Source organism: Pinus tabuliformis, chromosome 6 (genome assembly GCF_031772625.1).
Source record: "Pinus tabuliformis cultivar Carrire ecotype Pingquan chromosome 6, CPIR1, whole genome shotgun sequence".
NCBI classification, from domain to species: domain Eukaryota; kingdom Viridiplantae; phylum Streptophyta; class Pinopsida; order Pinales; family Pinaceae; genus Pinus; species Pinus tabuliformis.
Window position 1 is genome coordinate 1,184,124,343 of NC_142292.1, and position 72,089 is coordinate 1,184,196,431.

At 37.4% G+C, this 72,089-nt stretch overlaps 1 pseudogene; it reads left to right on the plus strand.

Moving 5' to 3' along the window:
* Positions 1-963: 963 nt before the first annotated feature.
* Positions 964-23,163, plus strand: LOC149262986 (phospholipase D alpha 1-like; annotated as a pseudogene).
* The last annotated feature ends 48,926 nt before the right edge of the window (positions 23,164-72,089 follow it).

Here is a 72,089-nt window from a genome sequence, read left to right on the forward strand (position 1 = left end):
ATCTCCTTCGTTTCCACGTTTCTTGAAATCTACGATTTCCTCCGTTTCTTAAATTGTTTACCATTGAGATAAAGATAACGTTTGCGTAATAAAATGAAGAAATTCCTGGGGGATTGAGTTACATTAAAATTCTGAAATTGGTTCCAGAAACTTTTGATAAATTAATTAAATGAGTCAATTTCACTCATATAATAACATTTATAAATTACATCGTAAGGCATTTCCCTTTGAAACCAACTCTCACAGTTCCTATCATGTCAATTAGTAGACCATCGATTCTATATGTTATATGATTAAAAAAAATTTAGCCTTTGGATGATTTTGGATGGAAGTTATTCTCCAATAACTGAACTTAAAAGTCAAAAAGGGTTTATATGTACCTGTTGCATTTGGCATGCCATCACAACCACTCTGCGAATTTATTCTCTCCATCATATTCGTCTTCTGCCCATTTTCATCTTTTCCCAAAGGTCCATTTGAATGGTAACAGGAGTGGTTGAGTCTCTTAGAAAATTACATGGAGATGGATTGCAAATCTTCTATGAAAATGCCTTGGATTATCATTGGTGCACTCAAAAGTTTTTCTGGTATGTTCTATACTTTGATAACCTCATAGTGTTGTAGATATGATGTAATTAGTGATCCTCGGTGATTCATTTTCTCTTTTTTTTATTATTTTTCGTGTTTGTGGTTACAGATCGTTCAAGGAATTGAAGACAACGTGGGGTTTGGGAAAGGCGCTAGCAGACTATACACGACCATCGATATGGAGAAAGCTCTAGCAGGCCGAACTTGGATCATCCGTGATAAACCGTGATGAACTCAAGAACCCATAATGGTATGAGTCCTTTCACATTTACTATGCTCACCAAGCTGGCAATGTAGTTTTCAGTGTTAAAGATGATAACCCAATTGGGGTAACAGTGGTCAGAAGAGCCTATGTATTTCAGAAGGATCACCTAGATGGAGAAGAGTTCGAAGATCATTTTCCTTGACAACCCTCTTCTTGGAGATGGTTCGAAGTAGAGGAGGATAGTGAGATTTGTTGGATGGATTGGAGGGATCGATCTGTGTGATGGAAGGTATGATACCCAATTCCATTCTCTGCTTAGGACTTTGGATTCTGTTCATCACACTGATTTCCATTAGTCGAATTTCCCTGGTGGGGCGATTGATAAAGGAGGGCCCAGAGAGCCCTGACATGATATTCATTCCAAGCTGGAAGGGCCTGTTGCTTGGGATGTGCTTTATAAGTTGAGAAGAGGTGGAGGAAGCAAGGTCATAAGGATTTTCTCTTGCCTCTGAGACAATTTAGTGATATCATTCCTCCTTTGCCTGTGAGATATGAAAATGACTAGGAGATTTGGAATGTTCAAGTCTTTGGATTGATCGATTGAGGAGATGCATTTGGGTATTCCTAAAACAAAGGATGCAGCTAGATTAGGGTTGGTTAGTGGAAAGGACTCTGAGATAGAAATGGGGGCTTACCAACCATACCATCACGCAGTTAATGGGCTAGGCAAAGGGAAAATCCATGGTTTCAGGATGTCTCTATGGTACGAATACACTAGATTTTTAGATAACTTCGTCCTTCAGCGTGAAAGCCTAGAATGTATCAGGAAAGGGAATAAAATAACAGAACGATACTTGGATTTATATAGCAGTCAAATTTTGGAAAGTGATATGCTAGCCCATTCGTTGATGTATCTTGTGGGTGTCAAAATTACTGGTGAAGTGATAGAGTTACCTTGCACAACATTATTTCCAGATACAAAGGCTCGAGTGTGACATATGCAAATGACCAGGCAATTTGGAATTTTCAAGTACTTAGATCGATCGATTGAGGAGCTGCATTTGGATTTTCCTGAAACACCAGAGGATGTAGCTAGATACGGGTTGGTCAGTGGAAAGGACTCTTAGATAGAAATGGGGACTTACCAACCATATCATTTGGCAGTTAATGGGCTATCCAGAGCGAAAATCCATGGTTTCAGGATGTCTTTGTGGTACAAACACACTGGATTTCTATATAGCTTGTTCCTTCAGCCTGGAAGCCTATAATATATTAGGAAAGTTAAAAAAAAATAGTAGAACGATATTGGGGTTTATATAGCAGTGAATGTTTGGAAAGTGATCTACCGGGCAATTTGTTGATGCATCTTGTGGGTGTCACAAATGGTGGTGAAGTGACAGAGTTACCTGGCACATAATTATTTCCAGATAAAATGCCTTGCCTGTGACATATGAAAATGACCAGGAGATTTTGAATGTTCAAGTCTTTAGATTGATAGATTGTGGAGCTGCATTTAGGTTTCACGAAAACACTAGAGGATGCAGCTAGATCAGGGTTGGTTAGTGGAAAGGACTCTAAAATATAAATGGGGGCTTACAAACTATACCATCTTGAAGTTAATGGGTCAGCCAGAGGGAAAATCCATGGTTTCGGGATGTATTTTTGGTACGAACACACTGGATTGCTATATAACTTGTTCCTTCAGCCTGAAATCCTAGAATGTATCAAGAAAGTGAACAAAATAGTAGAATGATACTAGTATCTATATAGTAGTGAAAGTTTGCAAAGTGATATGTCGAGCCATTTTTTGATGTATCCGGTGGGTGTCACAAGTGCTAGTGAAGTGATAGAGTTACCTTCCACACAAGTTTTTCCAGATACAAAGGCTCACCTATGACATATTAAAATAACTAGGAGATTTGGAATTTTCAAGTCTTTAGATCGATCGATTGAGGAGTTTCATTTGGGTTTTCCTCAAACACTAAAATATGCATCTAGATCAGGGTTGGTTAGTGGAAAGGACTCTAAGATATCAATGGGGGCTTACCAACCATATCATTTGGCAGTTAATGGGCTAGCTAGAGAGAGAATCCACGGCTTCAAGATGTCTATGTGCTACAAACACACTAGATTTCTACATAACATGTTCCTTCAGCCTGAAAGACTAGAATGTATTAGGAAAGTGAACAAAATAGCATAACGATATTGGGATTTTTGAAGCAATGAATGTTTGGAAAGTGATATGTTGGTCCATTTGTTGATGTACCTTGTGGGTGTCACAAATGTTTGTGAAGGGAAAAACTTACCTGGCACATAGTTCTTTCCAGATACAAAGGCTCACCTTTGACATATTAAAATGATGAGGAGATTCAGAATGTTCAGGTCTTTAGATCAATTGATTGAGGAGCTGCATTTGGGTTTTTCTAAAACACCAGAGGATGTAGCTAGATCAAGCTTGGTTATTGGAAAGGACTATGAGGTAGCAATGGGGGCTTACCAACCATATCATCTAGTATTCAATGGGCCAGCCAGAGGGAAAATCCATGGTTTCAAGATTTCTCTACGGTATGAACACACTGGATTGCTAGATAACTTGTTCCTTCAGCCGGAAAGCCTAGAAAATATCAGGAAAGTGAACAAAATAGCATAACGATACTGGGATTTATATAGTAGTGAAAGTTTGGCAAGTGATCTTCTGGGTCATTTGTTGATCTATCCTCTGGGTGTCACAAATGTTGGTGAAGTGACAGAGCAAACTGGCATAAAATTCTTTCTAGATACAAAGCCTTGGCAATTGGGCACCAAATCAGACTACCTACCACCCATTTTGACCACATAGAGAGTTGCAATAGGGTAGTACTCCAATAATTGTTTAGTCTTCCCATTGTTGGTATTTGCATTGAAATAAAGACAGTCGTATTTAGAGCTCACATAAAGCTTGTGGAAATATCTACTCTGGTGAAAACCTTTTCCTTTTTCTCTTAATTTTCTCTTTAGCCAAGCAGATTGTTAAAAATTATATATCGCAGAGCAATGGAACACATAAAAAATACTACAAAAATATAAACACAGAAAACACATAAAACAAGAGAGACACAGATATATGTGGTTCACCCAATTTAGGCTACATCCACGGAGAAAAAACTAGTCCTTCCTTTTATATTATCAAACAAACTGAAGAGATACAACCTACACCAGATCCGCTGTAATACCCTCTTCACTCTCATACAATCTCCTCTCTCTTTCTCACTCAGAATAGAGATCTACATAGACACAATACAATTCCCTCATATATAGTGAGGGGTTGCCTTCTAGGGAAAAAAAACCTAAATTAAACATAACTTCGACTGTCACATCTCCGCCTAATGAACGACCCAGATTGACTACGAAATTATAACATTATACAAGGAAAATTTACATCTATTTGGAGCATCGGGGGCGCTGCCCCCCAATCCCCCGTTGGGGGGTGTCCCAAATATTGCAACCACCCTCCCCTACATCCCCTTGCAGCGCAAATATTATGGGCGGCATTTCCACCACATTACGAACTGGGGTCCAATGCGGTGATACCTCTGAAAAAGGAAGATAATTAAGCTCCACACCCAACAATCTCCAACTTGGAGACTAAATTATAACAACTCCAACACTACTTGATTTGATGGACAATGACTCCACTTTATACCTTGTTATTTCTCATCTTCTTCATCATACTTGGAGATCAATTGAAATTGAGCAGAATCTCAGTTTCTCCCTGGTTACATCTTTCGTTAACATATTTGTAGGATTCTTGCTAGTGTGTATCTTTTCCAGCTTCAATTGTCCATCTTCCAATGCTAACCGTATGAAATGGTACTTGAGCTGTATATGTCTAGTCTTGGAATGAAATGCACAGTTATTTGCAATATGTATGGCACTCTGGCTATCACTGGATAACTTGCCCAACTCCTACTTCTTACCCAATTCATCCATAAGCATTTGTAACCAAATCATTTCTTTACTAGCCTCTGTAGTTGTTGGCTTGATGGGGCCTGACCTAGGTTTAGAGTTAACTAGCAAAAAAAATCCCTACACTACTGGCCCTTTCAGGAACAGCTCGCAGAGCGTGCACTAAGGTCTCACTCGAAGTAGTATGGGGGGATGTTGGAACCTAGTTTCTGCACCCTTGAGATGTCTGAGGAGTGGGTTTAGTCCAGCTGTAAATACCTTCGTGCAGGTCACTCCGTGCACTATCCTGACCTGCGAGGCCTTCGTGATCTATTATAATTCCCTTCGCGCAACCCTAACGAGGGGCTAAGGTGATTTTGCGCTGCCCTAGCAGTGATTTGCGCTACTTCCCCAAGTTACACTGCATAGGTTACTTATCTTCTTAGAAGAGTTAGTTATCTTCACATAAACAAATACTTTATCTTATATTCACTTTATCAACACATTCATATAAGTTCGCGCATCATATAAATAATAGAAATGAAATTGATATCAGATACATTCAATGCACAAAATAGGAAAAAGATACACAGAAATGATGTGAAACTTCTCTTTATTACTTCTCCAAAGGTTACAGACTCGACTCACCTAGCGCACTCAACTGCAGGCCTCTGCGCACTCAGCTGTAGAGTGTTCTCCTACTCTACGACCCAAAGACTCGACTCTACACTGAGATAAGACTCAATTCTCCTATTTTCTCAATTTATTCTCCCCTTTACAACTTAGAGCCTTGCTCTATTTATACAATCCCATGGTCTGTGGACCATGGGTAGATCTCTAAAGCCGCCATTGCATTACAAAAATGAGGGTGGAAAACCCTATGACTCATTTACAATCTTCACGCTCCGCACCCATAAAACGCGGACTCTATTCTTCGAATTTGATCAAAATCTGGGCTTTAAGCCCCATAACTTGCCTTGGGGTATCCCGTGCCCAGCAGGTCCCCAACATAGACATCGTGGCTTGCCCTTGAGTCACTCTATCAGTGCGGAGATCTTAGCGTAGAGACCTCCCAACTCTTCTTGAACTGCTGCAAGGTCAGCAGCATAGTAAGCAGCTGCCTGCTGTATCTCTTGTTGTGTTCTTCAGAAACCGCTGAACTACTTCCTTGTATCTACTCCTACGTTCCCTGCATCTGTTTATAGTCCTGCGCCTCATTTTAGCTACTTGGAGTGCTAATACTGTGCTACAGTGGACTAGTTAGGTAGCGAGGCCACCTGTGTATGGCTCCAACTGGCTACCATTCACTCTTCCTGGGAAATGTTCTCCATTTAACTTTACCAACTGCATCGCACACTTTACCATCTACATTGCGCCATCATCGGTGATTCCTTTTGTAATATATAGCCCGATCCAAGGCATCACAATGATCAACTGACAGCGGTAGCTCCTAAATTTATCAACAGAACTGTGCGCCTCCTGTCTTATTACCACGACCTTTTTATCAAGAAAGTCCTTCTTTATTCCTTCCTCAAGATTCTTGACTTCTTCTTCCGTCATGGCACTTTTCGCCCTTAACCAAACTTTTTCCTTCATGAGTTCTTGGAGCCTATGATCACCCTATTGGATCTCTTCATCAGGTCCCAAGCGTTCTTCTTCGTTCAACTGTGCAATCCCTTCTTCCAAGGCTCCGCGATCCGTCATATCTGTGGGCGCTACTATGCGTGAACTAGCAATGATAGACTCCATTGGCATTACAGTATTCATTGCATAGGTCAGCCTATAAGGCATCTATTCTGTCAGTTTCTTGCACATCGCCCTATAAGCCCATAAAATTGTTGGTACACATAGGTCCCAATCATGTCGTTGCACACTACATAACTTGTTCAATGCTTCACACACCTCCTTAAATGCTTCTGTGTCGATAACCTTTTGCATGATCGTTCTCTCAACATTTTGTCGTTCCAACCTGAGGATTCGTTTGCACAATTTCCCCCCCAACACATGCTTATTGACCGTGTCTCCCAACGTCAAGTTTATGTGCATCCGCATAGGTTGTTTTCCGTATGTCAGCATCCATCTGGCTAGATGTGTGTGCAATTTATCTTGCCCATTGAATTTATCCGTCAACCACGCTTAATGCTTCCCAAATCGCATGCGCATCATTCTCCTGCATTTGCAGCAGTCCTTAAAGCTCCCTTTGTGCATACCTCACCACCTTGTGGGTGTAGCACACAGTACCCAATTCAAGGCCTGGAAATGTTTCTTTTCCGGCACCTCCTTTTCAAGCTTATGTAGGAAAGTATCTACCTCACTTAACCCATCATAAGTAGGTAGATCCCTCACTTCTGTCGATATGCAGCACAGCGAACCTGTCATCATATTACAGTTTAGCGTGGTTACCTTGTGTAACTGGTTCTTCCATCGCTCTTTCTCCTCATCAAAATCTGACGTACAGGAGCTTTCCCAATCCCATGAGATTCGTCCGTCCGCGGTGGGATTTACCCAGTCTTTCTCTCATGTGGTTATCTTGTAGATGTAGTCAAAGTCATCATCGCTTTCATAGTTTCACATCGGCTCTATGTAGTACGGTCCCTCAGCAAGGTCTAAGTGTATAACTAAGCATAGATACTTCTTCTCAAAATTCATCTTGCACTTATTCAGATTAATCACCCCATTCACGTTAGTGGCCCAATCAATTCCTAAGAGCGCGGGGTAGGGATTGTTGTCATCAACAATCTCTATCACTTCAAAGTCTACTAGCATGCTCGCTCCCTCAATATCCACAGTGATTCCCTGCAATCTCCCCATAGGTATTATCTTCTGCTAGTTCGCCATTCACAGCTAAATAGGAGACCATTATAGCATAGGGCTCCTCATGCACTCCCATGTTTGCTTCGGCAGAACGTTCGCATCCGATCCTAAGTCTATAATTACTTGTTCCATCTCATATTCTCAAATCTACATGGTTAGCCTCATTTATCTCCCTATCTTGGTCTTTTGCTTTCCAATCTTCCTGACTACGTGCGGTTCTCCTAGCACAGTCCCAGCACATCTATTAATGAGTTCCTGCTATCCTTTTACAACCTTACTATAGTGCAATAGCTTCATGCATGTTTCCAAGAATGTTGTAAGCATAGATAGGTCCATTCTCAGCTCCAGTCTATCTTTGCTTCCTGAAGTGGAGGCATCAGTGAAGCTCTTCTTAGGTTCCCTGAAGGCTTCCTTACCGTGCTCCAAATCAAACTCTACCTCTTTCGCCGGAGCTTTACAAACCCAGGTACTATCTTCGGGTTGCCTTCCTTTATCATCTCCCATCGTGATTCCACTTCAGAGCACAATGTTCACATTTGGATCTTCCTCGCTAGCTTAGACCTCATCATCTATAGGTTCTGAGTCGAGGGAGGTGATAACGCTCCCTTGTCGCGTCTCCTAGCTATTAGCGTAGGAAAATCTTCCATCTCATGATCAAACAAGATACAATACAGATATGATGGATGCGTTAGGTTCATACAATAACAGGAATAATGTCCTATCCCTCCGCAATTGTAGCATATCAGCTGTCCATGACCTCTTTCACGTCCTCCTCCACCTTGGCCTCATCCACGCACATGAAATCCGGTTCGCGCCACTATTGCGTTCTGGTCTAGGGGCTACATTTTGGCCTGAACTCTATAGGTGGGAGTTCTATCCATCATCAGTTCATAGCTTCTACGAGTGCACTCATCGTGTCCAACCAATCTACAAAAATCACAGAACAACTGTTGCGAATTCTGTGTGTACTTCTGTAACAAATGGCAGTTGTCCATAGCATGCTTTCCTCCTATTTGACAAATCGTGCACCACAAAGTAGGTGTTGTGCTAGGTCCTTCTTGTGCTTTTAGCCTTAATGGCATCGGTCCTCCTCTAGCGAGGTAATTCACAAACACAGGGCAACGATCCTTATCATGACCCTAACCCTTGAATTTTACGCACCACAACTCTTCACGTAATTCTGGTTGGGTTGTCCTGTCCTGTTTCAGACTCTGCATCTCAAGGCATAAGTTTTTCAACTGCGTGTGGATCTGCTAAACTCCCAAGTTAGGATCCTCCATTGGGGTTTCATGCAACCTCATCGTGATCTCCAAGGCCTATTCCTGAGTCATTAACCTCTATTGTGACAACGCATTCCTCAAACGCAGCATTAGTGATGCTACAAACCATTCGCGGTGTTGTCCATCAGTCAAAGTAATATTAGCTTCGCGAATCATACACTTTAGTCTCTAATATAACTCCCAAGGAGTCTCACCTAGTAGCATTGTGATCTCTTTGAATCTAATGATCAACTGTGCTTCTGACTTCGACCTGCTAAATTCTCTGTTTAACGCAATTTGGATATCTGCAATTCCCGCATTCGGATTGTCATTAGAATGCTTAATATACCAGGTCAGCATGCAATCCTACAGAGTACTGACCAACATCGCTTTCTTTATATTATCATCTGTAACTCCCTGCGCTTCCCATATGGCTCCTATCATGAACCAAAACTGGTCTAGATCTTTATTTCCTACTCCCTTGAGCACAGGCAACTTTATTATGCTTGCCATATTAACTCACGATGGTGGCAGAGGTGACACGAGTGAAGATGGAGGTGAAGGCGGTGAAACTAGTGGTGGTGTGAGTCAGGGTGGTATGTGCGGAATCCTTTGCCTTATCAAATGGATCGCACTTCATGGCGAGACCTTTGCGAGCTCTTCCTCATCCCCTCACGAGGTGAAATCAAAGGGCTATTCTCTGGTCCCTTACTTCCTTCATTTCTATAGTTTTTCTCACTTCGCGTAGCTTCGGACATCAAGGTAATTGCATAACCCTCTTTTCACACAATACAATTTTAATCCAAGTATTTAAAGACTTTAAGTACTTACCTCGCGGTCATTTGTGAAAGAATAGCTCTGCCTCGCTATAGCTGACTAAAGTATCTACCACAAACTGAGTAATGAATCCTCCTATAATTCGATCGAGCCAATGATCAACAGTGCGCGTGATCTTATTTTGTCATGCTTCCAATTTGTGCACCAACTCTGGGGTCTAGACAATAGGATTTTCAATTTTCCACCTTCCTTGGCTATCTGCTAGCTTCGCGATCCACTCATACAGCTCAGTAGGGAAAGATGCGAAAAAGATTTCGTGGATCTCTGTGTACAAGTAGCAATCTGACCACTCTTCTTTTGTTAATTGCAAATTCCTTTTCTCCTATTCCGCGAACTCGTGAATTCTTTTGTCCAACCAACCTTCAATTTCCTTCTTAGTTGGATTCCAATGATATGACATCAGACATCTCTATGTAGATTCTGGTTCCGGAAACGGAACCATTTGTTGGCTTGATGGGGCTTGACCTAGGTTCAGAGTTAATTAGGTGAACAAATCCCTACACTACTGGCCTTTCGGCAATAGCCTGTGGAGTGCGGAGTAAGGTCTCACCCGAAGCAGTATGGGGGGATGCTGGAACCAAGTTTTCGCTCCCTTGAAATGTATTAGGGGTCGATTTAGTCCAACTATAAATATCTTCGTGCTGGTCACTCCACGCACTATTCTAACCTAAGAGGCCTTCGCAGTCTGTTATAATCGCCTTTGCGCAACCCTAACCAGAGGCTGAGGTGATTTCACGCTACCCTAGCAACGATCTATGCTACTGCTCGAAGTTACATCACGTCGCTTACTTATCTTCTTATAACAGTTAGTTATCTTCATGTAAATAGATACTTTATCTTATATTCACTTTATCAACACATTCATATAAGTTCGCGCAACATATAAATAATAGAAATGCGATTTATATCCAATACATTCAATGCACAAAACAGGAAAAAGATACACAAAAATGATGTAAAAATTCTCTTTATTACTTCTCCAAAGGTTACAGACTCGACTTTCCCTGTGCACTCAGTTGTAGGGGTCCACGCACTCAGCTACGGACGACTAGGCCTCTGCACACTCAGCTGCAGAGCCTTGTCCTACTCTATGACCCAAAGAATCGACTCTACATTTAGATAAGACTCAATTCTCCTATTTTATCCATTTATTCTCCCCTTTACAACTTAGAGCCTTGCTCTATTTATACAATCCCATGGTCTACGGATGATGGGTAGATCTCTAAAGCCAACATTGCATTACAAAAATGAGGGTGGACAACCCTATGACTCATTTACATTCTTCGCACTCTGCACCCGCAAAACGCAGACTCTTTACAACGGATTCGGTCAAAATTTGGGCTTTAAGCCCCACAGCTTGCCTTGGGGGATCCCGTGCCCAACAGGTAGCATCTCTTTATTACTTCTCCGAAGGTTACAGACTCGACTCGCCCTGCGCACTCAGCTGCAGGGGTCCGTGCACTCAACTGTGGACTACTAGGCCTCTCCACACCGAGTTGCAGAGCCTTCTCCTACTCTACGACCCAAAGACTCGACTCTACAAATAGATAAGACTCAATTCTCCTATTTTCTCCATTTATTCTCCCCTTTACAGCTTAGAGCCTTGCTCTATTTATACAATCCCATGGTCCACGGACCATGGGTAGATCTCTAAAGCCAAATTGCATTACAAAAATGAGGGCATACAACCCTATGACTCATTTACAATATTCGTGCTCCGTGCCTACAAAACGTGGACTCTTTAGATCAGATTTGGTCAAAATATAGGCTTTAAGCCCCACAACTTACCTTGGGGGATCCTGTGCCCAACAGTAGCAGCAACATACTCTTCTTTCGTTGTTGAGAGTGCAACAACACTTCGCAGTTTTGAAACCCAACTGACAACTATTCCACCTACAGTAAACACATACCCTGTTGTGCTCCTCCTATTATCTCTATCACCCACCATGTCTGCATCAACATAGCCCTGTAGAGCAATTTTTGAACCACCAAAGAATAATGCTTGATTTGTGGTACCTTTCAAATACCTAAGAATCCACTTCACCGCCATCCAATGTTCTTTTCCGGGATTCTTCATGAACCTGCTTACGACTCCCACTGCATGTGAAATATCAAGCCTTGTGCAGAACATTGCATACATTAAGCTTCCAAATGCTAATGCATATGGAACTTTAGACATATAATCCATTTCTTCCTATGCCTTGGGACACACCTCCTTACTTAGTTTGAAATGGCTAGCCAAAGGTATACTAATTGGTTTTGCATTTTGCATATTAAATCTTTTCAAAACCTTTTCTATGTACTCACTCTGAGACAATGTTAATTTTCGATTCTTCTTGTCTCTAGTTATTCTCATACCAAGAATTTGTTTTGTAGCACTCAAATCCTTCATTGCAAATGAGTTTTCCAATTTTCTTTTGAGCACATTTATTTGCTATATGTTAGAACTTGCAACAAGCATATCATATACATACAATAAGAATATAATATAGATGTCATCATTTTGCCTTTTGAGATAAACAAAATGATCAGAGTGACATCTAGTATAACCTTGTTTAGACACAAACCTGTCAAATTTTAGATACCACTCCCTTGGAGCCTGTTTTAAGCCATACAATATCTTCTTCAACATGCACACTAGTTTATCCTTCACTTTTACCTAATATCCTTGTGGCTGCTGCATATAAATCTCTTCCTCCAAATCCCCATGGAGAAAGGTTGTCTTTACATCTGACTGCTCAAGATGAAAATCTTGAGCTGCTAATAGACTTAAAATAGTTCTCATTAATGTCATTTTAACAATAGAAGAAAATATCTCATCAAAATCTATACCCTTTTTTTGTGCAAAGCCCTTCACCACAAGTCTAGGTTTATACCTTTTTCTGCCTCCATCTTCTTCCTTCAACCTGGAAACCCATTTATTCTGCAATGTTGTTTTACCTGTAGGGAACCTGACTAAGTCCCAAGTCTGGTTATGCACTAAGGAGTTCATCTCTTCTTTCATAGCTTGCTCCCACTTCTTCCTAGTTTCTACATGCACTGCTTCTTCGTAACATTCTGGTTCACCAGAATCAGTCAACAATACATAATATAATGAAGGAGAGTATCGTTCAGGGGGTCTACTTATCCTCGTAGATCTTCTAACACCACTTTTAGGTGTTTGAAGTGCTTGTTGCAGCTGTGGTTGTTGTTATTTTCTGGCTGTTGATCATTATGATTTTTAGGCACCTTCACTTTTTCTTTGATGTCATCAAGGACTGTGTATTCTCTGTTTTATTTTTCCTGTTTCTTTTCTTGCATCGGATCCTTATACAAAACTTTTTCATTGAATATGACATCTCTAATCCTAATGATTCTGTGTTTTTCATAATCATAAAAGTGATAACCAAAATCATTAACACCATATCCAATAAAGGTACATTTATTTGATTTTGCCTCAAGCTTTGTTCTATTTTCTTTATTAATGTGGACAAATGCTTCACAACGAAAAGTCTTTAAAAATGAGTAGTTTACCTTTTTCACCTGTCCATGCCTCCTCCGGAATACCAGCATCCAAGGAACTTGAAGGCCCTCTGTTTATTAGATAAACAACAGTATCTACAACATCTACCCAAAATTGTAAAGGAAATCTTGCATGCAATCTCATGTACCTTGCACACTCCATGATTATTGTGTTCATCTTTTCTAACACACCATTTTCTTGCGGTGTTCCTGAAATTGTCTTCTCTCTGCGAATTCCACTCTCTTAATAGTACCTATCAAACTCTTTGTTGCAATATTCACCTCCATTGTCTGATCTAAGACAGTTCAACCTTTTTCATGTCTCATTTTCAACCAAACCTTTCCATTTCTTGAAAGTATAAAATACATCAGATATATTTTGAATACAGTAAATCCAAGTTTTTAATGTTGCATCATCAATAAAAGTAACATAATTATGAGAGCCACTGAGAGATGATACCTGAGCAGGTCCCCATACATCTGTATGCACAAGCTCTAATTTTTCTCTCTTATTTTCTTTCCCAACTCTGAGGAATCTGACTCTCTTCTGTTTTCAATAAACACAATTCTCATAGAACTTTAAATCAACATGCTTCAAACCTGGCAACAAATTTCTTGAGTGAAGAATCTGCATCCACTTATCACTCATGTTCCTAAGCCTATGATGCCACAATTCCGTATCTTCTCCTTTATAGGTTAAAGCATTAACACAATTAGAAATACCATTGCATAAATACAATGTACCAACCTTTTCGCCTTTTTCTATTACTAGGGATCCTTTAGTGAACTTCCAGGTTTTATCTGTGAAAGTAGTCACACAACCTTCACCACCCAACTGGCGTATTGAAATTAGATTTTTTTTCATATCTAGAACATGCCTTACCTCCTTCAATAGCCATTTATTTCCATTCTTCTATTTTACGAAAATTGTACCCATTCCAATGATTTTACAGGGTTTATCATCACCCAATCGAACCTGTCCAAAATCTCCTTGAACACAATCATGAAAACGTTTCCTATCAGGTGTGGCATTGAATGTGGCCCCTAAATCTACCACCAAGGCATCAATAATATTTTCTAATGAAATAATCAAAACATATTGCAACAAATCACATGTTACATTCGCTTCGTGATTGTTTTCTTGCTGTGCGTGTCCCTCTTTTCCCTTCCGAGACTTCCAGTCCTTCTTCAAGTGTCCTTTATTCCCGTATTTCCAGCACTATCCTCGATCTGGACTTGGATCTACCTTTCCTTGACTTACTACGATATCCTAGGTTCTTTCCTCTTTCCATTTTTCTTCCCCTGGTCTCTACCATCAAAGCATTACTTGATGTCTCCCAGGAGCTTTTTTGTCACATTTCCTCGCTAAGGATTACACCAAAAACATCATCAAACTTTAAAGTACTAGATCTAGAGACAGAGTTACTAATGGCCATAACTAAACCATTCTAACTTTCTAGCAATGAGCACATAAATAAAAGAGCCCTAACTTCATCATCTAAAGTTACCCCTATAGAATTTAACTGATTGGTAACTATATCAAATTCATTTAAATGATCAACAACAGATCCACCTTCTGACATCTTCATATTAAATAAATGTTTCATAAGAAATACCTTATTTGAGGCCAAGGGTTTTTCATATAGTTTGGTCAATGCTAGCATTAAACCCTCTTTTGTCATTTCCTTTGAAATATTAAAGGCTACCGATGCCACTAGGCACAACCTTATTGTTACAAGTGCCTTTCTATTGAGAATATCCCATTCTGGGTCTGCCATACTCGTCAAATTCTTTGACTTTCTGCTCAATGGTTGGTACAGATCTTTCTGGTACAAATAATATTCCATCTGCATCTTCCATAGCTGGTAGTTTTGGCCTTTAAATTTTTCAACCCTAAACCTACCATCTTCTGCCATTGCTCCCACTCAAACCAAGAACCCTTCTCTCCTATCAGTTTATTAGCTAAATAGACCTTCAGCTCTGATACCAGTTGTTATAAAATTATATATTAAAGAGCAATGGAACACATAAAAATACTACAGAAATATAAACACAGAAAACACATAAAACAAGAGAGAGACATATATATGTGGTTCACCCAATTTGAGCTACGTCCAAGGAGAAACAGTCAGTCCTTCCTTTTATATTATTGATCAAACTAAACAGATACAACCTACATCAGATCCGTTGTAATACCCTCTTCGCTCTCACACAATCTCCTCTATCTTTCTCATCCACAACATAGATCTACATAGACGTAATACAATTACCTCATGTTAAGTCCCTATAATACTAGTGATTCCCCCATTACTATTATCGTTGTATCCCTTATTGTTATTGTTGTGCCCCTATTGTCCCCATATTTTTATTATTGTGCCCCATAGAATCCCTCTATTGTTATTTTTGTGCCTTTATATTATTATTGTTAGGCCGGCTCAGTTATATTGTGACCCCTTAGACACCTATATATGGAAGGAGGTTTTGTCATTTGAATCATCCAAGAATTATTCATTTGTGTAATGTAAAGGAGGTTTCCCCCTTGAAGAGGCTGAATTCTAAGGCGTTGATCTATCTTTTCTATCTTTTCGTTAGCTGGTTTCATAACATTTGGTATCAGACCTTTGGATTCTAGGGTTTTGCTGCTCCTAACAGGTCATCATCAAATTTTTGCTATAACGTTTTTTCCGTGACATTTCAGAATCTAAAAAAAAAAACCCATTTGAGGCTAAATCGCACTGAGCCTCAGGTCTGAATTTCAGATTTTGTCTCAATATATTTTCAGAGTTATGATCTGAGGAAGTTAGAGTTTTTGCAAGCTCCATAATTTTATCTAAAATAGGTCATCATGGAATTTTTGCTATAACGCTTTCGCTATGAAGTTTCAGAAACAAAAACAAAACCCATTTGAGAAGAAATCAGTCTAAATGTCAACTCCGAATTTTGGATCCTCTCTTTCTATATTTTCAGAGATATAATATGAGGAAGTTAGGGTTTTTGGAGACCCCCGAATTACTTTCCAAACAGGTGACCTTGGGAAAATCGTCATCACGTTCGCTCTGAGCATCACATTGAATTTTCGTAAGAACTTATAGAAAGAGAATGGACTGTAGTTTGTTTGGGTATTATTTTCGGAACCTAATATTGAAACAGTGGCCTACGGCATGTCTTACAAGCTCGCTCTATTGAATGAGTCTATACTCAGGTCATCATGGGAGATTTGGCATAACTCTTCATTGGAGAATCCAATCTTGATCAAACTTGTGGGGTTTGAAAGACTACTCAAAGGGTTATTGTAGGAAAGAATTTGAGACCTGGGAGATCCAGAATTACAGAGATACATCAGATTCAATATCGAGCTCCTACAAAGTGAAAAAGGGTGTGAATTGTCTCTTTAATTTTTGCATAAGATTGGTTTGAAAAATTAGTTTGAAGGAATTCAAAGGGCATAGTGAAGCATTATTATCGGTAATTGATGCCCCGAAGAAATAAAATGGAAACACCTAGTAAGCAACCTAATAGCTCTAGCATAACTCATGAAGAAGAGGAAGAAATGCAACATGATTTATCAAAATTACGAAACCAAGTGCAACAAATTTTACTCACACAAAAAGTAACAGAAAATAAGACGGATGGTTTAAAGAAAGACGTAGAAGCTAATATGGATGGTTTAAAGAAAGGCATGCAAGCTAAGATGGATGGTTTCAAGAAAGATGTAGAAGCTACAATGGACGGCGCCAAAGCTAAGATGGACAGTGTGGAAAGTAAGATGGATGATGTGGAAGCTAAGATGGATGATTTAAAAAAAGGCATGGAAGATTTGAAGACAGGTTTGAGGACAGATTTGACAAAGTTTCTACAAGAAATGCTTACTAATGGCGAAAGGGTAGTAAAGGAAACTCATGACGAGAACAAAATAAATGTTAATCATGATTTCATAGACTCTAACATTGGATCAAAGAACCACCATGTTCCAAAGATCGATATGAGGAAGTCTGATGGAAAGGATCTTGGAACATGGATACTACAAATGGAGCAATTTTTTGATCTCCATAATGTGCAAAACACACAAAAGGTATACATTGCAACTTTATATTTGGAACCAAATTAGTTTGTATGGTATCGATAGCTTTGATCTCGTAAAAAAATTGTCACTTGGGCTATTTATACGGATTAAATGATAGCACATTATGAGGATACAAAAAGAAACACTTTTTTTAGCCAATTGATAAATCTCAAACAAAAGGGTTCAATGATAGAGCACATTGAGGACTTCCAAAAACTGAATATAAGGGTAAAAGATATTCTAGAGGAGCATAGGATTGATGTGTTCATAGGGACTTTAAAAGATAACATCCAACATGAGGTTCGCCTTTGGGAACCAGATTCATTGGAGAAGGCATTCAGGTTGGCAAAAAAAATGGAAAGCAAAATTATGGCAACAAGGAAGACTACCACTCAAAATCATAAAGATGGAAGTGTTGTTGCCCCTAGCCATCCATAACCTACAAGGTTGACACCACAAAAATTGAAAGAAAAAAGATTAAAAGGGCTTTGTTACATTTGTGATAGCAAATACACTAAAGGTCATAAGTGTGCCGAGAAGAAATTATTTAACATAGATTGTCAAGAGCAGGAACTCTAGGAACAAGAAATGTCAAAAGAAGAGGATATACACCAGGAAAAAACCCTAGAAAAAGAAGAAATAAATCTGACCATATCTTGTAATGCATTGGCTGGAATTACCACTCCTCAAACTATCAAGATAGAAGGGCATATCAAGAAGAAAAAGGTAATAGTGTTGATTGATTCGGGAAGTACCCATAATTTTATTCATTGTAAGATAGCCAAGAAATTGAATTGCTTCGTATATCTAGCACCAGAGTGTCAAGTGATGGTTGCAAGTGGAGGAAGCATAAATTGCTTAGGAAAGTGCCATAATATCAAGCTATCCATGGGAGAATATGTATTGAATAACCCAATGCTTTCCATTCCAATGGGTGGTGCTGATATTGTACTAGGAGTCCAATGGCTACAATCATTGGGTTCAATAGCTTTTACTTTTCAAGAACTTTTCATGAAATTCTCTTCAGAAGGAAAGGAAGTTGAATTAAGGGGTATCGCAGGGAAACCAGGAAAGATAATTAGCTCTAACGGAATGACAAAGCTTCTAAAGAAAGAACAACGAGGCATAATTTCAAAATTATGTTCATTAGAGGTTCCCACATTGAAATCGTTCATTTCTCAAGATCTCCAAAAAGTCCTGGACAATGATTCCAAGGTATTTGAGACTCCCAAAGGCCTCCCACCTATTCGTGATCATGATCATGCTATTAATTTGATTCCAGGAAGTGTTCCTCCAAACAACAGGCCTTACAGATATCCCTATGTCCAAAAGAGTGAAATTGAACGTATGTTTGCAGAAATGCTAGACGCTGGTATAATTAAACCTGGTCAAAGTTCTTTCTCTGCTCCAGTAGTATTGGTTCACAAGAAGGATGGATCATGGCGCATGTGTCCAGATTATAGGGAGCTCAACAAGCTCACTATTAAAGATAAATTTCTCATTCCTGTCATTGATGAATTATTGGATGAATTGCATGGATAAATTTACTTCACCAAGTTGGATCTTCATTCAGGATATCATCGAATCAGAATGAAGACTGAAGACATTCCAAAAACAACATTTAGAACTCATGAGGGTCATTATGAATTTTTGGTCATGCGTTTTGGCCTTACTAATGCACCTTCTACATTTCAAGTTTTTGTGAATTCCATTTTCAAACCCTTCCTTAGAAAATTTGTGTTAGTATTTTTTGATGATCTACTAATCTACAACAAGTCTTGGAAGGATCATGTCCAAGATGTTTACATGGTGCTCAAACTACTGGAGGAGAAACAATTATATGCAAAAATCTCCAAATGTTTCTTTGGAGTACAAGAGGTGGAATATCTGGGTCATATTGTATCTCATGAAGGTGTTAAGGTAGACCCTAGCAAAATTAAAACCATTAAGGAATGGAAAATCCCCACATCCATAAAGCATCTATGAGGATTTCTTGGGTTGATAGGGTATTATCGTAGGTTTGTTAAGAATTATGGGAGAATAGCAACACCTCTAACAACATTATTGAAGAAAGATGCATTTTCATGGAATCTAGAAGCAAAAAAGGCCTTTAAACATCTTAAAGAGCCAATGTGACAACCACCAGTCTTAGCTACAATAGACTACACAAAAATATTTATTGTGGAATGTGATGCCTCGAGAAATGGAATTGTTTTTGTTTTAATGCAAGAAGAAATACCCATTGCTTCTGAAAGTCGTCCAATCAAAGGAAAGTATTTACACAAAGCTATTTATGAGAAGGAAATTCTCGCAATACTACATGCACTTAAGAAATGGTGACCCTACCTAATGGGAAGACACTTCAAGGTAAAAACAGATCATGATAGCCTTAAATACATTTTAGAACAAAGATTATCTTTAGAAGAGCAGCAAAAATGGGTCACAAAGATGTTGGGTTATGACCTTGAAATCATCTACAAAATAAGGAAGCAAAATGTTGTGGCAGATGCACTGTCAAGAAAGGATGAGGATGTGGAAGTATTTCTTTATGCCATTTATATTATCCAACCAAATTCGACAGATGAAGCAAAGGATGAATGGAAGAATGACGAGGAAGTATGGGCACTCATTCAAAAGATACAACAACATCCCAGTACATTTGATACATTTAGCTGGAAAAATTATTTGTTATGTTACAAGGATTGATTATACCTATGTAAGAATTCCCAACTCAAATAAAATATTCTTAGGGAATATCACACCTCTCCCTTAGGAGGGCACTCAGGATTTCTAAAAACCTACCACAGGGTTAAAAAGGATTTTTTTTGGGATGGCCTTAAATCATATATTCAAAAGTTTGTGGCAAAATGGTTTGTTTTCCAACAAAATAAAGTTGAATAAATTAAGACCCCAGGACTATTACAACTTTTATCCATTCCAAGCCAACATTGGGAGGAGGTTTCAATGGGTTTTATCACAGGTTTACCCAAGTCTGAAGGAAAGAATGTTATCGTGGTGATAGTTAATAGTCTTACCAAGTATGCATTCTTTTGTGCATTATCTCATCCATTTAAAGCGAGTACAGTTTCTACTGCATTTATGGAAACAATTCAAAAGCTACATGGAAACCCAAAGATTATTGTAAGCGACAGAGATCCCATTTTCACTGTAACTTTTTGGATAGGATTATATTTTTGTCTTGGTACTCATTTAGCTTATACTTCATCTTATCATCCTCAATCTAATGGGAAAACTGAGATAGTAAACAAATGTTTGGAAGGATATCTTCATTGCTTTGTCTCTGATAAACATACACAATGGGTCAAATGGTTGCCTCTGGCTGAATGGTGGTATAACACTTCCTTCGATATTGCAACAAAAATGACTCCATTTATGGCACTTTATGGATATCATCCACCGTCCATCACATCATCTTTAAGAGAAAATTCTAAGGTTCAACCAATGGAAGATCACATCGAGCATCAGCAACAAGTTCTCCAACTCTTAAAGGATAACCTCACCTTGGCACATAATAGAATGAAACAGTAGGTAGATCAACATCGCAATGAAAGAAGTTTCGATGTAGGTGATTGGGTATTGCTATGGCTACAACCATATAAACAAATGTCCCTCAAGCAAGATAAGCAGGCTAATAAATTATCACCAAAGTATTATGGTCCATATAATGCGTCACAAAAGATATGTATTATGGCATACAAATTGGAGCTTCCTGCAGCTTCCTTATTGCACTCAGCTTTCCATGTTTCATGCTTAAAGAAGGTTATAGGTGACAAGCTTCCAGTTCAAACAATATTGCCAGAACTTGATGAGGAAGGAAATATCATATTGGAACCCGAGGCAGTCAAAGAAACAAGAACTCGACAGCTACAAAATCGATCGATTTCAGAGTATCTCATCAAGTGGAAGAACTTACCTATTGAAGATTCCACATGGGAGGATGGCAATTTTATATAGAAGCATCCAGAACTATTCAAGCATTGAGGACAAAACTTTCTTGAAGGAGAGAGGCATGTTAGGTCCCTATAATACTAGTGATTCCCCGATTACTATTGCCATTGTATCCCTTATTGTTATTGTTGTGCCCCTATTATTCCCATATTGTTATTATTGTGCCCCATAGAATCCCTCTATTGCTATTTTTGTGCCTTTATATTATTATTGTTAGGCCGGCTTGGTTATATTGTGGCCCCTTAGACTCATATATATAGAAAGGAGGTTTTCTCATTTGAATCATCCAAGAATTGTTCATTTGTGTAATGTAAAGGAGGTTTCCCCCTTGAAGAGGTTGAATTCTATGGCGTTGATCTATCTTTTCTATATTTTTGTGAGTTGGTTTCATAACACCTCATATATAGCAAGGGGTTACCTTCTAGGGAAAAAAACCCTAAATTAAACATAACTTCTACTGTCATATCTCCAGCTAATGAATGATCGATATTGATTACGATATTACAACATCTTACAAGGAAATTTGACATCTATTTTTAGCTTGGGAGGAACTACCCCCGATTCCCCACCAGGGGGGGGGGGGCCCAAAGATTGCAGCCACCCCCGGACCCCCCTTGCACCAGAGATATTACGGGCAGTGTTTTTGCCACATTACGAACTCGGATCCAATGCGGTGATACCTCTAAATAAAGAAGATAATCAGGCTCCACACCTAATGCAGTTAATAACGAAACTAGATAACTTATATCAATATGCGTGCTAACCTCTTCTGCACTAACTAGGAATTGACCTTTTGGTCAATAGAATCTACATTCGATACCTATAGAATGTTATTTATGTATTTGAAGTTTTTTAATAACCCAATGTTCAATATTTGATATTCGAGTGCTATGTGAAACTATAATATTATGATTTTGTAGTTGATACGTTTTTTTATGGCATGTATTCATTCTGTTTGTATCCCTCCCAATTACACAGACATCGTTATTTCTTTTTCATTGTTATGTTCCAAGAATTGGCATCGTTATTTGCATATTTTCTCTATGTAATTTGATATACTGAAAACATGACAAGGCTTTGTTGTGACCTTTGTGGAAGTATGATAAATTGTGCTGGTTGAAATTAGGAAGTGGCTTATGTTGTGAACATCCCTATTCACAATGAGAGCAAAGATCTTTGATAAACATGGAGTTATATTTGAACTCTGTGTTTTGTTATCTTAAATTCAAAACCATTGTAAATGGTTATCAATAACAAGGACTGTAATTTAAGAAGCCATATTTTTTGTCATTCTCTATATTTATCGAGCTTCCTTCTTCCTTTGTTGGGTGTTTTCCAGGGGAGTATATGTATAAAATTGCATGACTCATGCGGTCTTGCATTGTGGCAATCATCCTAGTTTTGTGTTTTATGACATGGGTGATTTGTGAGTTAATTAGGGAGGGGTATAATTACTTGAGGGTTATAAAGTTGCTGTTGTCATTGAAAGTTCTTGTATACAATGTAAGTATGCCAATGTTGTCTCAAAAATGAGAAAACTATATTCATACTTGATAACAATTTCCTTCAGTTCGTTATAATTATAGATTTTGTTCGTATATTCCCTTACCTATCTAAAATAGAGGTTTTTTATTTGGTTCCTACCATTTTATTATTCCCAAGGAATTGTCTTTAAAAATAGTTACCAAGATAGAAGCAAGGGAGAAATTCAGAATCTATATTATTGTGCCAATGTGGCCAGAGGGGTACCAGAGAGTGGCTCATTGAAGGTAATCTTGGATTGGCAGAGGAGGAAAATCGAGATGATGTATACATATATTGTGCAAGATTTGGCAAATAGAGAGGTTGAGAAAAGTGGTGAGTATATACAATATGAGAATCTGGAGGAAGATTCTGACTACAAGAGAGTTCAAGAAAATAGGCGTTTCATGATTTATATGCATACCAAGATGATGGTAAGAACTCCTGAGGTTAATGCATCACCAAATTCCAATTTTCTTTAGTTCCTTTCGTCAACAACATCATATTTTGTAAATTCTTGACATTTTATTTGCGTTGGACCCTAGTTTAGCTGTAGAATAATGTGGGTCTACCATAATTAGCATATCTACTAATTTACGATGACTACTCTAGGTTTAGTTTGGTTTTCTGACCGTTCATTCTTGGAGATCCCTGAAAGCCCCAAATATCATGTAAATGTTAGTCAGGATAAGGTTACTACATAAAAAAGGGAAAAAGAATGTCTTGGAAAAATAGGTTTAAGCCTGTGTTTGAGTTTTCATAGTTCTAACATGTTTGTTATGCACCATGCAATACAGTAGAGTGTGGGGGCTATGAGAATATTAGTTGTGTTTTTGGGTACATAGAGGATGCCAGGGAACATGGGTAGGAACCAAATCACCACATTTTGGTAGCATCTGGAAGTACCATGTATTAACTTAAATGATGCAGATTTATTTATTATATATATATATATATATATATATATATATATATATATATATTAAAGCATCTATCCTTAAATTATAATTCCACTTTATAGAAACCTATGTACACACCCCACCCAAACTTAGCCTTGTTATTAATTTTATCAAGTCAAGAACCATACCACTTGTGCTAAATATGACTTCTACTAAGTTCCTTTGATGTTGAACATTATGTATCATTAATGTTCTATATATATTTAACTTTTGGAATTTTAATAATTAAGAAAGGTTCTTAATGTGGGATCCCTTGTCCTCATTAACAATCTTCACTGACAATATTTTATGTTTGGATCTACCTCCATACACTTTAGGATGGATTTTGGTGTCATTGGTAATTTTTAAAATTTTGTTGTCTTCATATGCCCAAGTATCTATTTCTATATCACGTTTGACAATCCTTAAAATTTAGAGATGTGGAGCAGCATCCACACATCCCAAAATTTTGGCAAAACCCATTGTAATCTTTTTGTTGTCATTTTATTATATTTTCCTTGCATACCTCTTTCTGTATAATTTCTGTTTTGCAACTTATAAACTTTTCAATGTACTGGTGGCATGAATGTGATTTGATAGGCTTGAATTTTAGTCTCGTGTGGACTTTTCTCAAGATGATATTCTCACTTCTCACACTTTTCTTGTTTCTTTTATGTAGTTGACGATGAGTACATTATTATTGGATCAAAAAAATTCAACCAACCTTCGATGGATGGTGCAACAAACTCTGGGATAAAAATGGCGGCTTACCAACCATATCATCTGGCAGTTAATGGGCCAACCAGAGAAAAAATCCATGGTTTCGGGATGTCTTTGTGGTATGAACACACTGGATTACTAGATTACTCATTCCTTCAGCCCGAAAGCCTAGAATGTATCAGGAAAGTGAACAAAATAGTAGAACAATATTGGGATTTATATAGTAGTGAAAGTTTGGAAAGTAATATTTCTCTCCATTTCTCGATGTATCCTGTGGGTGTCACAAATGCTGGTGAAGTGACAAAGTTACCTAGCACAAAATCCTTTCTAGATACAAAGGCTCAGGAATTTGGAAGCAAATCAGACTACCTGCCACCCATTCTGACCACATAGAGAGTTAGAGCGGTAGTACTCCAATAGCCATTTGGTCTTTCGTAGCCCATACTATATTTAGAGTTCTTGCTCTTTCTTCCCGTTGTTGGTATTTGCACTAAAATACACACAGTCATCTTTAGAGCTCACACAAAGCTTGTGGAAATATCTAATCTGGTGTTTTTTTTTCCTTTTTCTCTTAATTTTCTCTTTAGTCAAGCAGACTAATAGGAAAACTAGAAAACTAATATCAATTTGGATGGTAACCTCTTGTGCAATAATCTAATAGGGATTGTTAGGAATTGACCTTTTGGTTAATAACATCTACATTTGATACCTATATAGCTATGTTATATATGTATTTCCAATGTTTTAATAACACAATGTTCAATTTTGGCATTCAATTGGTGTGTGAATCTCTAATATTACTATTTTTGTAGTTGATATATTTCTTTATGACATGTATTCATTATGTTTGTAGCCCTGCCAATTCCACAGACATTATTATTTATTTTTCTTTGTTATGTTCCAAGAATCGGCATCGTTATTTCTTTTTCATTATTATGTTCCAAGAAAAAACAGTGAAGATTTGCATATCTGCTTTATGTAGTTTGATATACTGAAAACGTGACAAGGCTTTCTTTTGAACTTTATCAAAATATGATAATTGTGTTTGTTGAAATTAGGAAGTGTCTTATGTGGTGAACATCCCTAGTCACAGTGAGAGCAAATATCTTTGATAAACATGGATTTATATTTGAAATGTGTTTTGTCATCTTAAATTCAAAACCATTGTAAATGGTTATCAATAACAAGCACTGTAAGTTAAGAAACCATATTTTTTGTCATTGGCTATATTTCCCAAGCTGCATTTTCGCTTGGTTGGGTGTTTTATGGGGGGAGTATATGTATCAGCATGCATGACTCATGTGGTAATGCATTGCGACAATCATTTTAGTTTTAGTTTTATGACATGGGTGATTTGTGTGTTAACTAGCGAGGGATATAATTACTTGAGGGTTATAGAGTCGTTGTTTTCATTGAAAGTTCTTGTATACAGTGTAAGTATGCCAATGTTGTCTAAAAAATGAGCAAACTACAATCAAACTCGATAACAATTTCCTATAGTTGGTTATAATTATAAATTTTGTTCACATATTCCCTTACCTAACTAAATTAAAGGTTTGTTTATTTGGTTACTTCCATTTTATTATTCCCAATGAATTGTCTTTAAAAATCGTTACTAAGATAGAAGAAGGAGAACAATTTAGAGTATATATTGTTGTGCCAATGTGGCCAGAGGGGTTACCAAAGAGTGGATATCTGCAAGAAATATTGGATTGATTGAGGATGACAATGGAGATAGTGTATACATATATTGCGCAAGGTCTACTTGACAAACAAATCTACAATGCAAATCCCAAAGATAATTTGGCCTTTTTCTGTTTGGTAAATAGAGAGGTCGAGAAAAGTTGTGAGTATATCCCAAAGGAGCATCTGGAGGAAGATTCTAACTATAAGAGAGCTCAAGAAATAGGTGTTTTATGATTTATGTGCATGCCAAGATGATGATAGGTAAGAATTCCTGAGGTTAATGCATCACCAAATTCCAATTTTCTTTACTTCCTTTCTTCAACAACATCATTTTTTGTAAATTCTTGTCATTTTATTTGGGTTGGGCTTTGGTTTAGCTGTTGATTAATGTGGGTCTACGATAATTAGCATGTCTACTAATTTACCTACACTATGTATTTGCATGCCTAAATTAGCCAACTTTGGCTAGATTTTGTCTGTTTGTGGGTGGGATTTGTGTCCTACAAAAAACGAATATACCTTATTTCTAACATCAATCAAACTACAACCAGGTGGCTTATTCAACCCTCTGTCATTCATAATTCTTCTGACCTTTGCAAAGCCATCCCAGCTTCCACCTGTAGTATAGACATTTGCCAGAAGCACGCAATTTCCTGCATGTTCAGGATCTGCCTCAAGAAAGTGTCTTGCTACTTGCTCCCCTAGCTCTATATTGCAATGAATTTTGCATGTAGTAAGCAAATCCCCCCACATAGATGTGCTAGGTTCTAATTTCATCTTGTTGATGAAGTCCTAAGCTTCATCCAGTCGTCTAACACAACCAAGGAGATCAACCATACATGCATAATGCTACAATCTCGGTGTGATTTGATACTCTTGACTCATGAGATTGAAGTTTTTCCAACCTTCATTCACCAAGCCTCCATGTCTACATCTGAATAACACCCCAACAAAGGTAATATGATCTGGTTTAAAATCCTCCTGTTGCATTAGTATAAAGAGATTGAGGGCTTCCTCACCATGCTCGTGCATTGCATACCATGCAATCGTAATATTCCATATGACCATGTATTTTTGATTTATAATGTCAAACACTCTACGTGTATCTTCTACACTCCCACATTTTCTATACATGCTTATCAGTGCACTCACTATAATAGAATTTATCTCAAATGCTCATCTATTTATGTGACCATGAATCTCTTTATCGTGGTGCAATATGCTGAGTGGGCGCATGTTGGCAGAGCACTCGTAATGGTGAAGGTGTTCGACTTTACGCCTGCTAACTACATTTCATAGAAGATTTTCAATGCTTCAACACTGTACTCATTCTTTGTACACATTCAAATTATCCTGATCCATAGTACAAAATCTCTCTCAGGAATTCTATCAAATATATGGCATGCATTATCTATTCTTCCAAACATGGAATAGAAGTTGAGAAGCTTTGTCCCGATAATGACATTTGACTCAAAGCCACTTCGAATAACATACACATGAATCTCTTTCCCCTATTTCTGAGCCCCAGATGCAATACATGTAGATTATCGAAACTAGTACAAGCCTTTAGCACACACAAAAAGATAAAACTTCCATATTTCATACCATTCTCTTTCATTTCGCAATAGAGCTTAAGGGATTCCTCATACTCACCATGGTTGGAAAAATATGCAATCATAGCAACCCATGAAGGCCTGATTCGTTCAATAATTTTTTCAAACACTAGTCATGTATCCTCTATACTCCAGCACTTGGCATACATGGAAATAAGCTTAGTTTTTAGCATTCCATTTGGTTGAATCCCATTCAAACCCATGTGGGTATGGACTATTTTTTCTTCTGAAAAGGATTTCATATTGATACAAAGTTACAAGCGGGAAATATAGGGGTCTGAATCAACTATAGGGTCTTTTAAATGTTCCAAAGCTTCCTTCAATCGACACTTCCTACATAGTGCTCTCACTTCAATAGAAACATCATTTTCCTATGACTCTGGCATTTGATTTTGAGTGGGTTCTTCATATAGTGTCACAATCACAAGGGTAGTTGCGGAGATAACATTTGTCTTCAGATCATGAATAACAGAAGCCACGGGGAGCCAAAATTTAGAGTTGTAAGGGAGGTGAGTAAATCAGACTAGATGATGTGGTGGACTTTCATATGGTACTAACAGCACTGCCATGATCCTATTGCTGCTACTCAAAATTATAGTAGTCTAAAAACACCTAGAAAATAATGGTTTTTCCTAGTCAACTTTGAAGAAATTTGGGAGAAAATTTTGGAAGGTGTTTTCACCTGGAAAATAATGTATTTTCTTGTGAATTTTGATGAAATTTGACACCATACCTCAAATAGATGAACTTAATAGATTCTTCTCTTCAATCTTCATACGTGAAGCATTCGTAGGCATTACATTTCTCACAGCCAAATGTCAACTGTATCTAGAAACTACAAGTTAGAACCTCATGCACCTAGGGAAATCCTTAATATCAAATAATTTGGAAGCAATGTATGTTTATTTCACTTACAAAATGCTAATTATTAAATTTTATTACTAAACAATCATGTAAGTCCCTTAGGACACAACGCTCTGCAATTTTATGTTGCGGGCCTAATTTTTAAAATTCTATTCTTTATCTCTTTGTCTAATAACTCACATGGAGATAGTTAACAACTCTTCCCTTGATGTTGTGGATTTTCAAGAACTCCTACAGACCCACACATGTTCTATAATTTATCCATTATTCTGGTTATATATTAACTATAGGCAGAGAAAAAAGTTTTGAGTTGTGTTTCTTTTATGTGACAAGGCTAGTAATTTTGTTATCTAATCATAGTGTTGAAACTAAATTTTGTGATATTCCTTATGGCCAAGGATAATTCTCTAAGGTTGTTACAGATGAAGGTGGTCGGAAACACTTCTCCACATGGGAAGACATTATGCATTCATGTGTGGGATTTTTTCTTGTCAAATTCTAGATTGTATTCTGACCTTGAATTATTTACAGAATTCACCACAGAGACTAATGTTAAGTTGCTAAGAGAATTGTTTGAAACTGCGGAGTTAGGAACAGGTTCCATCTTCCTCAGGAACTACACTGAAAATGTAAGATATGTTTTTGGATTTCAATGAAATCGTAAGAAAATTCACTCTAAAAATCTTTGCTTAAAACTTTGCTTTGTGTGTTTGACAACGAAAGATGGGAGTTGCGCAATTGTATGGAAATATAGTTTTTCTTCTCATTACTTCCATGGGTTAACTCCATTTTAGTCTCATGAAAATATATTTGAAAATAAATAACAATGATGACCTAGAAGTTCTTTTGATATCAAATAGATGAAATAAGGAGATGGTTCTCTTCAATCTTTATACTTGAAGCATTATTGAAGATGTGGCCCAACATGTGGATTTTGTTTATCCATGTTTTTCTAGCCTTGTGTTGTAGGTGATTTTGATGATAAAAAGGTTGAGGATAGGCTCCCACATGCATTTTTTCAGAGATTATCCTAGCCCCTTTCAACACAACATTGACTTGGCATATGCTAGGTCATGTTATCATCTTTCAAAATTTTGTATTGGCTACCATGCCCATCTTGTAATTTCTTGTTGTAGCCTTCATATCATGAATATTCTAGTATATTTATAAAAGGTGTCTAACATTTCCTTGTTTTAGGAAGATATTTTTATGTAAATAAAGAGCTAAGATGGCTCCATCAGTTGTATGGTTACAACTATCTCTTATACTTTTTCATGTTACAGTAGGTGGAAGAATATGCTCTCTAGGATGAAGCCTATTTTACAAGTCTTTATATTGTTCTTTTTTGTGGTAATCAATGTTGATTGAATGATCTTGGACATTGTAAATATATAATTTTGAAACATTATAATGTTGTTCAGAGATTGCATCTATTTTACAAGACATTTCAAGCTACTAGTTCCTTTTCTACCGCCTTACAACGTTTTCTTTGCAACATCTGGTGTAAATTCTAGTTTAAGAAGGAGGTTCATAGAATCGATATAGGAATTTCCAAATGAAACTATCACATGCAATCTCAATACACATGATTTCTTCAATACAAAAAAAAACATAAAATATCCCAATTTTTATCTTAACGATTTTTACACACTTGGTATGTTAAAATAATATGATTGTGTATATAGTTTTTAGGTTAGTAATTATGATTTCTACACATTAACAAAGTTGTTAGACCTTAATTGACCATTTCAAAGTTCTTGGAAATTATGGCTAATTGAATTTGATAGGAGAGGGTGGAAGCCAGATGGGCATTAATTCTTTCCAACTTGCCCAGGTTCTCGATCCTTCCAATGCACCGTTCAAGAGACACCTGGAACTTGCTTTATTGGTAATCTCTGATGCTCATCATCCGATGACGCCTAGGGTTTCCTGGTGGGTAAGGGTAACTACCCAATTTTGCATCTCTCACCATCAGTCATTTAATCATTTCGGACTTCGAGGAGAGTCTCTCTACCAAACCCTTGCTTCGCTAGGCTTTCTATCACGGTTTATGTTATGCAACCAACTCACAAAATAGAAGAAACGATAGGTCAATGCCCTCAAAATCAACCTCTTCAAGGGAGAGACCTCCTTTGCATTACACAAATGAACAATTCTTGGATGATGCAAATGTAAAAACCTCCTTTCTATATATAGGAGTCTAACGGGTCACAATATAATCAAAGCCGACATAACAATAATAATATCAGGGCACAACAATAACAATAAGGGCTACAATGACAATAGTAATTGGGGAATCACTAGTATTATAGGGACATAACATGTCCCGCTCAATCAAAAAGGTGTTTTCCTCAACGCTTGAGTAGCTATGGATGCTTCTGTATAAAATTCTCACCCTCCCATCTGGAATCTTCAGCGGGTAAGTTCTTCCACTTCATGAGATACTCCGAAATTGATCGATTTTGTAGCTGTTGAGTTCTTGTTTCTATGAATGCTTAAGGTTCCAATATGATTTTTCCTTCCTCGTCAAGTTCTGGCAATATTTTTTGAAGTGGGATTTTGTCACCTATAACCTTCTGTAAGCATGAAACATGGAAGGTTGGGTGCACTCAGGAAGCTGCAGGAAGCTCCAATTTGTATGCCAGAGTATCAATCTTTTGCAACACCTTGTACGGACCATAATACTTTGGTGATAATTTATTATCCTTCTTATATATACTTGAGTGATAAGGTATATATGAGGGATATATACTTGGGTGATAAGGTATTATCCTTCTTAGGTTTCTTGAGGGACATTTTTTTACATGGTTGTAGCTTTGGTGATAATTTATTATCCTTCTTATATATACTTGAGTGATAAGGTATATATGAGGGATATATACTTGGTTGATAAGGTATTATCCTTCTTAGGTTTCTTGAGGGACATTTTTTTACATGGTTGTGGCTGTAGGAATACCCAGTCAACTACATCAAGACTTCTTTCACTGCGATGTTGACATGCCTCTTGTTTCATTCTATTCCATGACAAAGTAAGGTTATCCTTTAAGAGATATATGAGGGATATATACTTGGGTGATAAGGTATTATCCTTCTTACCTTTCTTGAGGGACATTTTTTTACATGGTTGTAGCTGTAGGAATACCCAGTAACCTACATCAAGACTTCTTTCACTGCGATGTTGACATGCCTCTTGTTTCATTCTATTCCACAACAAAGAAAGGTTATCCTTTAAGAGATGGAGAACTTGTTTTTCATGCTCGATGTGATATTCCATTGCTTGAACCTTAGAATTTTCTATTAAATATGATGTGATGGATGGTGGATGACATCCATAAAGTGTCATAAATGGGGTAATTTTTTTGGTAGTATGGAAGGAAGTGTTATACCACCATTCATCCAGAGGTAACCATTTGACCCATTATGTCTGTTTATCAGATACAAAGCAATGAAGATATCCTTCCAAACATTTGTTTACTATCTCAGTTTTCCCATCGTATTAAGGATGATAAGATGAGCTATGAGCTAACTAAGTACCAAGACAAGAAAATAATTCTATCCAAAAATTTCCAGTTAAAATGGGATCTCTGTCGCTTACAATAATCTTTGGATTTCCATGTAGCTTTTGAATTGTTTCCATAAATGCAGTATAAACTATACTTTATTTAAATGGGTGTGATAATGCACAAAAGTGTACATACTTGGTAAGTCTATCAACTACCACCATGATGACACTCTTTCCTTCGAACTTGGGTAAACCTGTGATAACATCCATTGAAACCTCCTCCCAACATTGGCTTGGAATGGATAAAGGTTGTAATTGTTGGGTCCCCATAATACTAGTGATTACCCCATTACTATTGTAGTTATACCCCTTATTAATATTGTTGTGCCCTTATTGCCCCCATATTGTTCTTACTGTGCCCCATAGAATCCCTCTATTGTTATTTTTGTGGCTTTATATTATTATTGTTAGGTCGGCTGGATTATATTGTGACTCCTTAGACTCCTATATATAGAAAGGAGGTTTTGTCATTTGAATCATCCAAGAATTGTTCATTTATGTAATGTAAAGGAGGTTGCCCCCTCGAAGAGGCTGAATTCTAAGGTGTTGATTTATCTTTTCTATCATTTCTTGAGCTGGTTTCATAACATTTGGTATCAGAGCTTTGGATTCTAGGGTTTTGTTGCTCCAAATAGGTCATCATGGAATTTTCGCTATAAATTTTTTTCTGCGACGTTTCAGAAGTCACAAAAAAAACCCATTTGATAAGAAATCTTGCTGAACCTCGGGTCCAAACTTTAGAGGTTGTCGCGCTATATTTGCGGAGATATGATCTGAGGAAGTTGGTCTTTTTTCAGACTCCTGAATTACATTCCAAACAGGTGACCTGAGGAAAATCATCATAACTTTCTTTCTGAGCATCGGATTGAAATTTCGCAAGAAGCTACAGAAAGAGGACGGACCGTAGTTTTCTTGTATATATTTTTTAGAGTCAGAGGTCGAAATAGTGACACGTGGCACTTCATACAAGTTCGCTCTACTGAACTAGTCTACAATCAGGTCACTACGGGAGATTGTGCATAACTCTTTCTTGGAGTATCTAATTTGGATTAGACTAGTTGCATTGGAAGGATGACATAGAAGGATACTACAAGTCACAATTTTAGAACTTGATGATTCGAAATTACAGAGATACATCAAATTCAATATTAGGCTTCTACTAAGTGAAAAAAGGTGTGTAGTTTTTTTTTAAATTTTTGCGTAAGCTTGGTATGAAGGAATTCAAAAGGCATAGTAAATCATTATTATTGGTAATTGATGCCTCAAGGAAAGGAAATGAAAACACCTAGTAAGCAACCTGAAAGCTCTAGCATGACTTATGAAGAAGAGGAAGAAATGGAACATGATATAGCAAAATTACGAGACCAAGTGCAACAAGTGTCACTTTCACAAAAAGGAACAAAATCTAAGATGGATGGTTTAAAGAAAGATGTAGAAGCTAAGATGGATGGTTTAAAGAAAGGCGTAGAAGCTAATATGGACGATTTGAAGACAAACATGGAAGAATTGAAGAAGTTGCTACAAGAAAGGGTCACTAATGGTGAAAGGGTAGTAAAGGAAACTCATGATGAGAACAAAATAAATGTTAATCATGATTCCATAGACTCTAATGTTGGATCGAAGACCTACCATATTCCAAAAATCGATATGAGGAAGTTTGATGGCAAGGATCCCGCAACATGGATATTACAGATGGAGCAATTCTTCGATCTCAATAATGTGCAAAACACACAAAAGGTACGTATGGCAACTTTATATTTGGAACCAAATCAGTTTGTATGGTATCAATGGCTTTGCTCTCGTAAACAATTTATCACTTGGGCAATTTTTACGGAAGAATTGATAGCACATTATGAGGATACAAAAAGCAACACTTTTTTTAGCCAATTGATAAGTCTCAAACAAAAGGGTCCAATAATGGAGCACATTGAGGAGTTCCAAAAGTTGAACATAAGGGTAAAAGATATTCCAGAGGAGCATAGGATTGATGTGTTCATAGGGTCTTTAAAGGATAATATCCAACATGATGTTCGCCTTTGGGAACCTGATTCATTAGAGAAGGGATTCAGGTTAGCAAGAAAAATGGAAAGCAAAATTATGGCAACCAAGAAGCATACCACTCACAACTATAAAGACGGAAGTGTTTTTACCCCTAGTCTTCCACAACCTATAAGGTTGACACCACAACAATTGGAAGAAAAAAGAGCAAAATGGCATTGTTACAATTGTGATAGCAAATACACTAAAGGTCATAAGTGTGCTGAGAAGAAATTATTCTACATAGATTGTGAAGAGGAAGAAGAAAAGGAGCAAGAAAGGTCAAAAGAAGAGAATATACTCCAGGAACAAAGCCTAGATGAAGAAAAAATAAATCTGACCATATCTTGTAATGCATTGGTGGGAATTACCACTCCTCAAACCATCAAGATAGAAGGACAAATCAAGAAGAAAAAGGTAATAGTGTTGATTGATTCAGGAAGCACCCACAATTTTATTCATTGTAAGGTAGCAAAAGAATTGCATTACTTCCTATATCCAGCACCAGAGTGTCAAGTGATGATTGCAAATGGAGGAACAATAAATTGCTCTGGAAAGTGCCATAATATCAAGCTATCCATGGGAGAATATGTATTGACTAGCCCAATGCTTTCCATTCCAATGGGAGGTGCTGATGTTGTACTAGGAGTCCAATGGCTACAACCCTTGGGTACAATAGCTTTTAATTTTCAAGAACTTTTCATCAAATTTTCTACGGAAGGAAAGGAAGTTGAATTAAGGGGTATTGTAGGGAAACCAGGAAAGATAATCAGCTCTAATGGTATGACAAAGCTTCTAAAAAAGGAGCAAAGAGGTGTAATTGCACAATTATGTTCGCTAGATGTTTCCACATCGGAATCATCTATTTCTCCAGATCTCCAAAAAGTCCTGGAAAATCATTCCAAGGTATTTGAGACTTCCAAAGGTCTCCCACCTATGCGTGATCATGATCATGCTATTCATCTGATTCCAGGAAGTGTTCCTCCAAACATCATGCCATACAGATATCCCTATGTCCAAAAGAGTGAAATTGAACATATGGTTGCAGAAATGCTATAGGCTGGTATAATTCAACTGAGTCAAAGTTCTTTCTCTACTCCAGTAGTATTGGTACACAAGAAGGATGGATCATGGCGCATGTGTCCGGATTATAGGGAGCTCAACAAGCTCACTATTAAAGATAAGTTCCCCATTCCTGTCATTGATGAATTACTAGATGGATTGCATGGATCAATTTACTTCACCATGTTGGATCTTCGTTGAGGATATCATCAAATCAGAATGAAGATTGAAGACATTCAGAAAAAAACATTTAGAACTCATGAGGGTCATTATGAATTTTTGGTCATTTCTTTTGGCCTTACCAATGCACCTTCAACATTTCAAGGTTTGATGAATTCAATTTTCAAACCATTCCTTAGAAAATTTGTGTTAGTAATTTTTGATGATATACTAATCTACAGCAAGTCTTGGAAGGATCATGTTGAACATGTTGACAAGGTTCTACAACTACTGGAGGAGAAACAATTATATTCAAAAAGATCCAAATGTTTCTTTGGAGTCCAGGAGGTGGAATATCTGGGTCATATTGTATCTCATGAAGGAGTTAAGGTAGACCCTAGAAAAATTAAAGCCATTAAGGAATGGAAAATCCCCACATCCATAAAGCATCTGCGAGAATTTCTTGGGTTGACAGGGTATTATTTCAAGTTTGTTAAGAATTATGGGAGAATAGCAGCACCTCTAACAACATTATTGAAGAAAGATGCATTTTCATGGACTCCAAAAGCAACAAAGGCCTTTGAACATCTTAAAGAGGCAATGTGCCAAGCACCGATCTTAGCTACACCGGACTTCACAAAAACCTTTATTGTGGAATGTGATGCTTCAGGAAATGGAATTGGTGTTGTTCTAATGCAAGATGAAAGACCCATTGCTTTTGAAAGTCGTCCAATCAAGGGAAAGTTTTTAAGCAAAGCTATTTATGAGAAGGAAATGTTGGCAATACTCCATGCACTTAAGAAATGAGGACCCTACCTAATGGGAAGACACTTCAAGGTAAAAACGGATCATGATAGCCTTAAATACTTTTTAGAACAAAGATTATCCTTTGAGGAGCAACAAAAGTGGGTCACAAAGATGTTGGGTTATGACTCTGAAATCATCTTCAAAAAAGGGAAGCAAAATGTGGTGGCAGATGCACTCTCAAGAAAGGATGAGGATGTGGAAGCATTGTTGTGCGCCATTTCTATTATCCAACTAGATTGGATAAATGAAGCAAGGGAGGAGTGGAAGAATGATGAAGAAGTGTGGGCACTTATTCAAAAGTTACAACAAGATTACAGTACGTTTGATACATTTAGCTAGCAAAATGATTCATTATGGTACAAAGATCGCTTACACCTCTGTAAGAATTCCTAGCTAAAACAAAAGATTCTTATGGAATTGCACACTTCTCCCTTAGGAAGGCACTCAGGATTTTTAAAAACTTACCACAAAGTTAAGAAGGAATTTTTTTGGGATGGCCTTAAATCAGATATTCAAAAGTTTGTGGCAGAATGTTTGGTTTGCCAACAAAATAAAGTTGAAACGATTAAGACACCGGGTCTATTACAACCTTTATCCATTCCAAGCCAACGTTGGGAGGAGGTTTCAATGGATTTTATCACAGGTTTACCCAAGTTTGAGGGAAAGAGTGTCATCATGGTGGTAGTTGACAGACTTACCAAGTATGCACACTTTTGTGCATTATCACATCCATTTAAATCCAGTACAGTTTCTACTGCATTTATGGAAACAATTCAAAAGCTACATGGAAACCCAAATATTATTGTAAGTGACAGAGATCCCATTTTCACTGGAAATTTTTGGATAGAATTATTTTCTTGTCTTTGTACTTAGTTAGCTCACAGCTCATCTTATCATCCTCAATCTGATGGGAAAACTGAGATAGTAAACAAATGTTTGGAAGGATATCTTTGTTGCTTTGTATCTGATAAACAGACACAATGGGTCAAATGGTTGCCTTTGGCTAAATGGTGGTATAACACTTCCTTCCATACAGCAACAAAAATGACCCCATTTATGGCACTTTATGGGTATCAACCACCATCCATCACATCATATTTAAGAGAAAATTCTAAGGTTTAGGCAGTGGAACATCACATTGAACATCAAGAACAAGTCCTCCAACTGTTAAAGGATAACCTCGTGTTGGCACAGAATATAATGAAACAACAGGCAGATCAACATCGCAGTGAAAGAATTTTTGATGTAGGTGATTGGGTATTCCTACAACTACAACCATATAAGCTAATGTCTCTCATGCAAGCTAAGAAGGATAATAGTAAGATTGGTACTATGGCATACAAATTGGAGCTTCCTGCAGCTTGTCGATTGCACCCAATTTTCCATGTTTCATGTTTAAAGAAGATTATAGGCGACAAGCTCCCAGTTCAAACAATATTTCTAGAACTTGACGATCAAGGAAAAATTATATTGGAACCAGAAGCAGTCACAGAAACAAGAACTTGACAACTACGAAATCGATCAATTTCAGAGTATCTTATCAAGTGGAAGAACTTATCCGCTAAAGATTCCACATGGGAGGATGAGAATTTTATGCAGAAGTATCCAGAACTACTCAAGCGTTGAGGACAACACTTTTTTTAAGGAGAGGGGCATGTTGGGTCCCCATAATACTAGTGATTACCCCATTACTATTGTAGTTATACCCCTTATTAATATTTTCGTGCCCCTATTGGCCCCACATTGTTATTACTGTGCCCCATAGAATCCCTCTATTGTTATTTTTGTGGCTTTATATTATTATTGTTAGGTCGGTTGGATTATATTGTGACTCCTTAGACTCCTATATATAGGAAGGAGGTTTTGTCATTTGAATCATCCAAGAATTGTTCATTTATGTAATGTAAAGGAGGTTGCCCCCTTGAAGAGGCTGAATTCTAAGGCGTTGATCTATCTTTTCTAACTTTTCTTGAGCTGGTTTCATAACAGTAATAGACCTGGGCTCTTAATTGTTTCAACTTTTTTTTTTGGCAAACGAAACATTTAGCCACAAACTTTTGAATATCCGATATAAGGCCATCCCAAAAAATATTCCTTGTTAACCTTGTGGTAAGTTTCTAAAAATCCTGAGTGTCTTCCTAAGGGAGAGATGTGAAATTCCATAAAATATTTTGCTTGAGTTGGGAATTGTTACATAGTGATAAGCGATCTTTGTACCATAACAAATCATTTTTCCAGCTAAGTGTATCAGATGTACTAGAATATTGTTGTAACTTTTGAATAAGTGCCCACACTTCTTTGTCATTCTTCCATTCATCGTTTGCTTCATTTATCCAATCCAATTGGATAATAGAAATGGAAAAAAGCAATGCTTCCACATCCTCATTCTTTCTTGGGAGTGCATATGCCACAACATTTTTCTTCCCTTTTTTTGGACGATTTCAAAGTCATAACCCAACATCTTTGTGACCCATTTTTGCTGCTCTTCTGAAGATAATCTTTGTTGTAAAAATTATCTAACACTCTCATGATCCGTTTTTACCTTGAATTGTCTTCCCATTAGGGAGGGTCGCCAGTTCCTAAGTGCATGTAGTTTTTTCCAACATTTCCTTCTCATAAATAGCTTTGTGTAAATACTTTCCTTAAATTGGATGACTTTTGAAAGGAATGGGTCTTTCTTATTTCATTAAAATAGCACCAATTCCATTTCCTGAGGCATCAGTTTCCATAATAAAGGTTTTTGTGATGTCCGGCATAGCTAAGACCTGTGCTTGGCACATTGCCTCTTTGAGATGTTCAAAGGCTTTTGCTGCTTCTGGAGTCCCTAAAAATGCATCTTTCTTCAATAATGTTGTTAGAGGTTATGTTATTTTCCTGTAATTCTTAACAAACTTGCGATAATACCTTGTCAACCTAAGAAATCCTCGTAGATGCTTTATGGATGTGGGGATTTTCCATTCCTCAATGGCTTTAATTTTGCTACGGTCTACCTTAACACCTTCAAGAGATACAATATGACCCAGATATTCCACCTCTTGTACTCCAAAGAACATTTGGAGCTTTTTTCATATAACTTTTTCTCCTCCAATAGTTTGAGAATCCTGTCAACATGTTGAACATGATCCTTCCAAGACTTGTTGTAGATTAGTATATCATCAAAAAAGACTAACACAAATTTTCTAAGGAAGGGATTGAAAATGGAATTCATCAAACCTTGAAATGTAGAAGGTGCATTGGTAAGGCCAAAAGGCATGACCAAAAAGTCATAATGACCCTCATGAGTTCTAAATGTTGTTTTAAAAATTTCTTCAGTCTTCATTCTAATTTGATGATATCCTAAACAAAGATCCAACTTGGTGAAGTAAATTGATCCATGCAAGTCATCCAATAATTCATCAATGACAGGAATGGGAAATTTATCTTTAATAATGATCTTGTTGAAAGCCCTATAATCCGGACACATGCACCAACACCCATCCTTCATGTGCACCAATACTACTGGAGTAGAGAAAAAACATTGACTAGGTTGAATTATACCAGCCTCTAGCATTTCTGCAACCATATGTTCAATTTCACTCTTTTCGGCATAGGGATATCTGTAAGGCTTGATGTTTGGAGGAACACTTTTTGGAATCAAATGAATAGCATGATCATGATCCTGAATAGGTGGGAGGCCTTTGGGAGTCTCAAATACCTTGGAATGATTGTCCAAGAATTTTTGGAGATCTGGAGAAATAGATGATTTAGATGTGGGAAGCCCTAGCAGACATAGTTGTGCAATTATGCCTCGTTGTTCTTTCTTTAGAAGCTTTTTTATTTCGTTAGAGCTGATCATCTTTCCTAGTTTCCCTGTGATACCCCTTAATTTAACTTGCTTTCCTTTCGAAGTAAATTTCATGAAAAGTTCTTGAAAATTAAGAGCTTTTGTACCAAAGGATTGTAACCATTGGACTCCTAGTACAACATCAGCACCACCCATTGGAATGGAAACAATTGGGATATTCAATACATATTCTCCCATGGATAGCTTGATATTATGGCACTTTCCAGAGAAATTTATGGCTCCTCCACTTGCAACCATAAATTGACACTCTCGTGCTGGATATAGGAAGCAATTCAATTCCTTGGGTATCTTACAATGAATAAAATTATGGGTATTTCCCGAATCAATCACCACTATTACCTTTTCCTTCTTGATATGTCCTTCTATCTTGATAGTTTAACGTGTGGTAATTCTATCCAATGCATTACAAGATATGGTCGGATTCATTTATTCTTTCTCTAGTGTTTGTTCTTGGTGTACATCCTCTTCCTTTGAAGTTTCACATTCCTTTTCTTCCTCCTCTTCATAATTTATGCAAAATAATTTCTTCTCAACACACTTATGACCTTTAGTGTATTTGCTATCACAACTGTAAAAAAGCCCTTTTTCTCTTTTTTCTTCTAATTGTTGTGGTGTTAACCCTGTAGGTTGTGGAAGTCTAGGAGCAACAACACTTTCATCTTTATAGTTGTGAGTGGTAGGCTTCCTTTTTGCCATAATTTTTCTTTCCATTTTTCTGGCCAACCTGAATGCCTTCTCCAATGAATCAGGTTCCCAAAGGTGAACCTCATGTTGGATGTTCTCCTTTAAAGTCCCTATGAACACATCAAACCTACGCTCCTCTGAAATATCTTTTACCGTTATATTCAATTTTCGGAAGTCCTCAATGTGCTCCATTATTTAACCCTTTTGTTTTATATTTATCAATTGGCTAAAAAAGGTGTTTCTTTTTGTATCCTCATAATGTGCTATCATTTCTTCTGCAAAAATTGCTCAAGCGACAATCTGTTTACGAGATAAAAGCCATCGATACCATACAAACTGATTTGGTTCTAAATATAAAGTTGCATGTGTACCTTTTGTGTGTTTTGCACATTATGGAGATTGAAATATCATTCCATCTATATTATCCATGTTACAGGATCCTTGCCATCAAACTTCCTTATATCGATCTTTGGAACATGGTGGGTCTTTTTTCCAACGTTAGAGTCTATAAAATCATGACTAACATTTCCGTTATTCTCATCATGAGATTCCTCTACCACCTTTTCACCATTAAGAAGCCTTTGTTGTAGCAACTTTGTCAAACCTTCCTTCAAGCCTTCCACATCTTTCTTTAAATCTTCAATGTTGTCATTCTTCGAATCATGATTAACACTTTTTTTGTTCTCATTATGAGTTTCCTCTACTACCTTTTTTCCATTAGGAAGCCTTTCTTGTAGCAACTTTGTCAAGCCTTACTTCCAATCTTCCATGTCTTTGTTCCAATCTTCAATGTTGTCTTTCATACCATCTATCTTAGCTTCCATGCCTTTCTTTAAAACATCCATCTTAGCTTCTGTTACTTTTTGTGAGAGTGAAATTCGTTTCACTTGGTCTCGTAATTTCGATATATCATGTCGCATTTCTTCCTCTTCTTCATGAGTCATGTTAGAGATTTCAGGTTGCTTACTAGTTGTTTCCATTTTCTTTCTTTGGGGCATAAATTAATGATTATAATGCTTCACTATTCCCTTTGAATTCATTCAAACTAACTTTTCAAACCAAACTTATGCAAAATTTTAAAAAACACAACACACCTTTTTTCACTTTGTAGGAGCTCAATATTGAATCTATTGTATCTCTATAATTTCGGATCTCCAAGATCTGAAATTGCGTCTTGTGGTAGCCCTCCATGTCCTCTTTCTAACCCTGCAAGTCTTATCAAGATAGGAATCTCCAATGAAGAGTTATGCCAAATCTTCCATGATGACCTGATTATAGACTAGTTCAGTAGAGCGAACTTGTACGAAGTGCCACATGTCATTGTTTTGACCTTATGACCTAACACCAATACACAAAAAACTAACAGACATCCTATTTCTGTAACTTATAACAAAATTTCAAGTTGATGCTCAGAAAAAAGTTATGACGATTTTCCCGAGGCTACTTGTTTGAGATATAATTTGGGATCTGCTAAAACCCTAACTTGCTTGGATCATATCTCTGAAAATATAGCGAGAAAAGATTTGAATTGCGGACCTGAGGTTTAGAAAATTTTTGGCTCAAATGGGCTTTTTATTAGCTTCTGAAACGTCGTAGAAAAAATGTTATAGCGAAAATTCCACGATGACCTGTTTAGAGAAGTGAAACCCTTGAATCCAAAGGTCTCATTCCAAATGTTATGGAACCAGCTCACAAAATAGAAGAAAAGATAGGTCAACACTTTCAAAATCAACCTCTTCAAGGGGGAAATCTCCTTTACACTACACAAATGAGCAATTCTTGCATGATACAAAGGACAAAACCTCCTTTCTATATATAGGAGTCTAATCGATCACAATATAGTCAAAGCCGACATAACAATAATAATATAAGGGCACAACAGTAACAATAGTGGGCTTCTCTAGGGCATAATAATAACAATATGGGGAAAATAGGTGCACAACAATAACAATAAGGCCTACAATGACAATAGTAATGGGGGAATCACTAGTATTATAGGGACCTAACAGTTCAATGCAGCAATGTTAATGTCAATAGGTTGCCACCAGTAGCTAACCTCACATTCATCATTTCCAGTTTCTTTTTCCCTATGGTTCATAACTGGCTGGATGACTATGGCTTGTACCAGTGGCAATAAGGTAGTAGTTCCTTGGTTACTATTTTGTTTTCTTTTTTTTTTTTAATTTTCTTTTTTTTCTCCTTCGTCTATCTCTAACATGACGAATATGACTTCCTATCATTACAGATACGGGGTTCCTACTCCTCCTTCCATCACTTGAGGTTAATATGTTAATTTCTCTTCCTTTTCACATAGATTCAGTAATATCATTCAAAATTATTCTGTTAAGTTATGGTTATATATTATCTGTAGGCTCGATATTATAGGTTTGGACTCCTTGATTTTGGTGAATATGTTGTTTTGGTCTATATTCTACATTACACTACAACCTCAGTTCTTTGTGCAACAAATTTAACGTACTCCTTACTAAATTTCCCTTCTTCGAGGGTTCTTTTAAGAGGTTCCTCTCTTGGAATTACACTTAGTGTTTCACCCTGCAAATTCTAAAATGGTTTATGTATGCTTTGGTTTTAATTATGATTTTTGCATTTTTCTAAAATAGAGCAGAGCTTCTCCTCCCTACCATTCTCTATTAAGTTTTCTTATAAGTATGGGTGGAGGGAGGGCATGGCTTGAGTTTATTTCCCCCCTAGAACTCCTCTGCAAATATGTGTATGGGTTGGTTTCCCTTTACTTGTGGCAGTGACTTACAGTCACAAGATTACTTAGATATTATTGTATTGTGTTTAGACACATCGACTGGGAATATCTTCTTCTCCCATGAAGCAAGACTAGTATAGGTATTTTAGATTTCATGTATTACACTTATTTAATGATTGTAATGGAGATCTTCACTTTTATTTTGGTATACAGTTTTGGTTAATGCATTATTCAACATGTAACTAAACATGCAATGGTTGTAATATATATAATTCCTTTATTTGTTGCTATCTTCGTGAGTAATTCCTTTTAGATGAGACTCCCTTTATTCAACTATAAAACACATTAATCTATTAAAGTTTTCTGAATTTACCTCAGCTTTAACTGATGCTAATCGGTTTATAAAAATTCATGGGTTCGATTTCATAAAGAAAAGGAAGAATCTTTGTGATCCATAGTGTTTTCTGGCTTAAATCCATCTATTATTTATCTTTATCTCTTAAGGACTCTACTCGTTCTTATTCACTCAATAGAGAATTACGCTCCAGAACCTTCCCTTAGGCTATCGGCAGTCTGACTGGGCACAAGGAATAAATCTAGAAAGAACCAATTTATGAGTTTTTTGTACAAAATTTTCCTACCATAATGGTGATTTTTTTTTAATTCTAGATTATTTCCTACCTGTTGCATTCACGAGTATATATATGTGTGTGTATGTGTGTGTGTTTTATTTTATGACTTATTTGATCCTGTAGCATGCTACCTTTACTGAGGGTTCTACAAGTATCACAAAAAAATGGACTCTGCCATTACCTACATTACATTTTTTTAAGAAAAGGAATATTTTTTGTATTCAAGCTTCTATGATCCATAGTGAATTAAACAAATTCTTTCTATAGAAATCACATGACAGAATTTTTTGGCTGACGCATTCCGAACCAACAAGTGTCGTTCATCATCTGGTCCTGATGATGAACTACACTTGTTGGTTCAAAATGCGTTAGCCAAAAAATTCTCTCATGTGATTTCTACCGAAATACTTTGTTTATAAAGAATATTACCTACATACCTTTTTTTAAGGAAAATAATATAATAACAATTGACACACTTTGTTTATGATTTAGCCTTACATGCCGCACACCATCATAGAAATAAGCATATAATTATTTTTAATAGAACACAGGTCTTACCTTTCATAATTACAAGGCATTGTCAAATAATCACATCTTCATCCAACATTCTACTGAAAAGAAATTATGATCACATATTACTTATCCATTATATCAATGACCAGAAATTTATAGACATGACCACACCACCTTTCCAATGAGAATCTTTTTGTTATGTCTAGTTTCTTCCCTAGATCTCCTCAATTCAAGAACAATCATTTAGGCAACAAATTTCTCAATTTTAATTCACTAACATTAGGAACCCTCAGTCCAACCTAGAATTTTCTACAGACCAAGTCTGAAATCTAGAGATTCCACTAGCCCTAGTTCAGCTCAAGAATAATCCTCAGATAGCATCTTTCCTTTTTCCATTTTTCTCTCTTCTAATTTTTATCCTTCTTTCCCCTCAGAGATCCCTTTCTCTCATTTATGGCGAAACAAAAGTGGAGATAACTTCCCTTAACTATTAATTTTATGGTAAAAGATAATTAATAGGGTACCCTAGGTAAATTCTAGGACTCAGCATAGTGTTTTTTCTAACAAACTAATTTATTATTTAGGATTACTCCAATTCCAAACATTTTACTCTACTTGATAAATTAACGATTCCACAAAACTGAAAGTAAATGATAAATATTTACAACAACCGGAGGTGTCACATCTCTCCCCCCTCGACTGAAACACAATCCACGATGTTTTTATTTTCTGTTGCCTTTTGGAACAATTTGGGATATGTGTCTTGCATAAATTATTTGTTTTCCCAGGTGGCTTCCTCCGGGGTAAAGTGTTTCCACTTCACATTAACCTGGATGATAGCTCACTTCTGTAACATTATTTCTCTTTGGTAGTGTATACACAAAGGTTTTACCAGAAACTCTTCATCCTGTTCAACCTGTCAATAATCATGACTTACTCATTAGTCTAATTCATTCATTGCATTAAAACTTGTATCTATTAGCTTACATCATATTTATTACTTGTACATCTTGCAAATTTATGATGTGTCTAGAATCATATACATATTTCTTTAAAAGTGAAACATGAAATACATTATGAACTCGTATATAGTCGGGTAGTGAAAGTTGGTATGCCATCTGTCCTACCCTTTCAAATATATCGAAGGATCCAAAGTATTGGAGTGCTAATTTTGCATAACTTCCCCATCTGAGGGTACTTCTTTTAGGTTTAACCCACACATAAACATGGTCACCGTCCTAAAATTATCAGTAAGTTATTTTTTTATCAACATAGGCCTTATGTCTATCCTGAGAAACTTTTAAATTGTGTCGAACTTTTTTCACTGTACTTTCCATCTCTTCTAACATGTCGAGACCTAGGACCATTTTATTCTCGGGAATATTCTAGTTAGAATGTGTTATACATCTCTTGCCATAAAGTACCTAAAAACTGCTCATTTTTAACGATTTGTGGTAGCCATTGTTATAAGAATATTCCACTGAGTGAAGGTATTCTTCCCACTTGCATGGCTGCTGCATCACATACATATGTAGCATATCCTTTAATACTTAACTAACCTGCTCAATTTTTCCATCTGTTTGTGGGTGGTATACAATATTGAAGTGGACTTGAGTACCCAATCTAGTAAAGGTAGCCTTCAAGAATACAAAGGTGTACTTTACATCCTGATCATAAATTATTACTCTTGTTATGCCATGTAATCTAAATATCTCTCTCATAAATATATCTGTCACTTGGGCATTTTGGTAAGTGAATTTCACAAGAATAAAATGAGCTACCTCGTTCAATTTATCCACTAATACCATGATGTCATAATTTTTCTTTTCAGATCTGGGTAATCTGGTTATGAAACCTAATCTAATTGTATCCTATTTTCACTCAGGAATGGGTAATGGATGCAACAAACCAGTAGCGTCCTGTTGTTCTGCTTTGACCTATTGATATTCTAGGAATTTTCCCAAGTATTCTGCAATGTCATTCCTTATTCTGGGCCAATAATATATTTTTTCAATTGCAAAGAATAATTTTTCATATCTCGGATGAGCGGTATAAGGGCTTCTACAGAATTCATCTAATAAAAATTATTTAATCGATAGTTGATTAGGAACATACATTCTCCCTTTGAAAATTATAAAATTATCTCTATAGATACCATATTCAGTTTGTCTCCCTGAATTTTGTGCAAAATTAGTTTTCTGCCAAAGATATTCATATTCCACATCTTTCAGGGTGGCTTGTTTAATCTACATGGAAAATTTAAATTCTACATGTCTATATGAAATATCAGATACATAGTGTAGTCTATTACTTAATGCATTGGATCCGCGGTTCTCTTTCCCATTAAGATGTTAGATTTCAAAGTAAAATTATCTTAGAAAAGCATGCCACCTAGCTTGACATGCGTTCAGGTTGGGTTGCTTAAAGAAACTGGTTAATCTATTGTGATTTTTCATCAGTAGGAATATTTCTCGTAGTAAATAGTGTCGTCAGACTTTCAAAGCTTGGAATAAAAATGTTTTCTCTACGTCATAAGAAAAGTAACTCTCCTTGTACTCCTTTAAACTATGAGATTCGTAGGTGATTACCTTACCTTCTTGCATTAAGACTCCCCCTACACCCTCTTGGAAAAAATCAATACAAATTATTAATTCCTTCCCCGGATCTGCAACTTTCAATATTGGTGTTATAGTAAGTAAGTGTTTCATATGTTCAAAGCTTTGTTAACACTATTTTGACCACTTGAAAATTTTCCCTTTATTTTACAAGGAGGTTATAGGGTGAGCAAATTTAGATAACTCCTATCTAAATCAACAATAATATCTAGCCAGACCCATAAAAGAATGAATATCCACTAAATTTTTTGGAACAGACCATTTCATGATGGCTTTAATTTTCTCTGGATCTACCACTATACCATGAGAGGAGATGATGTGTCCTAACCACTGAATTTGGTCCTTATTAAAAATTGCATTTTTTATATTTAGCATAAAGTTGGTGCTCTATTAAAATTTTCAATATTAACTTACGGTGTTCCTTATGCTCTTTCAAACTCCTAGAATAAACTAGGATGTCATCAATGAAAATTAGAAAAAACTTGTCCAAGAAGGGGTGGAAAATACCATTCATCAAGCTCATGAACATTGTTAGAGCATTGGTGAGTCTGAATGGAAAAAAAAAAGAAATTGTAGTTCCCATAGCGTGTTCTAAACATTGTTTTATAAATGTCTTCATCTTTTATTCTTATATGGTGATATCCAGATCATAGATCAAATTTTGAAAACATAGTATCACCCTTAACTTGATCGAACATATAATCAATTATTGAAAACGGGTACTTATTTTTCATCGTTAACTTATTTAGTTTCCTATAACCAATATAAAAACGAAGAGTGAAATATTTTTTTTCTTACAAACAAAATTAGGGCTCCCCAACGGGACACATTGGGGAAATATACCCTTTTTCTAACAGCTCTTGGAGCTGCATCTTTAGTTCTTTCAACTCAGGGATACTCATTCTATAAGGGGATTTTGATACAGGGGTGGCTCCGAGAATTAGTTCTATAGTGAAATGGATGCTTCTCTTAAGAAGCAGTCTTGTAATTTCTTCCGGAAATACATCTACAAACTCTTGGATAGCTAGTATTCTTTCCAGAGTAGATATCTTATCTTTAGAATTCGTATAGCCCACCTAAACAATGTAGATTTGGAATCCTTTGTGAATCCACTTGTATAATTGATGGACTGAAATGGGGCATAACTTGACTTCCCTTCTAATGCACTGAATATATTTTCTAACACCTTCATTAGTAAGGAAATTAATAGTCTTATCATTACAACTTACTAAGGTCGAATTCTTTTCTAGCTAATGCATGCCTATTAGCACGTTATAGGATCTTAGCGGTATCATATTTAAATTTTCCTTAACCTATTTTCCATCTATTTCAATGAAACAATCCTCAACCTTCACGGTTACTCTTCTCTTAGCTCCCATGTCCAGTTGCACTAGCCAACGATTTCTAAATTCCACACTTTTCATATGATATAAATAAATTATTTTAGGATTGATATAACTCATGCTTGCACCTGGGTTTATCAGAGTAGAAACAATATCGTTGTCTATCTTAACCTCAAGCTCCACCTTTGCAATTCGATATTCATCCTTATGATCCTCTAAGGCTGCATTAATCCTTGGTATGCTCCTTGCCACCTCACCGAAAATAGAGACTTCTTGAATGTTAGCAATTGGTTCTGATCTAGTACGATGAGGGAAGTTCTTATAATAGTGGGGTTACCCACAACCCCGCCACTCCAAGGGGGTATTCGGAGTTTTTTTGGGTTCCGGTTTGCTAGACGCTTCAGTCTATCTGGTTTCATTATGAGATCTAAACTTCTATTGATTTTTACTCGGAGGTCCACTTGACAATTTTCTGCTTGCATTCTTAATTCTAGTAGCTCTCATATTTTTCGTGTTTGAGAAATTTTTCTTCCCCTTTTTATTTATCCAACCCTTAGTACTATGCTTTTTCTACTTCTTTTGATGATAACAAATTTGGGACTTTCAAATTACTTCATCCATTTTCTTTCGGTTGTCGAATTCCAACTTGTTTTTCACGAAAGTCGGTAGGCTACTAGTAAACAGTCACACCTTCACTTTCTCGTCACAGATGTAAGTGACATATCTTAACAGAGAGTTAGATTTAGTTATAAACTGATCCATTGACTATTGTCCTAATTTTAAGTCATGAAAATATTTTTCTTTTTTGTCATAGAACCACTCTATCAGGTATTTATCTTTAAAATTCCTCTAGAATTGTTCCTAAGTAACTTCCCACTAATTGATTCATCAAATCATTTTAATCTTTTCCCACCATAAGGTGGCCTTAACTTTCGGTTGATATATTGTCAGTCTTGCTTTCAGATTATCATCTCATATATTTGAAATTATTTGTTCATATTTATTACCCATGCTTCCACTGCCTCCTCCACCTCTCTTTTTTCTCTTAGTCCTCTTTCTACTAGAAACATTATCAGATTCTTCTTCATTACCAATTCAATCTCCCTCAAATTTTTGGCTTTCCTCTCGCTATTAGTGAAACTCCTATTTATTCCCTTCATCTTGACTGGGATTCAAATTCCTTAGGTTTTTCCTATCTGAGAGGATTTTCATGATATTTCCCTATTGCAACCACAACCTTTCATTATCAGCCCTCAAATTTGTCATTTATGCTCATAGTTGTTGAACGATTTCTAATTACATTTCATTCGTGTTATGGTTTTCTCCACTGAGTTGAACCCATGCATTTGGTATGTTAAAGCAATATGATTATGCATATAGTTTTCAGGTTAGTTATTATAATGCATACATGTTACAAAAGTTGTTAGACCTTAATCGATCCTTTCCTAGTTCTTGGAAATTTTAGTTAATTGAAATTGATAGGAGAGGGTGGAAGCCAGCTGGGCATTAATGCTTGCCAACTTTTCCAGGTTCTTGATCCTTCCAATGCACCATTAAAGAGACACCTAGAAATTTTTTTACCATCGATTTATGATGGTCATAATATGACAACACCTAGGTGTTCCCAGTGGGTAAGGATAACTATCCAGTTTTGTGTCTCTCACTGCCGTTCATTTGATTATTTCCAACACTAGGGAGAGTATCTCTCCCAAACCCCTACTTCGCTAGGGTTTCTATCACAGCTCAATGCAACAATGTTAATTTCAATAGGTCGTTACCAATGACTAATGCCAGATTCACCAATTCTAGTCACTTTTCCCCTTTGGTTCATGGATGAACAAATGAGTATACTTGTAACAGTCACAAGAAGGTAATGGTTCCTTCTTGGTTACTGTTTTTTTTTTCTTGATTTTTTTAAAGTGTTTAATTTTTCTCGTTTTTCTGTCTCTAACACGAATGCTCTGACTTCCTATAGTTGTAGATATGGGGTTCTGACTCCTCCTTCAATCACTTAATGGTAATACGCTAAGTTCCATTCCCTTTCACATAGATTTAGTAATATTGTTCCAAATTATTGTGGTAAGTTATGGTTATATATTGTCTGTAGGCTCAATATTACAGGTTTGGACTCCCTGCTTTGGGTGAATATGTTGTTTAGGGTCTGTCTTCTACATCCCAATGCAACGTAGGTTCTTTGTGCAACAAATTGAAGGTGCTCCTTACTAAATTTACATTCTTTGAGGGTTTTGTTAAGAGGTTTCTCTCTTGGAATTAGACAGAGGGCTTTCACCCTGCAAATCCTAAAATAGTTGATGTATGCTTTTGGTTTTAATTATAATTTTTGAATTTTTCCAAAATAGAGTAGAACTTTCACTCACTACCTCTCTCTATCAAGTTTCGTTAATAATCTTGGGTTGAGGGATGGCATGGCTTGGGGCTATTTTCCCCTTGGAACTCCTCCACATATATAGTTATGGGTTGGCTTCCCTTTACCCATGGCAATCACTTACAATCACAATATTTCTTAGATATTATTGTATTGACCATACATGCTTCGGTTGGGAGTATCTTCTTCTCCCATGAAGCGAGACTAGTCAAGGTCTTTCAAATTTCATCTATTACCCTTGTTTAATGATTTTAATGGAGGTCTTCCCTTGTCTTTTGGTATACAATTCTAGTGAATGCATTATTTAACAAGTAGCTAAACATGCAATGGTCATAATATATAAAATCACTTTCTTTTCTTCTCTATTTTTGAGTAATACGATTTGGATGAGACTCCTTCTATTACACTATGCAACACATTAATATGCTAAATTTTCTTGAATCTACTTCAGTTTGAACTTATGCAAATGGGTTTATACAAATTCATGGGTTCAATTTTGTAAAGAAAAGGAAGAATATTTGCGACCCACAATCTTTTCTGGCTTAAATCCATTCATTCTTTATCACTTAAGGACTATACTCATTCTCATTTGCTCAACAAACCATTACTCTCTAGAACGTTCCTCAGGTTGTCAGTAGTCTGACTAGCCACGAGGAATAAATATGGAAAGAAGCCCTTTGTGAGTTTTTTGTATAACATTTGTCTACCTTAATGGTCTTCATTTTTTTAATTCCAAATTATTTCCTAGATGTCGTGCATATATGTGTGCATGTGTGTGTCTTTTATGACTTATTTGAGCCTGTAGCTTTCCACCTTTACTGAGGGTTCCATAAGTATCATAAAAACGTGAACGGACTTAGACATTACCGACATAGCTTGTTTTTTAGAAAAAGAATATAAGAACAGTTCACACATTTTGTTTATGAATTAGCCCTACAGGCCACACACCATCACAAAAATAAGTATATAATTCTTTTTAAGAGAACATAGGTCTTAATTTTCATAAATACAAGGTAATATCCAATAATGACATCTTTACCCAACATTCTACTGAAAAATAAATTATGATCACATATATACTTATTTGTTATGTTGATGATCAATAATTTACAGATGGGACCACAACATCTTTCTAATGAGAAACAGGCTATTACGTCCAGTTTCCCCCTCCCTCGAGCTCCACAATTCCATAAAAATCACTTAGGCAACAATTTTATCAATTTTAATTCATTAGCATCAAGACCGTTCAATCCAACCTAGAATTTTACATAGACCAAGTCTACAATCTGGAGCTTCCACTGGCCCTAGACCATCTCAAGAATACTCCTTCAGTAGCGTTCTGCCCTTTTTCTATTTTTATCTCTCTTTTTTTCTTCTTTTCCCTTTGATATCCCTATCTCTCATCTCTAGGGAAATAAAAGAATAAATAATTTCCCTTAACTGTTAACTATCTCAAAAAAGAGAATTACTAGGGGCCCCCTCTGTAAATTCTAGGAATTAGGATAGGTTTTTTTTTTCACAAACTAATTTAGTATTTAGAATTAATCCAATTACCAACATTTTACTCTACTTTATAAATTACAAAGTCCACAACAATAAAATTAAATAATAAATTTTTATGACACCTAGTGGTGTCAACGAAACCTTATGCAATTTATCTATTTTGCATACTTTAATGAAGAATGTTGATGGCTATTATAAATTCCTAACTCTATATATCTTGTGATTGACAATATATCCATTAAATTTTATTATGAATTAAAATGTAGTTTCATATATGATGATGGAGTGAATAAAAAATATTTTTACCAGTATCAGGTAGATGTCAAGCGTAAATGTTTCACATTTAACATTTAAAAAATTTAATCTAATATCAATGTCGGACCTAATTCAAAATCCATATAGTTATTACATGTAGAAACAAAATATAAATTCAACATTGGTTTTAAGAAAGTGAAGTAGAATTGGTTTCATCGGATAGTACGAAGTGGAATTATGTTTATGAAAAGTGTTGACACCTAACCATAGGGATTGGGTGAACAACTGTGAATAGTTTAAATAAATAATAAGAGAAAATGGAGAGTCATCGGGAGATGAAACTCAACAGTCACTCCCTCATGTATAGAAATATGAACAACCTAAATGAATAAACATAATATCATTTGAGGAGTTACCTCCTGGCCTAATATGGTATCAGAGCCAACTCCATTTTTGGCATTGCAATCTACCATTGTAACTCCCTTCTACCATTTTTCAAAAATTTGTAGTGCAGTGTGCCATATTCTTCAGTTCTCTTCCCTCTGCGTGATAACTGGTATAACACTTGGTGTACCTCCCCTTACAACTCGCAGGTCCTGGTGCACTTGTTGGAAATAATACTAAGAGGGGGGGTGAATCAGTATTAGCAAATCGGATACTTTTTCATTTTCATACTCAGATTCATATACGCTACTTCAGTTAAGGATACCCGTGTATATACACAACTGTGTTAAATGTAACTAGCATACATCCAGTAAACTTTATGATTTAGTCAGTTCATCTTCAGTGAATGCATCAGAACGTTATTAACCATATGAACAGTAAACAGAACAGATCATCACACATAAAGAGCACATATGAACACCATCATATAAGGTGGAAACCCAATGTGGGTGAAAACCACCTGCTGCAATTTTTTTCTATCTTCCTTTAATAAGAAACTTCTTTTACAATGTGCTGGTGCAGTCCTTTACCAGCACGCAGGCTTCAACTTGCAGAGGGCTACAACCCTCTCTCGTTCTCCAGCTTCTTCTAGAAGGGAGCTACAACCCCCTTAGCTCTTGTACTAGCTGAAATACTAGTACATAGGTGCTGACCTACAGAAGGCTACAACCTTCTTTTCTTCCAGGGGCCACGTTTCCTCAATTATCAGATTGGGTCCATAAATACAAAACAATAACTACTGCAATACAATCATAAACTTATACCTGCATCATAAATCTCTAAATCACCCTTACTAAATCACTGAAACCCTGTCTTCAAACCACAGTTACCAGAACACACACCAGAGCCCAGTGTTATAACTCAGGTTGTTCCCTGCCTCCTGAAGGGAATATGGCCGAGGTAACCACTAACCAGTCTTTTAGTTGCAGGTCCTAGCCTACCTGCAACCAGAGAGGGCTCTCTCTTTGTAATTTAGCTTTGTTTTGAAATATTTTAGGCTAGTTATGATGCACAGAGTTTGGTTTTTAGTTTGTTGGATGGTCATCTCAAATAGAGCAAGGATACAAGTCCAAAATAGTTTATACTATTGGGCAACGGAGTCAATGATGGTGCACTGTCGAAAGTGTTTCTTGGGTAAATGGTAATGCTAGAGAGCAAGATAGGCAGTTATGGAACAATTTTCAAACCTGGAAATTGATGGAATGACGTCAGGAAATGAAAGGCAATCAAGAATATTTCATTATGCTGGAAGAGGGGAAGTGCATGAATATTATCAAGGAGCAATAAAGAATTCCTAGGTAATATTCAAAGTAGAAGAATCAGAGCAAACATGAGCAGCTAAGAATTCTTATTTATGACTAATTCTGAAGAAAACATAATTAATAGTAGAGATTGAACACAGGGTGCATTTAAACAAATCCTGGGCTATTCTTCTTCTCTGTTACCAAGACTATGGAACATATATGAAATTTGTGAACACAAAAAACATAAAACACAATTTAGAGTAACTTATTGATCCATAGAATGACACAGTAATTCTGTAGCAGGTTCTAGAACATCAAATCCACATCCAGACGGTCAGCAACAGTGAACTTCAACATCTTTTTTATTAAAACAGTCTCAGAATTTACAGCGCAGTCCAGAGATAAAATCACCAACCCCCAATACATAGTATGGGGAGGTATTTATAAAAACAGGAAGATACAAAATATCGTGAAGATAAGTTCTGAAGTCATAACTTCCTTTACCAACTCTTAAGAAGAAGTAAATGAGGGAAATAAATGCTGTAGTAAATGTGAATGTGCTAGCTGTCCAATTTGTTAGAGGTATTTTGACTTTCTGGGCTGAGTGAGTCGGCTGGTTGCTACGTATTTACTCTGTGTTTGCTGCCTTGATGTTGCTATGTTGTAGTGTTGTTGTCTAGGCCTCGTCATCAGTGTTTAGTTTTCATCAACGAGCTGTAGTAACCATTCCATTTCTGCTTTATGTTGTTTTTAACCTTTTGACAGGTGGACCGTGCCTTTGTATTTGCTGAACTGTGGCTGACCACAAAAAATAGAAAACAAAATTACCTGAGCAATATTTCTAGCATTCCTTTCCACTAGTCCTCTGTAGGCAACTGATGTCTTTGTATTTTTATCAGTGTTTCATCAGCTTCAGTGTATCCATAAAAGTTGGGCTAGACTTCAAAAGGATGGTTTATCTCATGTTCAATGTAGAACAGATTTTCTAATTTGTCATAAAGACTCTGTCTAGAGGGAGGCCCTGTTTCTTCCGAGGTGCTTGAGGATGCTGTAATTTGATTAGAGGCATAATTATTTACTCTGTTGGCATACTGCTCATGTGATAGTAGTCTTCCAGCGCTGGTTAATAAACTGGGTAGCCCTTTTCTCTATAACGTTGCAAACTTTATTTTGAAGTCATTTATTTCTGCCTGCATTTCTTGGCATTTTCCTTCCAGAGTCTGCACAAAATTCCTTAGGGTCAGCATCCTTTTCACTAGTAAGATGGTACCTATCCCGTTCCTGATACCTATTGCTGCCAAGTGCTCTTTGGTATGAGTGTTCAGAAATTGAATCATTCTATTGGCTTGCTCAAGCATATTTCCTAATGATGCTCTAGCCTTTTGAGTTTTGAATTGAGCTAAGCCTATCAATTCCATTTGCTCATGTATGGTTTCAATTGATTGCCATTGGTCAGTAATGGATTGGCCAATTTTGGCCCACAAAATTTTCTTTACTTCAGTTAGAGTCTTATCAAGAGTAAGCTCCTTCTCCAGCTCCTTTATTCTTTTCTCCAAGGTTTTTACTTCCCTTGTCTTCTCAGCTACATCCATCATTGATTTGTCATATCTTACCTCAATTTTGGCCAACTTTTCTTTGGCCTCTTTTAATTCTGTCATCTGTACTTCCAGAGCCTTTATTTCTTTCATCATCTCCTCCATACTCAGGTTGGCCTCTTGCTCTGCTGCTGCTGTAGTTGTTGCTGAAGTTGAGGCTGGAGTTGAGGTACCTGCTGTTGATCCAGGATCAATAGGAGGGACTGCTGTGGTGATTGTAGCAGGAACAGTCTCAACAGTTAAAGCTGTTTTAACTAGCTGAGAGGCCAACTCTCCCTGTCTCCCTTGTAGTGATGCCTCCAAGTCACTCTCTGTTTCTATCAGTCTTTTATGCATCCTCATAAGCAAACTAACCACATCCTCCTCTTATTTTTGTTGTGCTACTTTTGTGGTTTGAGGATGAATTGTAGGTGGCAGCCTGAGTTTTTTCTAAGGGCTACTATGTCTTCTTTTTTCTTCTTAATTAGAGCTTCCACGCCCCTAGGATCATTGGGATCATGTCCCAACTCCATAATGATCTCCTCCAATGATTTGATTCTATTTTCCTTGGCCTATGATGAAGCTTTCTCCAATTCTAATTGGGCAGAAGTGTTGTGAAGTGAATTCTGCAGTCTGTGGGCCAGTATTGCCTTATCTGCCAGGGTGGAGTACACCATTTCTCCAGTTTGCTTGTGTAACTCAGTCTGGTCCATTAGATGGATGTCTTTAGCAAGCACTTCCAGATTGGTCCTAATATAATCATCAGCGGATTGGGGCTGCTGTACTGTAGGTCTGAAATGACTGAGGGTCATTTTCCCTTCTTGGATGTCATAGGCTACCATTAGCCTCTGTTGATTAGTGGGAGCCATTCTTAGCAACTGGTTGTAGAGCTGGAATCTTGCTGGCTCATTCCTGGCCTTGATTTCTGTGAATGCTTTCTTTATGTTAGTGCCTTGCTTGCTCTGCTGCTTGGTGGAGGTTGAGGTAACCTCCACACCTTGTTGTCTCTCTTTCTCCTGCTGAAAGGAGCTAGCTGATGTTTCCATGCTTGGAGGAATCCGTTGTTCAGTTGTTTCCTCACCTCTTTGATTGCCTGCTCTCTCCTCTATAAACTCTTCCTTAGAATAGGGGTTCAGTCTCTGCCTTTTCTCTCCTTGCTGTTCTGTGGAGGCCCCTGTAGGTGTCTCTTCCTCTCTGTCCCTTTTCTTTGCTCTTTCCTCATTGAGAGGAGTTTGGAGGACAGGGACCTCAGGTGCTCTTTCTTATGTTGAAGGGGCTTACCCTTGACTTTGTTCTTTGCTTGCATCTGGCCGGTCCGCCATTATCTCCTGCTGCTCTAAATGGTGCACCTGCTGCTCTGAATGTTGCACCTCTTTTCCCTTAGATGTCCCTGTAGGTGGAGCACTTACTTGGGCAAGTTGTTGGGAAGCCGTGGCAGATGAGGTGCCTGCTCCAAGGTGCCGAGGAGATGTGAAAAACACCTGTCCAAAAGATTCCAAGCCAACTGACTTTTCAAGGTCTTTGATTGCTTCTTCAGTAAGCTCTTCAACTAGTGTGCCCTCTACCCACTCTTTTTGATTGGCATATTGTTCAATTTGAGGGATACTATAATGCACATATCTTGTAAGCTTGTGTTTGACTCTTCTAAAGCTTATGAAATGTTCAAGGTCATATGGTGCCCAAAGAAAACTTTGTTTCAGCTTGAGTTATCCCTCAGAATGGTGTCAGCTTCCTTCCATGCTTCCTCCCTTTTGTTAAAGATAAAAGTGCCCAGTTGGTGTCTTATCTTGAGTTGTGTTTTTTTCCTAGCACCATAGAAATGGGTCAGATCTGAACTACTGAACTTCCTGTAGTATTCCAGGGCAAAGAGTCTCATAGGGACATATTTTGGTAGTTTGAAGGGAGCCATTTGACAACGATAGATCCTAATCACTGTATGGTTTTGGTAGAAGTACCAATCACCAATGTTGTATTCCTTTGATAGGTGCAAGATTTTCTGCATTTCAGTAGAGAGCCTAGCAGGAGGAGTTATTGACAATAAATATGTGGCTGGATATATGACAAGGTCAATAAATTCACAATATGTGTATGGGACATGCCAAAATGATGGAATATTGAGGACCAAAATATTACAGACCTTCGCTCCCCCTTAGCATCCAATTTTCTGAGGGGAATTGGGAAACTATCAGATTGATAGTACAACATCAAATGGTATATATATGGAGTGTATTTGAACACTCTCTCCCTCTTTGAGTTCATGAACTGCTCATGAATCTTGTTGGCTATGAAGGTGGCATAGTCATACATGACAGCAGGGGGCTGTCTTGGAGAAAACATGGACATTAAAGCAAAGGCAGTTTCATCTACAATTTCACTTGTCCTGAATCCCAAAATGTAGGAAATCATGTCTATGAGCATTTTTCCAACTTCACTGAACCAGGCATGATGGTAGGGAATTTTGTATCTGGAGTAACAATTTGGTGCCATAAATAGCTTGGAAATTCGGTCAATTTCTGCAGAGGACAACTTAGAGGCTTGGTCCAGAAAATTTTTCATGGTGAGAGGGACGAAAGGCTGAGCTGGCTTGAAGTGCAGCATCTCATTTATAGATTGAGGGGTAATGTAAAAGAGCACATTTCCAGCAGGGTCCATAACTACCCTTTGAGAAGGCTCATAATTAGCACAACACTAATGAATGAGGTGAGGGAAGACATTGACTGAAGGTAGGTAGTATATAGGCATATTAGACTCCTAGATTCTGAATATGTCAGTGTAGTTTTTATGACTATTCCTTATCTCACAAAAATATTGTAGGTGAGGCTTTTGACCCTCCATGTCATCAATCTGGAAATCCCTATCAGCTAGAGGTAATCACTCCAGCTGCTTATGAGGTGCATTCTAGGGTGCAATGTTTAGGGCTACTGGAGACTCCATGGTTTATTGTGCTTATAATTGGATTTGAGTCTATGTCTCCACAGAAAACAGGGTTTTAACAGAGGGCTTTTTAGCAGGAAATTTGCAGTTTGAGTTATGTGCGAAGGTGGCCTTACTGAGTGGAACTCAACGGGAATACAAAGTCTGCAACATTCTTCAACGAGGAAGCTTGAAAATAGTGGAAAAAGCGGGGATTTTACAGGTTTTTTGGTGTTTTTGCAGGCGAACAAGAGCTCGAATTCAAGCTTTAATGGACAATTTATTAGACAGTCATAGAATTGGCAGGTTTTGCTCAAAATTATGGTTATTCAGTGAGACAGAGCACAGGAGCCTGCGGGGGATAATTTTTTTGAGTTGAATTTAGCTGTCTTGGTGATTTTTTCTAGAGAAATTATGCAAAAACAGGGTTCATGGGAGATTCGCGGGTAAATACCTGTTTATTCGAGACTTTGCTGTGGAATGGAGTTGCAGAGTGAGCTGGGGAGTCGGGTCTGCAGGTTGAACATGCCTAGGTGACAGACTGGGACGTTGATAGTGGATTTGACGTAATTCTCATGCACAGATTTTCACCATTGGTCGCATAAAAATAAACAAAAACATCACTTTCGTGAGTTTTAACGAAAATTTGCGTTTTTTTGGACCTTTTGGCGCTTTTTGTGCTAACATCAACATGACGTCACCTTGTCTTGTAGCATGGTATGGAGGGTGATGTGGTAGCTGATGTGGATGGGTGACGAGGCAGACACGACGGACTGTACAGTAGCGCGGGCGATGATGCAGAAGCAGACGTGGGGATGACGTGCGCAGCGGGGGGGACAGGCAGTAAACCGTTTGCATCGGACCGCTTTTGGTACGGGAGTGATTTCTGTCAGAGCAGGCCCAATGCAATAGAAATGGGCCACACGTCCCTCTGTACGACGACAAAACCGCTTTCCATCGGGAGGTAACTTTTGTACTGCGGGGCGGCTCTGATATCAATGCAGGCCGTTGGATCTAGCGGGCACAATCCAACGGTTGACGGGAAGCGCAGGTGCCAGTACGATATAGTGGAGGGACCTGCCCATATTTTTTAATATTTTATAATGTCGCGGGGGTTTAAAACTTTAGATTTATGGGTTTTTGTGGTTGTGCAGGTGGGTATGGTTATTAGTTTAACCAGATATTAAACTAATCCCATTATATACATGCGCGCGAGGTTATAAGGTATGGTTTATGTGGGAGGGTTAGCATGGTTATTTATTTAACCTGAAGTTAAATAAACCCCAAGGTTTATGGATGCGGAGGGGTTAATACTAAGCTCCCGAATGGACTTAACATTTCCCTTAAACTGTATTGTATGGCTAAAATTGCCAAGGGTAGGGATATTTATATTTGTTGGGCTTTTTTATATATTTTTGTAAAATAGGGGTGGGGAAATAATTAAAGGAGCTGTACAATAAGTTAGGATGTCAATATGGATATATGGAATGAAACTGCATGAGTAAATGCAGAGTTAATAGAGTGAAAACCTAGGCATAGGGAAATGAGGGGAGTATGAAATGATGATTTTTTACACAAGAAATGTGGCTTCTTTTCACTAATTAAACTCAGAGTTCAACTTAGCATTTCTCATAGAAAGAAGTGAAATAGGACTATTGGGCAGATCCCAAGGCCCTTGAGGGGATGTTAGCAAATGATCTCTGGGGGAATGATAGGGGAATTAGTCATGCTTCCACTGTTCTTCAGCCAAACAGCTGCCATGGTCCTTGTGTCATTGATGAGATGATTCCTTCTCGACAAGGCAAAAAGATCACAACCTTGTTTCTGCAACCTCAAACTACCTACCCAGGCTAATGCACCTAGCATTTTTCTTCCTTTTGATTGGGTGCACTTGAAATTGCAAACCCTAATTTAACTCTTTTATTTTGACTGCCCTCCTATCTAGGTCTAGCCTTATCTCTTCCAAGGGCCCAGATTAAGCAGTTGGGCTCCTTAATTTCTTTACCTATCTACTTATCTGTCAAGCTTGAACTGTTTGGACATATATTCTTTCTCTATTCTACAACAATAAATTTAAATATGGAGTGGTCCATATTGAACTGTTGGGCCCTCCATTAGGTGTGATGAAACAATGTTTGCACCTTGTGAGCTTGCTTTGCACAAATAAGATGGTAGTGGCATTTTGAATGGCCACTTTCTTGGTCTTTCTTTGGGGTTCATTTTCATTTTCTTTTGTCGACCAATTTATTCTTCTTGCCCTTTGATTTTTCTTTTAGGGCATACCCTCTTTACATTTTTTTAATTTTCTTAATTTGTATACAAAATATGGAACCTTTGCAACATGGAAAGGATGATCATATTTGGAACTTCCATAGTCAATCGTAAAAAATGAAACATATTGGTAGAGGAACCTAACACGCAGAACTCTGCAACAACCACACTAGAACCAAAAGCAACTTGAAATACCAAATCTCATAATGCATATGCTACTTGACTATATCAAAACCGCTTGTATATGTGCTTTCACCAGAGACAACCCGCGTACAGATCTAAAGATAATTACTTATACCTTTGCTGCCATTTCCAACTTGAGCCAAGCATCACAAACCCATAACCAGCATCCTAGATCTTCACACTTCATCAAACATGCATTTCTTGCTCTCCCCTTTTTCCTAATGATCTTCTCCTTATATAGGTTTAGGCTTCTCTCAATACCATGGTCCAAAACCATGTAGAAACAATACCTTGGACCCAATACTTGGGATCAACATTTCGGACCAAATACCATGGACCAATACCAAAATACCACGGACCAAAACTTAGTTTTCCAACATTTATGTGCCTTTCCTCGCGTGAAAATGCATGTATACGCATACGTGTCATTGGAACGTCTAACCCATGTGTATACGCGGCTTGGTCACGATGAACCTACGTATATCTCTCTCTTGACCTGTTGTACTAAGATCTGTCCTCTCATTGAGTTACCATCACCTGTATCATACCTCTGAGAGTGTTGCCATCAAGGACAACACTTGTATCATAATGCCAACAATCTCCCCCTTTGGAATTGATGACAACCACCACACCAAGTCACTCTCCCCCTTTGACATCAAGGGCAAAGGGCAGACCAAGAAGTTCTCTCCCTCTGCTGTCCATACTCCCCCTGAGTACCTGTTGAAATCTCTGATTGGGCTCCCCCTTTGAATATGTCAAGATGTATCAATCCATCCATGCTCCCCCTGAGCACATGCAAGTTCAAAGTCCAACTATCCAATCAAGACCATGATAGTCATTAGCCCCTATCATACATCATATACGATCTGCACCATAAGCATCAACATCCAAACCTGCAATGCCATTCCTTTGATCAAACACCAAGATGTATCATGTAGCTTCATCAATGACTCCTAACCATAATGCAAACAATGCATTATTTGAAGTATATGCTCCCCTTGAGCCTGTGCCAACCGTTACATATCATGACTGAACCCTTTCCTGAGTCTATTCTGCTGTGTTTTCTTCTGAATTCCATATACGCGACTCTGCAACCTCTATCTCACATATATACATGACTTATCTTCATTATATCAGCGTATGCAAGATGGAATACTGAAGTTCTTCACTTTCAGTTTCCCCTGTGTCTATTATGTTAGCTAACTGAGTTATGTCACACCTTTCTGTCTCCAATTCTGTCTTCTTCAATCTCTGGAATTGTGATGATGTATAGTCCTCTTGTTTTGAATTTTGAAATTTGCTCCTGCATTCCCTTTCTTTATGTCCAAGCTTGTTGCATGTATAACAAATTACATGTTTCATGTTCCTTCTGTTGCAATCAATTGCTTTGTGTCCAAACGCATTGTAGGCAAAACAATATCCTATGAAATACCTGGAATGTGATGATCTTGTGGGATGGTCTTGAACCATTCTACTTCTGCATCTGGCTGCAACATGTCCAAGATTATGACATACATAACATTCAACATTATTCAATGGAGGAAATAATCATCTATCACTTCAATAGTTAGGAGCAAAGGATTTTCTTTGAGGAATTTCTTTCCTTGGTTGTTCCTTGTTGAACATTTCAGATTTCTCATTAGAGTTCCTTGCCTCAACTTGTGAGCTAGATTCACCTTCAACAGATTCATAAAAGCCAAGACCAGTTTTGATAGTAGGGGATCTTTGACTACCAAGAATTTCATCCAAAATCTTAGCACTATCTTGAAATCGTAACAATTTATCCTTTTCTTCTAATTTACTTTTTAAGATATTTACCTCAACCTGATGTTGTTCTTCCTTTTCCAGATACTGTTTCCTTATGTTTTCTTCAGCTTTTCTTCCTTCTTCCACTTGCTACTTTAATTTGATCAATTCATGTTCTTGTTTTTGAAGAGCTTCTCTATTCTACTTCTTTGATTTTTCAAGATCATCCTTTAGAGAGAGGATCTTCGATTCAAGTCTCTGAATTGTTATGCTCTGATCTTTTACTATATCCTGCAATTGCTCCCTTACTCTGGTTACTGACTCCAATTGTTCGTTTAATCTGGTAACTTCTTCTGTTTCTACATCCTTCTTTTCATATGCCATGAGACTTCTAATGTATTCACTACCATTGAATGAGTCATTACTTTTAACATGGGTATAATAGCTTCTATTACCTTCTTCAGACATCTTTCCTTTGTTATGAGGGCATCTAGCAGCGTAGTGACCAACTCTACCACATGAAAAGCATTTGAAAGGTAGCTTAGCTCTGAACCGTCCAATTCCCCGTTCAAGATTCTTGACAAAATTTACCTCATCTTCTTCTTCTGACATGTATCCTGATGCTTCGAATGCGGCTTTTGATGGTCCCTCTTTTCTCATCTCAAAAGCAGTTAAGATTCCGTGAAGCTGCGTCATGGTGATTTTCTGCAGATCCTCCTTTCCTTCTATGGCAGACACTTTGGAATCAAATTTAGCAGACAGGGATCTCAAAACCTTTTCAACTAAGACAACTTCCTTAAATTCTTCACCCAGATTCCTCATACAATTTACAATCTCATTTATACGCAGGAAGTAATTAGCTATGCTTTCATTACTATGCATCTTAAGATTTTCATACCCGATTCTGAGAGTTTGAAGCTTTGCTCTTTTTACATGTTCATCTACCTCGTAGCTTAGAATGATTTTGTCCCATATTTCCTTAGCTTATTTGAAATGTATGACCTTCATAAATTTTGATTGTGACAAACTTCCCAATAAGACAGTAACAACTTTGGCATTGAGTTCATATTGCTTTCTCTCTGTTGTATCTGTAGGAATTGCTGATGGGTATGTGTATCCTCCTTCCACGATTCCCCAAACATCTATTCCAAGTGATTGTAGATATGTCGTGGTTCTTATCTTCCAGTGGGTAAAGTTGTTCCCGTCAAAGATTTGTGCCCTGATGGATGCCTCTCTTTCTTGATTAGCCATTTTGATGGATCTTTCCTTCAAGCGATCAAGCTTCTTCTAAAGTACCTGCTATAATACCAATTGTTGGAAATAATACTGACGGGGGGGGGGTGAATCAATATTAGAAAATCAGATACTTTTTCATTTTCATACTCAGATTCATATACACTACTTCAGTTAAGGATACCCGCGTATATACGCAACTGTGTTAAATGCAACTAGCGTACATCCAGTAAACTTTATGATTGAGTCAGTTCATCTTTATTGAATGCATCAGAACATTATTAACCATATGAATAGTAAACAAAACAAATCATCACACATAAAGAGCACACATGAACACCATGTTATAAGGCGGAAACCCAATGTGGGTGAAAACCACCTGCTCCAATTTGTTTCTATCTTCCTTTAATAAGAAACTTCTTTTACATTGTACTAGTGCAGTACTTTACCAACGCGGAGGCTGCAACCTGTAGAGGGATACAACCCTCTCTCATTCTCCAGCTTCTTCTGGAAGGGAGCTACAACCCCCTTAGCTCTTGTACTAGCTGAAATACTAGTACGTAGGTGCTGACCTACAGAAGGCTACAACATTCTTTTCTTCTAAGGACCACCTTTCATCAATTTTCAAACTGGATCCATAAATACAAAAAAATCATTGTTGCAATACAATCATCAACTTATACCTGCATCATAAATCTCTAAATCACCCAATACTGAATCACTGAAACCCTGTCGTCAAACCGCAGTTACCAGAACATAGACCAGAGCCCAGAACTCTACAATGACCACTAGAACTAACAGCAACCTAAAACACCAAATCTCATAATGTATACACTACTTGACTATATCAAAACTGCGTATATACGCGCTTTCACCAGAGACAACCCGCGTACAGATCTAAAAATAATTACTTATATCTTCACTGCCATTTAGAACTTGAGCCAAGCATCACAAACCCATAACCAACATCCTAGATCTTCACACTTCGTCAGAAATGCATTCCTTGCTCTCCCTTTTTGCCTAATGATCTTCTCCTTATATAGGTTTAGGCTTCTCTCAATACCATGGTCCAAAACCATGTAGAAACAATACCTTGGACCCAATACCTGGGATCTACATTTCTGACCAAATACCACGGACCAATACCAAATACCATGGACCAAAACTTAGTTTTCCAACATGTACATGCCTCTCCTTGTGTGAAAGCGTGTTTATACACATATGCGTCTTTGGAACGTCTAACTCGTGCGTATACGCAACTTGGTCATGATGAGCCTGTGTATATCTCTCTCTTGACCTGCTATACTAAGATTTGTCTTCTGATTCAGTTACCATCACCTGTATCATACCTCTGAGAGAGTTGCCATCAAGGACAACACTTGTATCATAATGCCAACAACACTATTTGGCCCATAGAAGAATTCTTGTAGCTGTAGTCGTATTCTTTGAAAGACCACGGATAAATATTTTTTCCTGGACTGGAATCCTCTATAGATGTAGAATTATTCTATCTTCCTTCTACTCATCTGCAACATTTTATTCATGTTCTACATTTTTATCCTCATTAGGATGCACATCCATATAAATGCATTGTCGCTGCTCTATGTAATACCCACCACCGTTGCTACTTGTTTGCAATTGCACGCTGGCTCTTATTCGAAGTTTGTTGCTTCCTTGTCTTTTGACTGGTTTTTTGGACATCTTTGTTGCTTCATCTAGTGTCATATCCATCTTTTTCTCAATCAATGCAATTGTATCAGCAGTAATCACTGGCATGCTCGCCATTATATTCCGCAGATGTTATTAAAACCTAATCAAATATCGATACAAAACTTGATATAGGTAGCTTTTGCTGCTCTTCCTCCCATGTTGTCACTTCTCCCTCCAGTAAGTTGCTCCCTCCATACTGCATTTTTTACCAGAACTGCATTCTTGACCAGAATTGCACTTTTTTTCAGAATATTGCTATTACAGTGCAGTTTTTTTCTTTAACACCAGAAGTGAAAATATTTTATATATTGGCAGCAAATGTATTTTTTTTTACAGTGCACAATTTTTTTTTTTTTTAAAGCGTTCATTGATATCTATTGTGGGAGTGGTTCTCACCGGCAAGGAGAACTATCCAGAATGGTCACGAAAAATCAAACACACTCTCATTTTTAATGAATTGTGGAAAGGAGTGTGTGTTGGAGACGGAGACAAAGAACCAGAACAACCTACCTCAGACAAGGAATTCGCCATTTGGGAAAATAAGAACAGAAAGGCTTATGCCTTGATTGCAGCATCAGTAAATGAAGAGGTGAGTCACCATATTTTGCCATTTTCAAATGCTTTTGAAGCCTTACTGTTATAGACATTTTTGTTCCTTATAGCATTAAGCATGAAATGTCCATAATCCAAGGGATCCAAAGTCCCTAAACATGTTGTTCCTACCCCTAGAGGAACAAGGCTAACAAACCACAGAAATTCACAGAAGTTCTCCACCAGAAACTGCTCAAAAACAAGTCAATTCAGGATCAATTCAGAGGCTCCACTAGCTGTCTGTGTTGAAATGCAGAGATTGCACTGGCTAGGTGCACTGCAACACAGGTAGAAGCACTACCAGGGTGCGCTGAGCGGGAAGTGAGAAATGGCAAGTTCATTCAACGAGGTGGAAATACCCTGGAAGCTTCCAAAATCTTCTCCAATGACAGTTGCCTCAAGGAATTCGACTAGTGATGAGTAAGAGGCTCTTAGTCTCCAAGTGGAAGCAAGAACTGACAGAGGGAGAGGACACTAGTCAGATCTCAAGCTGACTCATCCTCTCTCCAAACATCTATATATGGATCTCTCCTCCATGAGATCTAGAGGCTGGAATTTTGTTATTGCAAAGAATTGTTGTTGGTTTGAGACTGGAATCATTGGGTGCTTAATGCTTTGAAGGAAGTTGAAGATAGGAATTTCATTTGCTGGGAAGGAGATGCTGGATTGGAGCCCTCTGGGTTGTATCTCTTCCTGAACCTTGTTATTCATCAATAAAGTTGTCTTGGTTTCTCCTATATACTGATGTATCTTTGATGTATGATTGCATTAGTATGTTTAGTTTATTTCTAATCCTGAACTAGTTATGAATATGAATCTATGTCTTTGTGTAGTGTTCTCTTCTTGTGATCTTGCAGAAACATGTTGAAGCTGGGCGAGCGAGAAGGCAAGCAGCTGGGAACTCTCAAAGAGAAGAGAAACCGGATTGAGGGACAAACGGAAGACACCGGTTAGTCCATCCATCTCTCTTCATTCTTAATTCATAAACGAAGAATACTAGAATAGCTGTTTCTGTTTGTTGCTAAGGCACTGTCACACCTTAGGTGGATAGGATCGTCCTGCATAGGCATTTTCCCCCCCAAAACTTACAAAAACTAAAGGAACTCTATGACTCACACTCTGCACTTGAAGTTGTTCACCTCATGATTAAATTTTTTAGCCTTGACTTACAAAATAATGATCCTCTTGCTCTTGAATCATAAGTAAAATATATTATGCATGATATCAAATTCACTAATGTTGGACTGGAAATTCCTCTGATAAGTTTTGTTAAGGAACTTTATCCCACTTACTCAAATTATCTTGAGTCATTGCAAGCAAATGGAAACCTCAAAGAAATTACCTTTGACTCCCTTGTAAAAAAATTTGCTGAAAGAGAGAAAGCTTTTGGAAAGAAGACAACTCCTCAGTCTTCTGAAGAGACTGTGTCTTGCACATAGAGAGAATAATCTTGCTCAATATTCTTCGAGAGGAAGAGATGGTCGAAGAGGAAGAGGAAGAGGAAGAAGAAATTTCAAAGGTAGGGGGAATAGACACTCTCGAGGAGAAAATTTAGATTTGCATTGCATACATTGCAAAATAGATGGAGAACATGATGCATCCACATGCAAGTTGCCTTGGGACAGAATTGAGCAAGAAAGAAAACAACCCAAAGCTAAAACTAATGAAAAAGAGAAAGGTAAAGCACCTGAATCTACTCACTATGTTGTGGCACACTATAATATTGGAGTAAATGAAGACTTATTTAATGCTTCACTTTCTTCTTGGAAAAACGATTGCTTTATTGATTCAAGAGCAACTTGCCACATGACCTTTAGAAGATATTTTTTTGAATAATTTACTGACATTCTTGATGGAGTAGTATACTTTGTAGACAAATCAAAACTCAAGCCATCAGGGCTTTGCACAATTAGGCTTAAATTTCCTAGTCTTCCAGACTTTCTTCTGCATCATGTTTTATATCTCTCACAACTGATGAGAAAATTGTTGTCCTTGGTCCACATCCGCCAGCAAGGACACTCCATTCATATGTATGATGGCAAGTTTGAGGTGAGAAAAGCATCAGATCACTCACTTGTCATGAAAGGGATAGAAGAAGAAAGGATTCTCAAGCTGCAAGGTACCTCTGCTCATGCACAAAAGTTCTCATACAATTCTCATTATGAAGAAGGTACATTTCCATCAAGTTTATTATGGCATGCTAGATTTGGACACTTGAACTATGACAACCTTTGCTTGTTGAAGAAAAATGGTGTTACTGGTTTGCTTACAATTCCCAAGAAACTTAAGCAATGTGATGCTTTTATTCTAGGAAAGCATAACAAATAGTATTTTCATGATTCACATTCTAGAGAACATAGAAAACTTGAACTCATTCATTCATATTTATGTGGTCCAATGCCTATTCCTTCTACAAATGGAAATAAACATATGATGACATTTATTAATGGCTATACTACAATGTGTTGGGTTTATTTATTGAAGAACAAATTTGATGCTTTTCAAACATTCAAGAACTTTCGTACATGGATTGAATGTGATGCACAATCTCATATTGGCGTTATTCGCACGGATAATGGAAAAGAATACACTTCAAATGAATTTGAAAACTATCTTTGCCAACATGGGATCAAACATCAAACAATTGTGCCTTATCATCCCCAACAGAATGGAGTAGCTCAAAGAATGAATAGGACAATCTTAAATATGGGGCACTCCATGATGTTTTTCAAGAATGTAAAATTGATTTTTTGGGTTGATGCAGTTCTATGTGTTGTAAATGTAAAGAACACATGTCCATCTAATGTTATTAGAATCAAGACTCCTTATGAAATGTGGTATGGGCACATTCCTTCGTTAAAGCATCTCAGGGTTTTTGGTTCCACATGTTGTGCCTTGGTACCAAAGGTACATAGAAACAAACTTGGTACAAGGAGTCATAAGTGTATCTTCGTGGGGTATTCAAACACCTTCAAAGCATACTATCTCTATGATGAAGTCAATAAAAAGTTTTTTGTGTCTAAAAATGTAATATTTCTTGAATCATCCAAAGCTGACAATGTTGTTGAGCGACAACTTGATCGCTTGGATATATTCACAAATGCAAAATCATTTCAATAATATGATAATCAGATTCTACATCTTCAAGGGGGGATTCCTATACTAGATCAACCTGTGGAATCTTCTTCTGAATCACTCTCTCCCCCAGATGAAACTCCAACAATGGATGATACTTTGAGTGATGTGATTGATAGAATTGGGAGACTCAATCTTCATTCGGTCCCAACTCAATCAACTAAGAAGCCTGGACCATCTCGGAAAGGTCCCCCAAAGTGGCTAACAAAGACACTTGAAAGTGTTCATCCTGATGAGGTTGGAAAGACAGGAACTAGAAATTCAACCCGGCAAAATGGAGGTGACGTAGATGACTTTGATTCACTTGTTGATATGGATGTTTCTTATGATTGTGAATTGAATTTGTCTACAGATTTTGAACCAACTTTGTTCAAAGAAGGCGGTTCTCACGATGAATGGGAAGAAGCAATGCAAAGGGAGTATGATGCCTTGATAAAGAATGACACTTGGAAGCTCGTTTATCCTCCATTGGGAACCAAACCAGTTGGCTGCAAGTGGGTCTACAAGAACAAGTATAAAGCTGATGGCTCACTTGACAAGCACAAAGCTAGGCTTGTGGAAAAAGATTTTACATAGAAGGAAGTGGTTGATTATGAGGAGACTTTTTCCCCGACAACAAAATGGGCTACCATCTGGACACTCTTTCCCCTAGCAGCTGATCAGATATTGATCCAGGACTCCAGTGATAGCTCAAGTTTCAAAGTGTTCAAAAGTGTGTCAAACCTAAACGACCGAATAGATCTTGTCTTCCTGATTCCGGCACCATGAACGATTCAGAAAACGGTCGCTGTATGAGAAAGTTATGCCAAGAAGACGAATTGCCCAATAACATTTATATTTTGAATTTTTTTCAAAAAAAAATAAAATAGAATATTCCATTTTGGGCAACGAATGGGAAGCTGCCACGTGGTAGATCCGAAGGCCGCCATGTGACTCAGATGACGTCAGCATGACGTTGACGTAGTTATAAAATAGTTTGGGTCGGATCTGGATTTGAACTCATGACCTGTGCGCTCGGACAACCACGCCTTACGAAGGCACTACCACCGTCACATTTATTATATCGGTGGCGGAAATATTTTATGAAGTTTGGCTTGTATTAAGGCGAGGCCAAAAGGGGGCCATTTTGCCCCCCCCCCCCCAACACGCTATAAGACCACAGTCCCGTGGCTGGGAACTTGTCCATAACCCACCAGCACATAACGGTTATGTGTTAAATACGTGGTCACATTATATATGGCGGACAATGTGGCTTAACACTCAATTTTATTAACTGTTCATTAAAAGGCATGGCGCAAACTTCGAGGTAAACTGCCCATTCATTAAGGTGTTCACATGCGCATTCAAACCCCAACTGCTAATCTGGTGGTTAGGTCAGTTATAGCGGCGGGTTTGGCGGAGAGCACCAAAATTGGTAGGCCTAACTGGACTCTAACATTAGCTAACTGGGAGTCTTTTCAGGGCAAACTGACAGTTCAGTAAATGAGCCATAACTTTGGCTATGAAAGTCCTTTTTGGACGATTTTTTTATTTTTATTTTGAGTATTCAAATGAGGCTGAAGCCATTGGGACAGGTTAGAGAGTAATCAGAGGTCATTTGTAGGTGTATTTTTTCCGTGGAAGTTATAGGAGCCACTAGGACCCAGCATTGTGAGAGCTATATTAGGTTGCAGGTACCCATTGGAGATGAACCAGTAGTCAATCCTGAAGGATTTGAGTGTTCTGAATCCATTTTTATAGTCTATTTCACCTGTAGATTCTTGTATTCAGTTGTACAATCATTTTGAGCTTTTAATCAAATCAAGGACATTCCCATTTGGGAGCCTTGGACCCGAAATATGTAGCCCAGGGGGGTGAACTGCATTACCAACTTCTTTTGCATCTGTGGTTGAGTTATTTTCTTGAACAAATCTGTTTTAGTATGTTAAACAGAGAAATGAATTAATTCTACTACACATAAAAAGGTCATAAACAACTGAAAAAAATCATTTGTTTTTAACGGAAAGACATGTACATCACTTAAACATGTATGTTTACTGAATTGAATACCTTGCTAAGCATTTACAAGTAGTTTCAAAATCATATCAAGATGGTATCAGAGCAGGTTGTTGCTTCTTTGTATCAAAAGCAGTCAAATAAAGCTATAGAGAGAGCCTGAAAAGAGCGAGGAAGCCTTTGAAATTCTCTTGTTATACAATTGCAAAGTAGGTAAATGCTCTTTTCAGTCAATCTCTGGTGTAGTTGTCCTTTGATTGTTTTTTTGCAAGGATATTTTGACTGTCTTGCAAGTTTTGATCACAATAGCTTGATTGTATAGCTTGAAAGGTGTTTTAAGCAGTGTTGAAGATTGACTACTTTACTACTTTGCAAACTGTATGTTGTTTGAGTTAGCAGAAGATTGGGGATAGCCACTGAATATCTA